Below are 72,089 nucleotides of genomic sequence, written 5' to 3'. Positions count from 1 at the left end.
CTTTAGTGCATTTTAGGCCAATAATCTTGAACTTTTTTTCTTTGCACATTTTTGCTTTACATATGCAATCCAGCAGCACAACATGTGAGTATTATCATCTTACACTTAGGTCGGTTTTTTTTAGGCTCGAGTAACATTGTGTCGTTATTGCGGTGCAATAATTAGGGGTGATATGAAAGTCAGAAAAAAATAGAAGTAGCGAATTATATAACAGTCCTCCAATAAGCCAAGAAGCTTGGTCTTTTCTTCTATTTTCGTCAAGTCGTTACAAAAAAGTAAACACTGGGAGCCGGTAGGCTACTAGGAGCTAGCAGCTACACAACAGCTAAGCACACAATGGCGCACGAGCCAGACATGCGTACTAATTGAACAATATTACAGTCTAAAACAGCACATTTGTCAATATAACCAAGTATCAAATGATTATATTTGCATATTACTTACATTAGAAAGTAGCCAGTAACAAACGTGTCCGCATCATTCAATTTACTGCGTCGTGAGCTTAACTTAACCCTTGTGTGGTGTTCGGGTCTGTGTGACCCGTTATCATTTTTTATTCAAAGAAAAATTATACAATTAATTCATTTTTCAAACTGAGACTCACTGGACTTTGGCTCATTTTCTGTGAAGAACATTAATCAGGATACATATTTAATGACCACACACCATACACCCCCCCTACACATTTCTATTACATATAAGATGTCCGGGTCCACTGTGGAAGTGTGGAAATTGATGTTAACCCCCCCCACCCACCCACCCACACACACAAACAGCAGGCCTAGACAGGAGGAGGACAGAGTGTAGGTACACAGAACATCAAAGGGTCAAATGTGCGAGAAAATGAGAGCAGACAGTGTTGACAAACAATGTTGCAACATTGTGTGGGAACCACAGGTGCAGAAACACAAAAGAAGAATCCCTGTAGGATGCAGAAACTGGAAGAGAAATTTTCCGTGCCACGTTCATATTGTTGTTACTCAGCCAGCGTTTGTGGGTCTGATGGACCCGTTGCATTTTGTGGCTTTTAATGCCTCACAATCAAACACTTTTATGTTCAAATACTGAACAGATGTTTATTGGGATAAGGTAAACATCTGTTCAGTATTTGAACATAAAAGTGTTTGATTGTGAGGCATTAAAAGCCACAAAATGCAACGGGTCCATCAGACCCACAAACGCTGGCTGAGTAACAACAATATGAACATTACACAAGGGTTAATGAAATGTGGCCGCTGTGTCGCCAAAAAAAAAAAAAAAAATGACCACTCCACTCTAACTTAACCTCTTAAGGCCCAAGCTGTTTCTTTACATGCTTTTTTTTAATTTCTCTTTGCTATTTGGGCTTATTGGACCCTAATTAGAATAAAAACTAAGAATAATCTTTTTATATGATGTACTTAGTCCATATGTACACAAACGTGTACTTCATGTTTAGTGACATGCTAATTCTTATTTTTACAACTTTTTTTTCCAAATTCCATTGTATGTTAAACTCTTCTGACACCACCAGGTGGCAGTATAAGTGTCCACATAAGAGATCATAAGACCCCAATTCAGTAGTGTACACAATTTTGGAAATAAGAGCTAAAAGGTGCTGTCCACGCATGTGGCCACTAAGCCTTTAGAGCAGTGGTTCTTAACCTGGGTTTGATCGAACCCTAGGGGTTCGGTGAATCGGCCTCTGGGGTTCGGCGGAGCCTCCGCCGCGGAGGTCAGGACACACCCGACTCATCGTGTAAATGTATTATAGATACCCCCAAACAATGTTCACTCTAATTTTCCATATGCGTGAGCAAACGCAAAAACTCCTTGAGACCTACTCAGTGGCTTAGTGGTTAGAGTGTCCGCCCTGCGATCGGTAGGTTATGAGTTCAAACCCCGGCCGAGTCATACCAAAGACAATAAAAATGGGACTCATTACCTCCCTGCTTGGCATTCAGCATCAAGGCTTGGAATTGGGGGTTAAATCCCCCAAAAATATTCCCGGGCGTGGCACCACTGCCCACTGCTCCCCTCACAAATGCATAGGACATATTTCACCACACCTAGTGTGTAACAATCATTGGTACTTTAACTTAGATGTGCACACTGTGGCCACACCAGCCGCACACCTGTCCCAAACCTGACTAAATACCAAGTTAAATGTTTTATTACTATAATCAAATGACAGCAGTAATTTCCATGGGATTATTTTCTAAAATAAGTGTTTTGGCCTTCTTACAATGACAGTAACACAACATAATGTTTTTCACGAGCTGTGTACTACTAGTATTGCATGTATGGGTGGGGGTCCTGCTTTGGAAATAATTTGTACCCCTTTCCGATATCGCATTTAGTTCCCACTAAAACATTCACATTTGGCACAATGAGATGTAAACATGGGATCATGTGTACATTCCTGTAACTTTGTTTGTAAAATATATCTTTATTAGTATTTTTTTAATATAATAACATCATTTCATGATTAATATTTATAAATTAAGATTAAATTAAGAAGAAAAGAAAATAAAATTCACTGAAGGGTTCAGTGTAAGCCTATATGAAACTGGTGGGGTTCAGTACCTCCAACAAGGTTAAGAACCATTGCTTTAGAGGTTGGCAGCATAAGTCCATTTCAGACGGTTAATAATGAATAGCTTCGTGTTTTTCATACCTACCATTGTTCTCTGTGTGACTCATTTGTCTCGATCAAACCTTTTCTAACATTCCACACTACAAAATAAAAGAAAAGTATTCATGATTCCTGCTGATATTATACCAAATCAATATCAGTGTCGGACAATACTCAAGGCTTCAATATTGGTATCATATCATAAGTTAAAAAAAAAAGTATCTGGACACCCGTCATAATAACAATTCAGCATATGAAGCGTCTTAATACATATCTGACAGTGTTATGCAATCTGAACTACAGTAATAATAAATATACCACTTTGAGCACCTTGTGTACCTTTCAGCATTAATGGTGCCTTCACAGATGTGTAAGTTACCCATCCCTTGGGCACTAATACACCCCCATACCATCACAGATGCTGGCTTTTCAACTTTACGCCTATAACAGTCCGGATGGTTCTTTTCCAGTTTCCAAAAACAATTTGAAATGTGGACTCGTCAGGACCAAAGAGTACTTTTCCACTTTGCATCAGTCCATCTTAGATGAGCTCGGGCCCAGCGAAGTCGGCGGCGTTTCTGGGTGTTGTTGATAAATGGCTTTCACTTTGCATAATAGAGTTTTAACTTGCACTAACAGATGTCGCGACAAATTGTAGTTACAGACAGTGGTTTTCTGAAGTGTTCCCTGAGCCCATGTGGTGATATCCTTTACACACTGATGTCATTTTTTGATGCAGTACCGCCTGAGGGATCGAAGGTCCGTAATATCATCGCTTACGTGCAGTGATTTCTCCAGATTCTCTGAACCTTTGGATGATATTACAGACCGTAGATGGTGAAATCCCTAAATTCCTTGCAATAGCTGGTTGAGAAATGACGTTCTTAAACTGTTTGGACAATTTGCTCACGCAATTGTTCACAAAGTGGTGACCCTCGCCCCATCCTTGTTTGTGAATGACTGAGCATTTCATGGAAGCTGCTTTTATACCCAATGATGGCACCCACCTGTTCCCAATTAGCCTGTTCACCTGTGGGATGTTCCATATACCGTATTTTTCGGACTATAAGTCGCATTTTTTTCCATAGTTTGGCCGGGGGTGCGACTTACGTGTGAAATTATTAATACATTACCGTAAAATACCAAATAATATTATTTATCTCATTCATGTAAGAGACTAGACGTATAAGATTTCATGAGATTTAGCGATTAGGAGTGACAGATTGTTTGGTAAACGTATAGCATGTTCTATATGTTATAGTTATTTGAATGACTCTTACCATAATATGTTACGTTAACATACCAGGCACCTTCTCAGTTGGTTATTTATGCCTCATATAACGTACACTTATTCAGCCTGTTGTTCACTATTCTTTATTTATTTTAAATTGCCTTTCAAATGTCTATTCTTGGTGTTGGCTTTTATCAAATAAATTTCCCCAAAAAATGCGACTTATACTCCAGTGCGACTTATATATGTTGTTTCCCTTCTTTATTATGCATTTTCGGCCGGTGCGACTTATACTCCGGAGGGACTTATACTCCGAAAAATACGGTAAGTGTCTGATGAGCCTTCCTCAACTTTCTCAGTCTTTTTTTTGCCACTTGTGCCAGCTTTTTTGAAACATGTTGAAGGCATCAAATTCCAAATGAGCTAATATTTGCAAAGAATAACAACATTTTCCATTTCGAACGTTAAATATATTGTCTTTGCAGTCTATTCAATTGAATATAGGTTGAAAAGGATTTGTAAATCATTGTATGGGATTAAGCGGTAGAAAATGGATGAATGGATGTATTCTGTTTTTATTTACCATTTACACAACGTGCCAACTTCACTGGTTTTGGGCTTAGTTTAACATACGCTGCAAATAACGTGCAGTACAGCCTATGAGTGCATAAAGAGTACAGTATGTGACATGAATGAATGACTGATGGATTGTGGAGCTAAAAAACTCTTCAGTGTGATATTTTGGACTAAAGTGTGAGCCGGCGCTCCCGAAACATTTCATCAACGCTTTGGAAGAATGTTCCATGCTGACACACAGAGCAGCCTTTTATCTCACAAACAGGACACAATATAGATATAAATGGAAATATAGTGACAAACATTTTAAAAAGTAAATATAATATATACTAATATAATTTCCACTTAAACCCCGTTAGGGAATATGGTGCCGATCTGGATAAAAAGCATTTATTCAGTCATTTTGCTTAATTTCTCAACAAATGAAGACATAGTAGGTGAAGTGTATGTGAAATAATATATAAATAAAAACAAACAGGATAATGAATAGAAAAAACATTTCAATAAATTGATAAAATAATAAATTATTAAAACTATACATAAAAATTCGGAAATAATTTCTAATAAATGACTAAAGAAATAGAGCAATAGACATAAAATTAATGGAAGGTAAGTAAAATCAAACCAATAAAATAAATGGAATTATAGTATAATAACATAATGAATGGAATATACATAACAAATCAATAAAATAATACATCAATAAAATAAACATAATAATTGATAGATCATACATTGAAATAAATCAATAAAATTGACAAAAAACATGAGCATAAACAGAAAATCCATTTCAATAAATCAATAAAATACATATTTTAAAATAAACATAATGGATAACAAAATCAATGAAATACTAAATCAATAAAATTAACATAGCAATGAAAATTAAATACTTTAATGAAATAGATCAATAAAAATAAGTATAATCAATAGTAGTTACGTTCAAATAAATCAATAAAACAGATCAATAAAAATAAATATAATAATAGAAAATAAGTTCATACAACACACAGTAATAAAGTGACATTAACATTGCATGCAAGGTATAAAGTAAGCCATAATTGATGAAATAATAATAATGACAGATGATTAAAATGAATCAAAAACAATGTAAGTGAGAAAAAGGTCCATGGTCAAAGTTTAAAGTGGTCAAATACTTTTTCTCGTTTTATGAATGGAATGTTGTCATATATTACGTCATTGTGTTAAACTACACGCACACTCACACACACACACACAGACACACACAGAGAGAAAGACAGACTGACACACACTGAGCGTCTGCCTCGTGTCTGACATGACTTTCCCAAACATTTCGGTGCTTGGAAGTTTGTCCATAAAAGGAAGCGTGCGGAGGACAGGAAGTTGACCTTTTAAGGCAACGTGCTCGCTGTCTGCTGCTACTTCATCTTCTCAATGACTGCAACATTTACTTGAGCACGTTCATATTTCAACAAGCTGGAACCTACCCCAGCTTGTCTATGAATGTTCTCAGTCATCCAGGTCATTGTCATCCTTGGGCATCCAATCTATCACAACTGGACTGTTTGGTTTGTCTTGGAAGACATTTCACCTCTCATCCGAGTAGACTTCATCAGTTCTTGCTCATAGACTTAGATTGGTCAGATCTAGTTTTATACTTAGATTGGTCAGATCTAGTCATATACTTAGCTTGGTCAGATCTAGTCATAGACTTAAATTGGTCAGATCTAGTTTCATACTTAGATTGGTCAGATCTAGTCATAGACTTAGATTGGTCAGATCTAGTTTTAGCCTTAGATTGGTCAGATCTAGTCATAGACTTTGGTTGGTCAGATCTAGTCTTAGACCTAGATTGGTCAGATCTAGTCATAGCCTTAGATTGGTCAGATCTAGTCATATACTTAGATTGGTCAGATCTAGTCATAGACTTAGATTGGTCAGATCTAGTCATAGAATTAGATTGGTCAGATCTAGTCTTAGACCTAGATTGGTCAGATCTAGTTTTATACTTAGATTGGTCAGATCTAGTTATAGACTTAGATTGGTCAGATCTAGTCATAGATTTAGATTGGTCAGATCTAGTCAGACTTAGATTGGTCAGATCTAGTCAGACTTAGATTGGTCAGAACTAGTCTTAGACTTAGATTGGTCAGATCTAGTTTTATAATTAGATTGGTCAGATCTAGTCTTAGATTGGTCAGATCTAGTCATAGACTTAGATTGGTCAGATCTAGTCTTAGACCTAGATTGGTCAGATCTAGTCATAGACCTAGATTGGTCAGATCTAGTTTTATACTTGGATTGGTCAGCTCTAGTCTTAGACTGGCAGATCTAGTTTTATACTTAAATTGGTCAGATCTAGTCATAGCCTTAGATTGGTCAGATCTAGTCATAGCCTTAGATTGGTCAGGTCTAGTCTTAGACCTAGATTGGTCAGACCTAGTCATAGACTTAGATTGGTCAGATCTAGTTTTATACTTAGATTGGCCAGATCTAGTCTTAGACCTAGAGTGGTCAGATCTCGTCTTAGACCTAGATTGGTCAGATCTAGTCTTAGACCTAGATTGGTCAGATCTAGTCATATACCTAGATTGGTCAGATCTTGTCAAATACCTAGATTGGTCAGATCCAGTCATAGACCTAGATTGGTCAGATCTAGTGTTAGACGTAGTTTGGTCAGATCTAGTCATAGACCTAGGTTGGTCAGATCTAGTCATAAACCTAGATGGGTCGGATCTAGTCATAGACTTAGATTGGTCAGACCTAATCGTAGACTTAGATTGGTCAGACCTAATCGTAGACTTAGATTGGTCATATCTAGTCTTAGACCTAGATTGGTCAGATCTAATCATAGCCCTAGATTGGTCAGTTCTAGTCATATACCTAGATTGGTCAGAACTAGTCTTACTTAGATTGGTCAGATCTAGTCTTAGACCTAGTTTGGTCAGATCTAGTCATAGACTTAGATTGGTCAGCTCTAGTCATAGACTTAGATTGGTCAGATCTAGTCATAGACTTAGATTGGTCAGATCTAATCTTAGACTTAGATTGGTCAGATCTAGTCATAGACTTAAGAGTGGTCGGAGCGAGTCATAGACCTAGATTGGTCATATCTAGTCCTAGACTTGATTGGTCATATCTAGTTTTATACTTAGAATGGTCAGATCTAGTCATAGACCTAGATTGGTCAGATCTAGTCTTAGACTTAGATTGGTCAGATCTAGTTCTATACTTAGATTTGTCAGAACTAGTCATAGACCTAGATGGTCAGATCTAGTCTTAGTCTTAGATTGGTCAGAGCTAGTCATAGACTTAGATTGGTCAGATCTAGTCATATACTTAGATTGGTCAGATCTAGTCATAGACTTAGATTGGTCAGATCTAGTCATAGACTTAGATTAGTCAGATCTAGTCAGACTTAGATTGGTCAGATCTAGTCATAGACTTAGATTGGTCAGATCTAGTCATAGACTTATATTGGTCAGATCTAGTCAAAGACTTAGATTGGTCAGATCTAGTCATAGACTTAGATTGGTCAGATCTAGTCTTAGACCTAGATTGGTCAGATCTAGTTTTATACTTAGATTGGTCAGATCTAGTCATTGACTTAGATTGGTCAGATCTAGTCATAGACTTTGGTTGGTCAGATCTAGTCTAAGACCTAGATTGGTCAGATCTAGTCATAGCCTTAGATTGGTCAGATCTAGTTTTATACTTAGATTGGTCAGATCTACTCATAGACTTAGATTGGTCAGATCTAGTCATAGACTTAGATTGGTCAGATCTAGTCATAGACTTAGGTTGGTCAGATCTAGTCTTAGACCTAGATTGGTCAGATCTAGTTTTATACTTAGATTGGTCAGATCTAGTCAGACTTAGATTGGTCAGATCTAGTCTTAGATTGTTCAGATCTAGTCATAGCTTTGATTGGTCAGATCTAGTTTTATAATTAGATTGGTCAGATCTAGTCTTAGACTGGTCAGATCTAGTTTTATACTTAGATTGGTCAGATTTAGTCATAGACTTAAGATTGGTCAGATCTAGTCTTAGGCCTAGATTGGTCAGTAGTCTTAGACTTAGATTGGTCAGATCTAGTCATAGACCTAGATGGGTCAGATCTAGTTTTATACTTAGATTGGTCAGATCTATTCTTAGACTGGTCAGATCTAGTCATAGACCTAGATGGGTCAGATCTAGTTTTATACTTAGATTGGTCAGATCAAGTCTTAGACTTAGATCAGTCAGATCAAGTCTTAGACTTAGATCAGTCAGATCTCGTCATAGACTTAGATTGGTCAGATCTCATCATAGACTTAGATTGGCCAGATCTAGTTTTATACTTAGATTGGTCAGATCTCATCATAGACTTAGATTGGCCAGATCTAGTTTTATACTTAGATTGGTCAGATCTAGTTATAGACTTAGATTGGTCAGATCTAGTCATAGACTTACATTGATCAGATCGAGTCTACCCCAGCTTGTTTGAAGGGCTGGATGTAGTGCAGTGTGTAAACTTGCCACCAGGTGTTCCAAATGAACAAGTAGAAGAGTGTGTAAGCCATAGTAATATTCTGTAATCCATTTTTCATGCTTTAACCAAAATTCACCAAATCATGTACTGTCAATAGCATATTTCAACCCTCTCAAAACCTGCTCAGTAGCAACCATCTCCCCCGAGTTTGATAAACACTCGCCACCAGTGTCTGATCGGCTGTGTGGCAAAGGACGCATAAAACATCAAAGATAAATTAATAACAAAGCATATTTTTGATCAGTTCAACACAGTGATTTTCAACTTGCGGTTTGTGAATAACCAGGGGCGTCATGGATCAAGACTTAGACTTAGACTTCCTTTTCAAGCGTGCGTATGCACAAAAACCTGGTGTAGGCCCAGTGATGGGCAGTAACAAGCTACATGTAGCTAAGATATGTAGCTTAACTACATTTTCCAGTAGCTTAGCTACTTTTTTAAAGAGTAGCTTTTCCTTTAGCTTAGCTACTTTTAGACCCATGTAGCTAGGTAGCTTACATCAAAGCTACAAGCTTCAAAGAGAGAAAATGGACTGTGAATGCAGGCCAAAAAATACATAGAAAATAGAATGACCTGGATGAATGAGAACATCCCTGATGGTGTTTGGTGTTTGTATGACGAGTCACAATTGGCTACGGTTAAGGCGAAACATTACGGACTGGACAATCAGAGGCAAGATAAGGCCGGTCATCGAAACTAGTAGGCAAAATCATAACCGACTCATGTCACATGACAAGGAGGGAGTCAGAGACAGAGGGACGCTTCAAGCTGACGACTCCACAAAAAAAACATACTTGAAAATGGCAGAGGAATTCTCTCCTTTAGTGATGAAGATGACGTGCAGGAAACCCACAATAGTGTGTGTCCTTGGCCATATTTAGGCAAATGTATGCGTTTAATTTCTAGTTGATTACTGTGTAAACCAAAATAATAACTGCTCTCTTCATCTAAGACCGTGGTTCTTAACCTGGGTTTGATCGAACCCTAGGGGTTCAGTGAGTCGGGCTCAGGGGTTCGGCGGAGGTCAAGACACACTCGACACATCGTGTAAATAAAAACTTCTCGTATTACGGATACGGCAACAGCAGAAGTCAGACTGATTTGCAGGTGTGTAATTTGTTGTGAGTTTATGCACTGTGTTGGTTTTGTTCTTTGTACAAAGTGATGTTCATGCACGGTTCATTTTGTGCACCAGTATAAAAACATGGTAACACTTTAGTATGGGGAACATATTCACCATTAATTAGTTGCTTATTAACATGCAAATTAGTAACATATTGGCTCTTAACTAGTCATTATTAAGTACTTATTAATGCCTTATTCGGCATGGCCTAACCCTCTAACCCTAACCAAATAACTCTAAATGAAGTCTTTGTTACTTAGAATATGTTCCCCTATTGTCCAAAAAAACTCTAAATTAAGTATGTGTTACTTAGAATATGTTCCCCATACTAAAGTGTTACCAAAAACATAACTTTGCCTTGAATTTGAAAAAAAAAAACATTTTATTTTTCACTAAAGAAGGGTTCGATGAATGCGCATATGAAACTGGTGGGGTTCGCTACCTCCAACAAGGTTAAGAACCACTGATCTAAGACGTCCAACACAAATTTAGGAACACACCAGTGACGTGCGGTGAGGTTGATGGCTGGTGAGGCACTGACTTCATCACAGTCAGATTTACAAACATATGAACCCTAAAGAGTATCTTATTCACCATTTGATTGGCAGCAGTTAACGGGTTATGTTTAAAAGCTCATACCAGCATTCTTCCCTGCTTGGCACTCAGCATCAAGGGTTGGAATTGGGGGTTAAATCACCAAAAATTATTCCCGGGCGCGGCGCCGCTGCTGCCCACTGCTCCCCTCACCTCCCAGGGGGTGATCAAGGGGATGGGTCAAATGCAGAGGACAAATTTCATTACACCTAGTGTGTGTGTGTGACAATCATTGGTACTTTAACTTAACTTTAACTTTACACATACAAACTGTAGCACACAAAAAAGCACATTTAATAAAAAAAAACGTTATTATGGTCTTACCTTTACTTATAAATGAAGTCCATGTGCCGCTGTTGTGCTGGATTAATGCACCCCCTGACGGGAGTGTTATATCAACTAAAGCCCTCACTTAAACTTTCCACGTGCAAGATTGAATCTATTTAAAAAAGTGTAACCGAGGGTTTATAAATGTCGCCTATACTGTATGAAACTACAAAATAAACACGGAGGCTCCAGTTTATACGAGGACCACTTTATTTACCTTCTTTCAAACACCTCCGCTCCACTCTAACGTGTCATCACTTCCGCTCTTAGCGCCTTCAAAATAAGAGCTCAAGGCATATACTGTATAACAGTGCATAACAGGAACTTAACATCACAAAGAGGAAAGCCCATAAAATAGGTTACAAAAGTTATTTAATAAGAAGCCAAAAAGTGCAAAAACAATAATGTTCGTGTTGGAGGAGTTGTGAATTAGGTACACCTGCAGTCTGCAGGTGTACCTAATGTTGTGGCCCTGCAGTCATTCACAACTCCTCCAACACGAACATTATTGTTTTTGCACTTTTTGGCTTCTTATGAAATAACTTTTTTAAATAGATTCAATCTTGCACGTGGAAAGTTTAAGTGTGGGCTTTAGTTGATATAACACTCCCGTCAGGGGTGCAGGAGGCGGGATTACTGCGAGCCTCAGCCAGTGCGTCTTTTGCAGCCGTTTTATGATCGCTCAGCACAAGAAATATGTTACACACATACAGTTGTTGACAAAATACACTGAACATTATATACCTCAGCTAACTAAACTATGGAAATGTATAATATAGTTCATATAGCAATACGGTCTCACTGCACAGCAGGCCAGCAGTTAGCCGAGTCCGCAATCCATGGTGAGGCACAACGCAGTGACGTGCCTCAACTGGCTGCTGATCACCGCACCGTCTCTTCTCAGTATTTGAACGGCAAATGTGAAAATTCAGCGATTTTAAATAAAAAATAATCTAAAACTGGTGAAGTTAAATGGAAAATAACTTTATAGTATAATCACTGGATACATATAACAATTTAATTAAAAAAAATTCATTTTACATTTTTTTTTCTTTCCATGATGGCAGGTGAGGCCAACACACAAGCCATTGTTTTTTTGTCAAGATATAGATAGATGCTGTTTTTTTAATGTAGGCAGAGACGAGGTGGGCCAAAGAAAAGGCAAACTAAATAAATACATACACTGGGGTGCGGGGACTCCTACAGTTAGTTGTAGGGTGTCTCCAGCTAAGTGACAGATAGTTAGCATAGTAATGGACCCTTATTGTACACTCAGTTACATTAACATTGATATAATACATGTGGGCCCATAGATATAAATGCAGTTAAATGTCGATTTGATGTAGCGAGCTACTTTTGCCGTGTAGCTTGCTACAATTATCTGAGCATAGCTTCCCCTGTAATTTATCCCCATTTAATCTAGAGTAACTTGTAGCTTACCTTACTACATTTTCCATAGCTTTCCCATCACTGTGTTTGCCCTTTTTCCTGGCAAAGTTGCCTTGAATGAAGAGTGAACGGGACGTGGAAATGTGAGATGCCTCACGCCAACTTCATGCTTCACGTACGTACATTTTTCATGCTTTGGATACTTCACACAGACGTGGGGCTGACTAACTGTTTAAACACAGAAAAGGCAAACTATTACTTCTCAGAAGTCTAAAAAGTAAATAAATTATAATTTTTTTGCCATCTTGATCATTATTTTTTGTGTTTTCTTTTTTTAACATTTCCTGTGCAGCCACCCAGGCAAATCATATTGTTGATGTAGATGCCCATATTTGCTGTACAGATGTACTTTACAAGAGAGAAGTCTGGGATACTTCTCTTGTTGTCTTATTTGTATTTGACTTTATTAAATGGATTTATATTATTTGGTGCAGCCGGGCCAGAGCAGGAGGGGATAGATAGAAGAAAAAAAGAAGACATGGGGGGGATATTGCGGGAGAAGAGGGGGATAATACATGGAGACTAGAGATGTTCGATAATGGGTTTTTTGCGCATATACAATATTCTGATATTGTCCAACTCTTAATTACCGATTCCATATCAACCGATACCGATATATACAGTCGTGGAATTAACACATTATGCCTAATTTTGTTGTGATGCCCCGCTGGATGCATTAAACAATGTAACAAGGTTTTCCAAAATCATTCAACTCAAGTTATGGGGAAAAAATGCCAACATGGCACTGCCATATTTATTATTGAAGTCACAAAGTGCATTATTTTTTTTAACATGGGGGGGTAGAACCTGATATTCACAAGAAGAACCCGATGTCTACATGAACAACCTGATGTATATACAGTATGAAGAACCTGATGTCTACATGAAGAACTTGATGTTCACAAGAATAACCTGATATCTACATGAAGAAACTGATGTCCTCAAGAAGAACCTGATGTCTACATGAAGAACCTGATGTCTACATGAAGAACCTGTCTACATGAAGAACCTGATGTCCATAAGAAGAACCTGATGTCCATAAGAAGAACCTGGTGTCCATAAGAAGAACCTGATGTCTACTTGAAGAACCTGATGTCCATAAGAAGAACCTGATGTCCGTAAGAAGAACCTGATGTCCGAAAGAAGAACCCGATGTCTAAAAGAAGAACCCGATGTCTACTTGAAGAACCTGATGTCTACATGAAGAACCTGATGTCTGTAAGAAGAACCTGATGTCTACATGAAGAACCTGATGTCCATAAGAAGAACCTGATGTCCATAAGAAGAACCTGATGTCCATACGAAGAACCTGATGTCCATACGAAGAACCTGATGTCTACATGAAGAACCTGATATCTACATGAAGAGCCTGATGTCTATATGAAGAACCTGATGTCCGTAAGAAGAACCTGATGTCTACATGAAGAACCTGATGTCCATAAGAAGAACCTGATGTCTACATGAAGAACCTGATGTCCATAAGAAGAACCTGATGTCTACATGAAGAACCTGATGTCTATATGAAGAACCTGATGTCCGTAAGAAGAACCTGATGTCTACATGAAGAACCTGATGTCCATAAGAAGAACCTGATGTCTACATGAGGAACCTGATGTCCATAAGAACCTGATGTCCATAAGAAGAACCTGATGTCTACATGAAGAACCTGGTGTCCATACGAAGAACCTGATGTCTACATGAAGAACCTGATATCTACATGAAGAACCTGATGTCCGTAAGAAGAACCTGATGTCTACATAAAGAACCTGATGTCCATAAGAAGAACCTGATGTCTACATGAAAAACCTGATGTCTACATGAAGAACCTGGTGTCTGTAAGAACCTGATGTCTATATGAATAACCTAATGTCCATAAGAACCTGATGTACATAAGAACCTGATGTCAACATGAAGAACCTGTCGCTACATGAAGAACCTGATGTCAACATGAAGAACCTGTCGCTACATGAAGAACCTGATGTCTATATGAAGAACCTGATGTCCAAAAGAAGAACCTGATGTGTAAATGAAGAACCTGATGTTCACATGAACAACCTGATGTTCACATGAACAACCTGATGTTCACATGAAGAACCTGATGTCTATATGAAGAACCTGATGTCTATATGAAGAACCTGATGTTCAGAAGAGGAACCTGATGTCCATAAGATAAAGCTGTCATCTAAGCTCCTCAGTGTTTCCCAGTCATGCTTGAATAAGCGTGGAGCTCCTGGCAGGGCGGCCATGATGTGGTCTTGGTGGTCATGGTTGGCTCCAAAGTAAAGTGGAAACACGCATGGGAGAGGTAAAACCCCATTTTCCGGTGGGTGGATTTGAAAGATGGCCACCAGAAAACTTTTCCTCTCCCATGCGTGTTTCCGCTCCACTGCAGGTCTTGAAAGGCTGCGGCCGTGCGAGAGAACCTCCCACTGGTACGACTGTGGCCTCGCGCAGGGCGTCGCTGCCACAACCAGCACGCACAAGAAGCCCATTTTCCCGGATAAAAGACGCCAACAGAAACCAATGATGAGTGTTGCATCCTCAGAGGACATGAGTGTTGCACTTCCTGTTGATAAGCACGCCAACAGGAAGTCATTGCCACCAAACCACACGAGCCAACAGAGAAAACAGGAGCATGTAGTACTGGGCTGCCACCAGCAGAGGCGCTGTTTAACGCAGCAAATGAAAGGTTCCTATGAAGACAAATAATAGAGATGGGGAGTTCGTGAACGACTCGAGTCTTTTTAAACGGTGGAGCAAGGAGAACCGAGTCGAGCAGATTTTCCTGCACATGAGATTCAGAAAATTAATGAGATTCAAAGAAATCAAAGCAGCTTTTATAAAAAAATATATATATATTGGGGTATTTTATTTTAAATTCACTTTTTTGATATGTAAAGTAGTTCAAGCATACACCATTCCACTGTTTGATTGGTGGAATGGTGTCAAAGGTCACACGCGCTTACGTTGGATTGTTGACAGAAATGTGACAGAGGTCAAACGAGCCAAATAAATACGTCTCAAACAATTAATGTATGATATAAATGATTTGTAGCGATCAGAATGAAAAGTAGCGTGCTTTCTTCAGATAAAAAAACTCAAGTGAAAGTAAAACGCGTGTTGCATTAAAATTACTGACAAAAAAGTTACAAAAGTAAATGTAATGAGAGTAAATGTAACGTGTTAACGAGTTTAACTTGGTTCTGTGACGCAGCTCGTTCATTGAAAAACTTGTGTTGCAAATCAACATCGCCCATTAAAATGAATGGAAATCAATTTAATCGGTGTTTGTCCCCCAATAACAGCACAATTTTATCATCTAGCATGCCTTTAAATAAAAGTTTAGACTTGGACTTCCTTTTTATTGTCATTCAAATTTGAACTTTACAGTACATATAAGAACAACATTTTGTTGCATTAGCTCATGTTAGTGCAGGATCAATCAATCAATCAATCTTTATTTATATAGCCCTAAATCACAAGTGTCTCAAAGGGCTGCACAAGCCACAACGACATCCTCGGTACAAAGCCCACATACGGGCAAGGAAAAACTCACCCCAGTGGGACGTCGATGTGAATGACTATGAGAAACCTTGGAGAGGACCGCATATGTGGGTAACCCCCCCCCTCTAGGGGAGACCGAAAGCAATGGATGTCGAGTGGGTCTGACATAATATTGTGAGAGTCCAGTCCATAGTGGATCCAACATAATAGTAAGAGTCCAGTCCATAGTGGGGCCAGCAGGACACCATCCCGAGCGGAGACGGGTCAGCAGCGTAGAGATGTTCCCAGCCGATGCACAGGCGAGCGGTCCACCCCGGGTCCCGACTCTGGACAGCCAGCACTTCATCCATGGCCACCGGACCTGTGCCCCCCCCCCTCAAGGAAAAGGGGAGCAGAGGAGAAAAGAAAAGAAACGGCAGATCAACTGGTCCAACAGGGGGGCTATTTAAAGGCTAGAGTATACAAATGAGTTTTAAGATGGGACTTAAATGCTTCTACTGAGGTAGCATCTCTAATTGTTACCGGGAGGGCATTCCATAGTACTGGAGCCCGAATAGAAAACGCTCTATAGCCCGCAGACTTTTTTTGGGCTCTGGGAATCACTAATAAGCCGGAGTTCTTTGAACGCAGATTTCTTGCCGGGACATATGGTACAATACAATCGACAAGATAGGACGGAGCTAGACCGTGTAGTATTTTATACGTAAGTAGTAAAACCTTAAAGTCACTTCTTAAGTGCACAGGAAGCCAGTGCAGGTGAGCCAGTATAGGCGTAATATGATCAAACTTTCTTGTTCTTGTCAAAAGTCTAGCAGCCGCATTTTGTACCAACTGTAATTTTTTAATGCTAGACATAGGGAGACCCGAAAATAATACGTTACAGTAGTCGAGACGAGACGTAACGAACGCATGAATAATGATCTCAGCGTCGCTAGTGGATAAAATAGAACGAATTTTAGCGATATTACGGAGATGAAAGAAGGCCGTTTTAGTAACACTCTTAATGTGTGATTCAAACGAGAGAGTTGGGTCGAAGATAATACCCAGATTCTTTACTGATTCGCCTTGTGTAATTGTTTGGTTGTCAAATGTTAAGGTGGTATTATTAAATAAATGTCGGTGTTTAGCAGGACCAATAATCAGCATTTCCGTTTTCTTGGCGTTGAGTTGCAAGAAGTTAGCGGACATCCAATGTTTAATTTCATTAAGACACGCCTCCAGCTGACTACAATCCGGCGTGTTGGTCAGCTTTAGGGGCATGTAGAGTTGGGTGTCATCAGCATAGCAATGAAAGCTAACACCGTATTTGCGTATGATGTCGCCTAGCGGCAGCATGTAAATACTAAAGAGTGCAGGGCCAAGAACCGAACCCTGAGGAACTCCGCACGTTACCTTAACATAGTCAGAGGTCACATTATTATGGGAGACGCATTGCATCCTGTCAGTAAGATAAGAGTTAAACCACGACAAGGCTAAGTCTGACATACCAATACGTGTTTTGATACGCTCTAATAAAATATTATGATCGACGGTATCGAAAGCAGCGCTAAGATCAAGAAGCAGCAACATAGATGACGCATCAGAATCCATCGTCAGCAGTAGATCATTAGTCATTTTTGCGAGGGCTGTCTCCGTAGAGTGATTTGCCCTGAAACCGGATTGAAAAGGTTCACAGAGATTGTTAGACACTAAGTGTTCATTTAGCTGCTGTGCGACAATTTTTTCGAGGATTTTCGAAATAAAGGGAAGGTGGGACACCGGTCGGTAGTTTACCATGAGGTCAGGATCAAGGTTAGGTCTTTTGAGCAGAGGATGAATAACCGCTTTCTTGAATGCTAGGGGAACAGTGCCAGAGGAAAGTGATAAGTTTATAATATTTAGCACTGATGGACCTAATAATACAAAAAGCTCCTTGATAAGTTTCCCAGGAAGTGGGTCAAGTAAACATGTTGTTTGTTTTATCCCACGTACACGCTGTAATAGTTCCTCTAATGTTATTTCATCAAAAAGAGAGAGACTATTTTGTATTGCAGTATCCGTCGTAGATACAGTTGTATCTGTGTTCATAGAACCCAGTTGTAGCTGGGATGCGTTGTCTTTAATCTCCTTTTTAATGAGTTCAATTTTCTTATTAAAGAAATTCATAAAGTCATCTGCCGAGTGGGTGGAGCTATTGGGAGGAGTCCCTTGTTGGGTTAGCGATGCTACTGTACTAAACAAAAATTTAGGGTCGTTTTTGTTGAGGCGGATGAGATTTGAGTAATATTTAGCTTTAGCTAAGGTAAGCATGCGTTTATACGATATTAAACTATCACTCCATGCTTGATGGAAAACCTCAAGCTTGGTCGCGCGCCATTTGCGTTCCAACTTTCTACATGATAATTTATGAGCTCTGGTTTCCTCTGTAAACCATGGGGTGCGCCTTTTAGGGGCCCTTTTTTGTTTTAGCGGTGCTATACTATCAATGGTTTTGCGCAGGGCATTGTCAAAGTTGTTAGTGAGGTTATCAATAGAGCCGACATAATTTGGGAATGGTGCCATTACCGAAGGCAGTAGGTCAGCAAGAGTCACCGTTGTGGCGGCATTAATGTTGCGGCTGCTATAGCAGTTATTATTATTATTAGTTTGTTGACAATGAGTCAGAACTTCGAATTTTATAAGGTAATGATCGGACATTACTTTAGTATACGGGAGTACCATAACTTTGGAGGTGGTGACACCCCTGACCAGCACTAGATCTATCGTATTGCCGTTGCGATGCGTAGGTTCATTTATTATTTGTGTAAGACCACAGCTATCAATTATAGTCTGGAGCGCCACGCACTGAGGGTCCGATGGGGTATTCATATGGATATTAAAGTCCCCCATTATGATTATATTGTCTGCGTGCGTCACTAGATCAGCAACAAACTCTGAGAATTCATTAATAAAGTCCGAGTAGGGCCCTGGGGGGCGGTAGATAACAGCCATATCGAGAGGCAGCGGTGCGACAGACCTCATAGTAAGCACCTCAAACGATTTGTATTTATTATTTAGGTTAGGGGTAAGGTTAAAGTTTTCATTGTATATTAATGCGACCCCCCCACCCCTTTTAAGGGGACGGGCAATATGCGCATTCGTATAGTTAGGAGGAGATGCCTCATTTAGCGCAAAAAATTCGTCTGGTTTGAGCCAGGTTTCGCTAAGACCAATGACGTTAAGATTGTTGTCTCTAATGACCTCATTAACTAATAACGTTTTGGGAGACAATGATCTTATGTTTAAAAAGCCCATATTATAAGTATTGGGCTGTTTTGACGAGTTTTTGTTTAAATTATCCGTAGTAGAAATATTAATAATGTTGCGTTTATTATACGTAGTGCACTTTAAATAGTTTCGACCATATCTAGGAATTGATACGACGGGAATTTTCAGATTGTTTGCTTGATGCTGCGATCGACTAAACGCATCATGATTTGCCACCTCAGTAGAATGCATATCTACCCCGGACACATTCACAACAGAAAACACATTATGTGAGTTGTGTGTTATTCTAAGAAAATTGCTATGCGTACAGGAATTATCCAGCCTGGCGCTGGCTAGTTCTAGCTTAACTGACTCCTCACCCGGACTAGCAGGCTCTGTAATTGCCTGTGACCGGGCTTGCTCTAGTGTAGTTAGTCAAATGTGACTTAAACAGTAGTCTATATTCTTAGACAGGATGATGGCGCCTTCCTGGTTAGGGTGAAGGCCGTCCCTCATCAGCAAGCCTGGTTTGCCCCAGAAAGAGGGCCAATTATCAATAAACGTTAGTCCCTGTTGTCTACAGAAGCTAGCCAGCCACTTGTTAAGCGAGACTAATCTGCTATATCTCTCATCATTGCCTCTCGCAGGCAGGGGGCCAGAGACAATTACTCGATGCCTGGACATCTTTCTAGCGAGATCACAAGTCCTGGCTATGTTTCTCTTTGTAATCTCTGACTGTCTCATTCTAGTGTCATTGGAGCCAACGTGTACAACTATATTCGCATAACTAGTGGTGCGATTAGCCTGTCGTACGTGTTTACTAGGCCTGTTGCGAGTTAGCTCCCTAAGATTAGCCTCTATGTCAGGTGCTCGGGCCCCCGGGATGCACTTAATTGTGGCTGGTTTGCTAAGCTTTATGTTTCGGGTGATGGAGTCCCCTATGACTAAGGTGTGGTGCCCGGTAGACTGGGGTGTAGGACTAGCTAAAGAGCTAAATCTATTATGCGTCTCAACCGGTACACCGTAGCTTGTAGGCCGCTTAGGACTACTACATGCTGGGCTAGTTAGCTCGCTACAGCTAACGCTAGCAGATGTGTCCGCAACATCTAAAGTTACGAGATTACTCTGCTCTAACTGGCGGACACGGCCCTCTAGCAGAGCCAGCCTCTCCGTGAGTAAGGTGCAAGACGCGCAGGAAGCCATACTCACGGTGTTTTCTGTCACCGAGTGAAGTTCCTGCTGTCTTCCGAGAAGTCCTGGTCACGGTGTGCAGGAGTAGACTCCTTCTGACCGGCGCCCGGCGACGCCTTTCTCCGCGCTAGCTTCGTTAGCTTAGCAGCTAGCTGCTAGCTAGCTGCGGGAGGGGTGGAGAGACAGAGATCGGGTGATTTGCAAGTTAAATAGTACTACTAAATATGTTGAGAAAGTAATAAAGAAAGCTGCAGAACAATTTAAAAGCACACAAATAGAACGATACTTAGCTTTTTCGAAACAGCGAGCAGTCAGCGAGCAGTCACGGATAAAAAAATCAATAAGGTGCAGATATAAATAAAAAGATTACTGTACGGATAAATATATTGCACTTTTGCATATGCATCCACGTTTATGGATGTATGTTATATTGTCTTTATATTCCAGCGAGTTAATCCATTTTTGGGGGGAATTGAGGGGATTGTTATGATGCGTTCAAGAGTCTTACGGCCTGAGGGAAGAAGCTGTTACAGAACCTGGAGATTCTGCTACGGAACCTCTTTTTAGATACAAAGTATTGAATAAAACAAGACAATAGAATGGAGTGCAAACAATTACAGTAGTTAAATTATGTAACAATAATGAACAGTATTTACCTTGAAAGTGGCCTTCCACGAAATCTTCACGCTGCTTCCCTGTCAAACACACCATCAGCAGCTTCACCATATTGTCATGAAAAAATGTCCACCATTTGGATATTATTTTAGCATCCTTTAGTGGCGTTATCCACTCATTCTGCTTCAGTATGGCCCAGACTAGCTGTGCTATGCTCCAACTGCTTCACAAAGCTTGTCATATTTTGCTGATTTCCTTCTCTAATTCATTTTCATCCATTTCTTCTCTGCACTGTCCTTCACACTCACCTTTTTCCTTCCCATGCTTGGAAAAACAAAGTTACGTCCATTTCTTGCTAGCTTGCAAGTACGAGCGGATGTTTTGGCCGTTGCTTACAGGGTTCATTGTCACATTCACTGATGTGACAATGTCACATCAGTGAATCGTCGCCCCCACTAACGAGTGGGGGCGACGCTTGAAATCTAAAGCATAACAATTAGCTGAACATCTCATATCCTGAAAACCTCTTAAGTTGGGGCACATGTATCCCGTTGTAATCTTTTTTGTTTACATAGTACTAGTAGTTTGTGTTAACTTGGCATTTATGTGTTTTTGTATATACATGGTGCAATTGTTAGTGTGCAGCATTTATTAATACTGATTTTCCAGCACATTTCAATGACACTTCTGTGTACTTCTGACATTCCGCCACTGGGGGGCAGCCTTTTAATGAACTCACCATGCCGGCGAAAGAAAGCAGCTTGTTTGCACGTTGACATTATTTCCCCGACTGGCTTCTGGCTCACCAACAAGACTTCAGTGTCGCTTCCACCGGCGAGTCCAGGCTGCGTTGCCGTGACAACCTGCTTGGGCCACACAGCAAATGAGTTTACTTTTGACCTTTTTAAACGACTGAAACGCAGAAGGAAGGAGAACAAATGAGCCTTTTTAATGGAGAGAAAACAAGATGGCTGCCTGCTAAACAGCGGCATGGACTGAGCGTCAAACAAAATCCACCTTCAGCTACGATTAAGTTGTCTTAGATCAGCAAAAAACAAAGAAAACTTTTTTTGGTCCTCCGTCAGTCTTGTGTTGCGGTGGAAGGAGCTCCACGTTGTGGGCGGAGCTTTTGTAGAACTAAATGACATCACTTCTTATACTTGCCCACTTCCTGCCTTCTCTTAAAATTCAGGTGATCTCAGGGGTCTAAAGACTCCGTAAGAAAAAAAGCTGAAGAAGTTCAACATGGTTGCTATGGTTACTAAGTTTTGAGCTTCTTCTCAGAGGGTGACGACCCACAATCCCCCTCTTCTGAGCTCACATGGGTCCGTTTCTGTGTGGGTCCTTTTAGCCTCTCGGCCGCCCTGATGTCCGCCGCCGTGGCGCCGTCCTCCTCGTCAGACTGGACGGACGCGTTTTCACCCGCAGCTCGGCGCCGCCCGTTCAATCCTGGGCTGCCCTCAGTCGCGCTGCTGCACGCCGCCCCGTCCAGGGTAGACTCCGCCGCCACTTCAGTCCTGTCCCCCGAAAGTCTGTCCAGCTCCGCCTCGTCGGTCCCATCCTGATTGGCGGGAGACATCACGGGGCTGGGGCACACTAAGTCCGCCAGGCTGAGACACTTGTCCTCGTCAAGGCGGGGCTTAATCTGTAGGGCGTTTTGTTCCTCGCCCGATGAGGACGTCAGGTCGTCCACCGAGATGGACGGGTAGCTGCAGGAGTCGATAGCGGAGAACAAGGCCTGCACCGAGTCGGGTCGCTCCCCGGCCCGGGAGACCACGGCCAGGCGGCGCCGCCTCATCACGTTGCGGCGTCTCACAGCACTGCGCCGCTCCTCGTCCTCGCTGCTGGAGCTGGACGTGGTCGCCGAGGAGCTGGAGGCGCCGGCGGGGAGCGAGGGGGACGTGGAGGATGGTATGGAGAGGGTGGTGTAGTTACGAGGGCTCGGGGAGCGAGGACGCGGCATTGGGTCCAGCCAGAACTCGCTGGAGTCCGAGTCATCATTCGCCAGGAAGCCCGACTGCTGCCGCTGAGGTCTGCTCCGTCTCCCAGACCGCCCCTCGCCGTCCGCGCCGGCTGGCTCCTCGCCTCCTGAGGGTTCTGGTCCGGCCAGGGAGGAAGAGCTGGAGTTATCGGAGTCGCTGTGTTGCGCGGCGGCCGGGGGTGCCGCCGGAGTCGCCGCCGTCAGCCGAGTGGAGCGGCGTCCGCGAGCATGCAGCTGCATGATGGCCTCCTCGCTCAGGTCACTGTCCGAGTCCGAGCTCCAACCCTCGATCTCGCGCCGCACCAGAGAGTCGAAGAACGCCATCATGCGAGGATCCTCCTGGATGGACTGGCTCACGTAGTCGTGGGAAAGACCGCTGCCGCTGTTCAGGACCAGACTGATGTACTCCTCATGTGTGTACAAGCTGCGGGACTTGTCCTCCACGTGGCCGTCCAGGTCGCCAAGACTGTCCGGTTGTAGGTAAGGACTCCACACCTGTCATGGACCACACAGTTAACCTCCAGCAACTTTGTACTTTACAGAAATAGTTCTTCTAGACCAGGGGTCCCCAAACTTTTTGACTAGTGGGCCGCATTGGGTTAAAAAAATTTGGCCGGGGGCCGGGCTGTATGTATACAGTATATATATACACACATATATACATTGTCTTTTTAATGCGTTTTGACATTTAACATTGTCACGTTATCGATGGAAAAAAATCATTTTATATATATATACATTGTCTTTTTAATGCGTTTTGACATTTAACATCGTCACGTTATCGATGGAAAAAATTCATTTTATATATATATATATATATATACGTATATATATATATACACACACATATATACATTGTCTTTTTAATGCGTTTTGACATTTAACATTGTCACGTTATCAATGGAAAAAATTCATTATATATATATATATATATATATTAGAGATGCGCGGTTTGCGGGCACAACCGCGGAGTCCGCGGATTATCCGCGGATCGGGCGGATGAAATTTAAAAAAATTAGATTTTATCCGCGGGTCGGGTCGGGCGGTTGAAATAAAAAAAAATTTGATTTTAAATAGATTCAGGCGGGTGGCAGTTAAACCAATTCGGAAATATATATACATAGTTAAATGTTGTTACCCACATACGAAAAACGAGCAGGCACCTGCTGCATATGCCACAACAGAAGAAAAAAAAAAAAAAAGAGATGGACACTTTTACGGAGCGGAGAAGGGACGCCTCGCCGGGGTCCGGGACCGAGGCCCCTTCCCCCGAGAGGGCCCCACCGGGAGCCGTAGCTGAGGCGATCCGCGAGAAGGGCCCGACGCACGTCCAGGGCCCTTCACCGCGCCCACCACACCGACACCCCGCCTCGTCCGCCTTCGCCGCGGCCGGCGTCACGCGCAGCAGGTAAGCAGCTTACCTGCCCGCCACCCCCGTGGCCGGGGGCTCGTAACAGGGGTCACTCCGCGCGCTCCGCCCGCGCAGCTTACCTGCCCGCGCAGCTTACCTGCCCGCCACCCCTGTTGCCGGGGGCGCGTAACAGGGGTCACTCCGCGCGCAGTGCGCTCACGAAAGGGGTGGGGCTCACCCTGGTTGATATAGACAGCAGGACGGTGGCCATGGAAGTCGGAACCCGCTAAGGAGTGTGTAACAACCCACCTGCCGAATCAACTAGCCCTGAAAATGGATGGCGCTGGAGCGTCGGGCCCGTACCCGGCCGTCGCCGGCAGCGAGATGCGCTTGGAGGTGCGCTCAGCGCGGCTCCCATATGATTGCGCACTGGTGTGCGTCTGGGTCGTGACAGCGTGGCACGCGAATGTCTGTGATGCATTGGACCAGTCTCCTTTCTTTAACAGGCAAAAGCTTTATAACCTCACTAATGCCTTGCATCGTCTATATTAGATATATAACAACGGGCGGGTGCGGTTCTGATCAAATGTTAGGTCAGGTGGATGGCGGATGGTTGACGACTTTCTGATGCGGTTGCGGATGAAATAATTGCCTATCCGCGCATCTCTAATATATATATATATATATATATATATATATATATATATATATATATGTCTTAATAAGGTTATCCAAAAAATAGTGCTCGATACCGTAGTATCCTGATGATTGAGGGTACCCCCCCTCATGAAACAGGCCTGTAGAGATGAAATAGTCTTGTGATTTTTTTTCCCACACATACATTATATATATATATATATATATATATATATATATATATATATATATATATATATATATATATACATTGTCTTTTTAATGCGTTTTGACATTTAACATCGTCACGTTATCGATGGAAAAAATTCATTTTTAGACAATATGATTTGCCTGAGCGGCTAGGAGACACCGTGAGTAACAAGCGGTAGAAAATGGATTAGAAAGGAAAGATTAGAAAAAATTATAAATTAAATTAAATAAAAAAATAAAAAATAAAAAAACAACTTTTTTTTTTAACTTGGGACTTCCCGTGGGCCGGATTTTGGATGCTGGGGGGCCGGATCCGGCCCGCGGGCCATAGTTTGGGGACCCCTGTTCTAGCCAGTACTCAGTTTACACAAATACTTTATTAACTTCCTTCATTTGTGTTTCATGGACATTAGTTAGAGGATCAAATACTTATTTCCCTCACTCAAACAAAAATACCGTATTTTTTGGACTATAAGGCGCATTTAAAATGGTTTAATTTTTTCAAAAATCGACAGTTCGCCTTATAACCCGGTGCACCTAATGTACGGATTAATTCTGGCTGTACTTACTGACCTCGAAGTAATTTTATTTGTTACATGGTGTAATGAAAAGTGTGACCAGTAGATGGAAGTCACACATAAGAGAAGCCAGAGTCGTGTATAGCGTATGGCCAACTAAACGAGAGGCGCCATATTTGCTACCAAGGACGTGTGCGGCCGTGCCTGGAAGCATGCACGTGCTGTCGCTTTGACGTAAGTTTTTCTGACAAAAATAATACGTCTATATATAGTTCTAAATATACTCCATCGTGTGGTTCTGCAGCTGCACAGCAGCAGAGAGGAAAGCTCTCCAGAGGGTCGTCAACTCAGCCCAAAAAATCATCGGGTGCCCCCTCCCCTCCCTGGAAGAACTGTACAACTCCCGCTGCCTGAAGAAGGCAGCCAACATACTCAAGGACCCATCCCACCTCGGCAACAGCCACTTCGATCGGCTGCCTTCCGGCAGACGTTTCGGTACCATGCGAATCCGCACAAATAGACTCAAGAACAGTTTCTACCCCCGGGCCATAACTGCACTAAACGCAGCTGGAATGTAAAAAAAATAAAATAAAAAAATACAATACAAAAAAATAAATAAAAAATAAAAACTCCCTCACGTGCAACATGAGGAAGCCACCGGTCAATCACGATCCGGGACTGTGCAATCAGCGATTACACGCCAACTGGACAATATTTACCATATTTATTTACATATTTAATCCACAATAAAAGCCTGCACAGCATAGGAGGTAGGAAATACTGACTCCCACCCCCTCAGCACACTGGGAACCAGCATTACTCCTCTCTAGTCAGTTTACTAGTCACTTTATACTTTTTATTGTCTTGTTTTTTTTACATTGCCTCTTAGAGTGGTCTTGGGCCATATTGTATATTGCATATTGTGTATATCGTGTTGTTTCTGTATATTGTGTGGTTTCTTCTTTTTTTTTAAATGCAAAGCACCTCAGGGACGCAACCTAAATTTCGTTGGACCTGTACCTGTACATGCACAATGACAAATAAAGATCATTCCTTCATTCATTCATTCATTCATCTCATAAACTTACCGGTACAATAAAACGCGCTTTTATTTTGTTAAGTATAACTTTGCGGCCGTATTGACACACTTTGCTGCTACAATCCTTGAGTGTTTCGTGACCAGCAGGCACTCTTAACACGCACCCGACGGTGATAAACATTTAAAAAAAATACACAGAACAACGAAAAACATCACTTTTTACCCTCAATTTGACAAAATCTTTATTTGCTTTGGACCAACAATCATGGAGAAATTGTGACTTTTGTGTAAAGAATGTCAACTGTGATGACTGCCTCCTATATATTTGTAACCACTGTATGTATCACTCATGTATTATTCTAACTCATCTTTTTTTTGTAACATGCTAGTAAGTAAGCAAGAGTACTTTTGTACTTACATTAAAAAACAGCGAACCACAAAGGAGAAGTGTGATGCAGTGGACGGAGGAGGTATGTGAGCAGTTGAGGGACTGTTTTGACACCACAGACTTGGATGTACTCTGCAGCCCACATGGAGAAGACATCGACAGTTTTGACTGAGTGCACCACAGGATATATAAACTTCTGTGTGGAAAACACTGTGCCCTCCAAGATGGTCCGGTGTTTTTCCAACAATAAACCCTGGGTCACCACTGAGCTGAAGGCCCTACCAAACAAGAAGAGGGCTTTCACCTCAGGAAACAAGGAGGGGCTGAGAAGAGTCCAGCAGGATCTTAAATACAAGATCATGCGGTGTAAGAAGGACTACAAACAAAAACTGGAGCAAAATTACATCCGTGAAAAGTCGACCAGCCTGAAAAAGATTTCAGGTCATGGAAGAGGTGGAAGTGGTCACCAGGTTTCTGGCGACCAATAATGGGCCAACAAACTTAATGTTTTTTTCTACAGGTTTGACTCTGGCCCCACTGAAACCCCTTCACATCCACACCACACCTGCCCCAGCAGTTTACACCTCAGCATGGTCCACACCTTCCGAACAAACCCCTCTCAGTCAGCCCCCCACATTCCACCAGCCCAGTTCACCGCACCCAGCCATCACCCACCGAACACTCCCATCAGTCTGCATCAAGTGAGGAAGGAGTTGGGAAGGAACAAGGTCAGGAAGGCTACAGGCCCAGATGGCATCAGTTCCAGGCTACTCAGGGAATGTGCGGACCAGTTAACTGTTGTGGTCCAATACATTTTTAACCTGAGCCTCAGCCTGGAAAAACTCCCTACACTCTGGAAGACTTCCTGTGTAGTTCCAATCCCTAAAACACCTCATCCCAAGGAGCCAAAACCACTTCACATTTGTTGCCCTGACCTCCCACCTCAAGAAGACCATTGAGCAGATAATCCTCAACCACCTACGCACGCAGACAGCGTCAGCAATGAACCCCTTGCAGTTTGCTTACTGTCAAGGCATCGGGGTGGATGATGCAATCATCTACCTGCTGCATCGGGCCCTCACCCACCTGGAGACTGCAGGAAGTGCGGTTAGAGTCATGTTCTTTGACTTCTCCAGTTCTTTCAACATCCTCCAACCGGTACTGCTGTGGGTGAAACTGGAAGAGGTGGGAGTGGACCATCACCTGGCTGCATGGATCATTAACTACCTTATCGACAGGCCGCAGTACGTAAGGCTGCCTGACTGTCCTTTAGATGTGGTAGTTTGCAGCACAGGGGCTCCCCAAGGGACGGTGCTCTCACCTTACCTGTTCACGCTCTATACCTCAGACTTTAGACATGACTTCACCCGCTGCCATCTGCAGAAGTTCTCAGACGACTCCGCAGTGGTGGGATGTGTGTCTGAGGGGAGCGAGCAGGAAGGCGTCGTTGACTGGTGTGCACGTAAACCCCTGCACTTGAACACCAGTAAAACATAAGAGCTAGTGGACTAATTTAAATACCTAAACTGGACTGGACTCACAATTTAAATGCTGTGTCCAAGAAGGGTCAAAGTCACCCACACTTGAGGAGACTGAGGTCCTTCGGGGTGTACGGGTCACAGCTGGGCACCTTTTACGACACTGTGGTGGCTTCTGCGGTGTTCTATGCCATTGTTTGCTGGGGTGGGGGCAGCACGGTCAGAGACAGGAACAGACTTAACTGATTAAGAGGGCTGACTCTGTCTTAGGTGCCCACTGACAGCATGTATGATGTGGCTGACAGAAGAATGCTGACCAAGTTGACATCCATAATGTCCAATCCCTCTCACCACATTCACGGCACTGTGGAGGCCCTGAGGAGCTGCTTCAGCATTAGACTATTACATCCACATAGGGCTGGGCGATATATCGAATATACTCGTGTCTCTGTGCGATATATAAAATGACTGTATCGTGATATTCGAGTATACATTCTCACGCAGTTGCTTTTAGCTGCAGGCATTACACTGCAGGCGTTTCTCACCCTTTCTTGTCTCTGCTTCTCACAGAGGAGGTAAAACAAGCGCACCTTCTTACATACGTCACATACTGTCACGCGAGCAACGTCATACGCCCTCGCAGAGCAGACAAGTAGCGACATGGTAACATTAGCTGTTGTGCTAGCGCGGAGGTGCGAGTGGTAATACGAGAGAGAGAAGGTGCGAATCTGGTAACAAATGAAGGAAAAGAATGAATTCCCAAGAAAAACAGCACGGGGTCCATCGTCTAGCAGTGGTTTGGCTTCAAGCGGGAATATGTTGAACAATTAGGCAGCAAAAGCATTGCTACAAAAAGTAGCACCACAACTAATGTAGCATCATTTGAAAAGTCACCCGCTCGAGAATGAAGAGTGCTTGAAACTCAGCATGTCAACATCTCTGGCCGGTGCCACACCAACAAAATGCGGAAGCAACCATTTCAAGATCAAAACCGTATGAAAAAAAAATAAAAATCAACTACAGAAGGAGATAACGTCCGTAGGAACCTACCACATAGCGAAGGACATACACTATTTGATTTTCTATTATGCAGCTCATTTTTATTTGACAGTTATTGAAATATCTTGTGTGACATCATGCACAAAAGTGCACTTTATCTGTTTTTAACCATTGTAGTGGCGTTCTGTACAAAAAGTGCACTTTAATTTAGTGTTTTGATATGTCACCTTAGTGACATCATGCACAAATGTGCACTAATAGCTTGTTTTAAAATGTCTCTGACAATCTTGCACTTTCTGTTTTGGAAATGACATGAATGTTTGTGCCACTGCTTAATAACTGTTTAATAAATACAGTTTTGGTAAAATGATTTAGTCGTGATTTCCCTCTCTGCATGAAAGTTTAAAATGAGCATATATTAATGCAGTATGAAGAAGAATGTTTTAATGTAGACACATAGAATCATCATACTGCTGTGATTATATGCATCAAGTGTTCATTCAAGGCTAAGGCAAAATATCGAGATATATATCATGTATCGTGACATGGCCTAAAAATATCGAGATATTAATAAAAGGCCATATCGCCCAGCCCTACTTCCACAGTGCAAGAAGGAGCGCCATAAGACTTGACAACGCACTTATGTTATTACTGTGGTTTTTTTTGTGGTGTGCAAATCTGTCGAAATGTTTTAGTACGACTTTGGTAACCTACGAAGCTGCACCACTTGATGGATTGTCAGCGCATCACGGCTATCGTAGTCAGACGTGCTGTGCTTCAACATGCGGGTATTATTATGGTGTGTCTAAATGGAACCTATTAGGAGACCTATTATCTGGGGTTTATTTTCACAATATTATGCAAAAGCAACGTTTGTGTATTTTGGGATTTGCATAAATCCCGAAAATTTGCGCATGCCCGCCATTGTACCCTACCCCTTGACTCTTTATCTGGTTTGTGTTACCTCCGCTTAATAAATAGATTGAATGTGCTTCCCTGGCTGTATGTTCATGTCAACAAACAGGGTATTGTTTAGATGTCACTTCTTGTCTAATAATCATTGCCACCCACGTAGTCACTAGCACGCAGTGCAGTTGTTTGTGTCAAGTTTTAAAGGGGAACATTATCACAATTTCAGAATGGTTAAAACCATTAAAAATCAGTTCCCAGTGGCTTATTATATTTTTCGAAAAAAAATTCAAAATTTTACCCATCACACAATATCCCTAAAAAAAGCTTCAAAGTGCCTGATTTTAACCATCGTTATATACACACGTCCATTTTCCTGTGACGTCACATAGTGAAGCCAACACAAACAAACATGGCGGAAAGAACAGCAAGCTATAGCAACATTAGCTCGGATTCAGACTCGGATTTCAGCGGCTTAAGCGATTCAACAGATTACGAATGTATTGAAACGGATGGTTGTAGTGTGGAGGCAGGTAGCGAAACCGACGAAAACGACACGACAGCCAGCGACACGGGAGAAAGCAAGGACGAGTTCGGCGATCGCCTTCTAACCAACGATTGGTATGTGTTTGTTTGGCATTAAAGGAAACTAACAACTATGAACTAGGTTCACAGCATATGAAATACATTTGGCAACAACATGCACTTTGAGAGTGCAGACAGACCAATTTTCATCAATTAATATATTCTGTAGACATACCCTCATCCGCGCGCTTTTCCTGAAAGCTGATCTGTCCGGTTTTGGAGTTGATGTCAGCAGGCCAGGGAAGCTAGGGTCGATAGGGGGTTTAGCTCGCTCGTCTGCGGGAACAAACTGCCGCCATTGCTTGCCGTGCTACCGAGGTCCTTTGTCCCTGAATAGCTCACACACTCCGGCAGATTCAATGGGGGTCTGGCGGCAGATTTCTTTGACTTTATCGTTGGAAATGCATCTGCTTTGAGTGTCGCAGGATATCCACACATTCTTGCCATCTCTGTCGTAGCATAGCTTTCGTCGGTAAAGTGTGCAGAACAAACGTCCAATTTCTTGCCACTTTCGCATCTTTGGGCCACTGGTGCAACTTGAATCCGTCCCTGTTCGTGTTGTTACACCCTCCGACAACACACCGACGAGGCATGATGTCTCCAAGGTACGGAAAACAGTCGAAAAAACGGAAAATAACAGAGCTGATTTGACTCGGTGTTTGAGAAAATGGCGGATTGCTTCCCGATGTGACGTCACGTTGTGACGTCATCGCTCCGAGAGCGAATATTAGAAAGGCGTTTAATTCGCCAAAATTCACCCATTTAGACTTCGGAAATCGGCTAAAAAAATATATGGTCTTTTTCCTGCAACATCGAGGTATATATTGACGCTTACATAGGTCTGGTGATAATGTTCCCCTTTAAGGTGGTGAAAACATTTTTTTTTTTTACTGACCAGTTCCTCCAACTGAGATCTTCTTTCTTCCGTGTTGGAAAGGTTGAGTCAGCCTGAGTGTGTGAACTAGGAGGAGCAGGGATACCCTCTGTGCATGGTGCAGGAGGAACGGACACACACAGCTCTCAGCACGCACTGATCAATACTTCTGCGTCAATCACTGTCCATTTGGTTGCGAGTTCCTCTAGTTTGATCAAATTTGGATGGATTTCTTTTAAGAGCAAAATTGGTTGAAAGGGTTGAAATCCCTATTCGCACATGTGCGGCAGGTTTTTTTCAAGTCGCACGGTCTATTTTCAGTCGCATTTGCGAGTAGATTTGTCGCACCCTACAGCCCTGGTATGTGTCTATGGGTAAAGTTACAAAAATCAACAGGGGGTTAAATACTGATATTCTTTACCAGTTTATATGACGACACGAGTACACTGTATATATATGTAAAGTTGAGTCTACTTCTACTACAATATACTGTTATACACTGTTGAATGCATATGAAAACACAGACCTTGATGACTTTCTCCACACCAGAAGAGCAGATCATGTAGCTGTGGGGGTTGAAGCGAACCTGGTTCACGATGGAGCGGTGGCCCTTCAGGACCATAAAGGCCCCGTTCACCACACGACCCGGGCCTCCTAAAAGCAAAGCTTTCAGTCACACACACATTTGTTCATGCTGGCTTCAGCTGACAATCATATAGTAATAGAAACAGATATACATAAGTGTGTGTGTAAAGTTTCAAGAAGGCAAAGCGGTGTGACGAGATGACACTCCTGATGTAGCGGCTTACACTGCATTAGTTACAAGATGGAAGACAACGTAAAGCAGATTGGGTAATAATAATGCAGTAAATAAGCAGTAAATCCATGGACTGACAATAGCTTCACAATAGTTTGCTACAGGCTAAGCCAATCGATACCAGAGTCTGATCGATCACTTATCAAACGCATTGTAATTTGATCTTTCTTTCATCTTCGTGTATTATTTTTGCCTTGGCTGTCACAGCGAGCTTGAGTTATCTGCCTAGCTTCTGGTAATTGGACTATAAATGTGTCTTTTTAATGCAGTGATATTTTGTCAAATATAAAAAAAGAGCAACGGAGTAGTTCGTATGGCGTCACATTAGTGCCAAAAATCCGAGCGCATAAAAACTGTTATCGCGCGCTGATTCTCCACTTCGTGCGCGCGTGCGACACCCTTTTGCGCGCGCGTGGTGCCTTTTTGCGCGCGTGCGCGACACCTTTCTGCGCGCTCTCTGTGTACTCCTGGCATCTCTCCTCGCGCTGTCATGTTTCTTTTTGGCACTTTGGGGGCGGGTATGCTTAGACGGCCCCTTCTTTCTGATTGGTCAGGCGAAAAATGCTGAAAAATGCTCAGAGCCAATCAGAAGTATAGCAGGGCGGGTCATCGTCAATATGTATCAAGATTTACGGAGGAAGAAGTGGATAAAGAAATGTCGCGCGCTGATGAAGGTTATTTCATACCACATAAACACAATACAGGGTAATACAAAATGTGACCCAAATAAATAATAAGACAACAAACACCATAATCACATCTTTCAGCCAGAACTGGTCCACCAGCAATAACATCCAACCATAACATTATTTTATATTTTCACTTCTTCTTGAACATTTGTTTTCTAATTTATGGAATTTCTTTTGATTCAGCCATAAAATTAATGAAATAATCTTTGAATTGTGTTTTTAAAATGTTAAAAATAGCTTTTAATAAAGTATTCTGAAACAGTTTAAAATAATCAGAGAACTGACTAACACTGATCCTACACAACTATGTTGCACAATTAAGTCATTTTTTTTTTAAAGCGAAAGAGGTAATTTCAACAGGTACAGCATCCTATGTCATATCTACATGTAATAAGATTTGTAACAAGACAAACTGTTTGTAAATTGGTCGAAAATCGCGCAAGTTATGGTAATGTAATTAGTACATGTACCATTGACATCAATGTAATGATTGAGGCTAGATGTCCGAGGTAAGATGGCTACAACGTTGCTACACTGGAGAATGATTGGTCATATGAAAAATGCTCACAGCCAATCAGAAAGGAGGGGCCGTCTAAGCATACCCGCCCCCAAAGTGCCAAACAGAAACATGACAGCGCGAGGAGAGATGCCAGGAGTACACAGAGAGCGCGCAAAAAGGCACAGCGCGCGCACAGAAAGGCACCGCGCGCGCGCAAAAAGGCACCACGCGCGCGCAAAAGGGTGTCGCGTGCGCGCACTAAGTGGAGAATCAGCGCGCGATAACAGTTTTTATGCGCTCGGATTTTTGGCACTAATGTGACGCCATAAGTTCGGAGCTGGCTTTTAGTGTGACGGGGAAGCTACATGGGAATATCACATCCATAAGGTATGTGCTAACATAGCATTAATGCTAGCTAGCTTTGTTAGAAGTGTCTTTATCAACTCTGCTTTCATGTTGTCATTTACATTTATAATAGTATGTTATCCTCACAACACCAGTTGTGTAGTTAACTTGAACATAAGTGTGTCTAGCTTTAAGATTGGACTTTCACAATATTATGTCAGACCCACTCGACATCCATTGCTTTCGGTCTCCCCTAGAGGGGGGGGGGGTTTACCCACATATTTGGTCCTCTCCAAGGTTTCTTATAGTCATTCACATTGACGTCCCACCAGGGTGAGTTTTTCCTTGCCCTTATGTGGGCTTTGTACCGAGGATGTCGTTGTGGCTTGTGCGGCCCTTTGAGACACTTGTGATTTAGGGCTATATAAATAAACATTGATTGATTGATTGATTAAAGATAGTGACATCACACTTTGATAATAACACTACACTGTACGATAGTGACACAACACTTTATTATAGTGCTACAGACTACAGGGGCCTCCGACAGGTAGCTGGTAATAATACAAAGTGTCAAAGAATATTTGCTTCAACTCTTAGTATTTTTTTGAGTGTACAATTCAGACATTATGCTTCCATTTAATGACAAATCACACAACATGAAAAAAATGACGACGTCGTATGAAGCAAATCACTCCCTTAAACTGTCTTAAGATTTGTCGACAAATTATTTTGTATCGACAAAAATTTGTTGAACACTTAATTGGCTCTTTTTTATATTGTATTGTGAGTTGACTATTTTCTATCGCTTGGATGACAAGGTATAGACCAGGAGTCGGCAACCCAAAATGTTGAAAGAGCCATATTGGACCAAAAATACAAAAACAAATCTATCTGGAGCCGCAAAATATTAAAAGCCATATTACATGCAGATAGTGTGTCATGAGATATAAAGTAAATTATGATGACTTTAAGGAAACTAAATGACCTCAAATATACCTACACATGAGGCATAATGGTGCAATATGTACATATAGCTCGCCTAAATAGCATGTTAGCACCGATTAGCTTGCAGTCATGCAGTGACCAAATATGTCTGATTAGCACTCCACACAAGTCAAAAACGTCAACAAAACTCACCTTTGTGCATTCATACACAACGTTAAAGGTTCGGTGGACAAAGTGAGACAGAAAAACAAGTGGCATAAAACACGTCCTGGAAAGTCGGAGAAAGTTATACAAATAAACAAACTACGGTGAGTTCAAGGACCGCCAAAATTAGTAGGACAAAACGGCGCTCGCCAAATACTCGAATCAGTGAAGCATGTTTAATATAAACAGTGTGCTTTATAATAATTAGGGAGGTTCGGGTCATATTTGTCCTCCTACAGAAACCATGTTGACACAAAAAATAGATATTTTTTTCCCCTCATCTTTTTCCATCTTTCATACATTTTTGAAAAAGCTCCAGAGAGCCACTAGGGCGGCGCTAAAGAGCCGCATGCGGCTCTAGAGCCACGGGTTGCCGACCCCCGGTATAGACAAACAACTGCCAAATTGGTCTATGACATCACTTCCTGTGTGTTGTACTTGGACAGATGCAGTCAAGACCAGGACGAAGTTCTAAACTAACCTGCTTCGGGGTCCTTGGGGATTTTCCACATGTAGAGGTTGAAGTCGTCCGACCCAGACAGGATGTACTGAAGACAACAAGAGAAGAGTCCAGTTAGGAACAACAAAGCAGTTCTGGTTAGCATCTTGTCAAAATGAAAACATACAAAGTAATACTATGTACTATAAGGTATATTTAATCACCAAACATATCTTCACCCTGCTTTTGACAGGGTTAATCAGCAAAAAAATCATCCAATTTATGCAGTTTATGTACAGAAGAGAAGTACTGTATCCCTTGTAGGCTTGAGTCGTAGAAATACATGTTTTCACATTAGTTAAAGGCTTTTGGACTTTTACTCACATGTAACATTCATCCATCCCGTCCATTTTCTACCGCTTATTCCCTTCGGGGTTGCGGGGGGTGCTGGAGCCTATCCCAGCTACAATCGGGCGGAAGGCAGTGTACACCCTGGACAAGTCGCCACCTTATCGCAGGGCCAACACAGATAGACAGACAACATTCACACTCACATTCACAAACTAGGGCCAATTTAGTGTTGCCAATCAACATTCAGTCCAGTCCAAACTTCTTATTGTGTGATTGCTTCAAAGCATTCACACGTTATTCTAGGGTTGGGCGATATATCGATATACTCGATATATCGCGGGTTTGTCTCTGTGCGATATAGAAAATGACTATATCGTGATATTCGAGTATACGTTCTCACGCAGTTGCTTTTAGCTGCTGGCATTACACTACAGGCTCTCCTCGCTCTTTCCTGTGTCTCCTTCTCACAGACAGACCAGCGCACCTTCTTACACACGTCACATACTGTCACGACATACGTCACATACGTATACTCCCTCGCGCAGCAAAGAGGTAGAAGCATGGGTAACGTTAGCTGTGATGCTAGCAGGTAATATGAGAGAAAGAAGGTGCGAGTCTGGTAACAAATGAAGGAATAATTAATTCCCAAGAAAAACAGCACGGGGTCCATCGTCTGGCGGTGGTTTGGCTTCAAGTGGGAATATGTCGAACAAACAAACGTAATTTGTCAAGTGTGGGGAAAAAGCGTTGCTATAAAAAGTAGCATTACTGCTAATATGTAGCATCATTTGAAAAGTCGCCTGCTAGAGAATGAAGAAGAGTGCTTACTCCGCATGTCAACATCTCCGTTCGGTGCCACACGCCCACACCATCAAAATGCCGAGGCCAACATTTCCAGATCAACAACGTATGAAAAAAAATAGTCAACAACAAAAGGGATAACGGCCGCAGGAACCTACCACATAGCGAAGGACGTACACAATTTGATTTCCTATTAAGCAGCTAATTTTTATTTGACAGTTATTGAAATATCTTGTGTGACATCATGCACAAAAGTGCACTTTATTTGTTTTAAACTATTGTAGTGGCGTTCTGTACAAAAAGTGCACTTTAATTTAGTGTTGTTTTGATTTGTCATCTTAGAGACATCATGCACAAAAGTGCACTAATAGCTTGTTTTAAAATGACTGACAGTGCAAAATTTTCTGTTTTGGAAATGACATGAATGTTTGTGCCACTGCTTAATAACTGTTTAATAAATACAATTTTGCTAAATTGACTTAGTTGTGGTTTCCCTCTCTGCATGAAAGTTTAAAATGAGCATATATTAATGCAGTATGAAGAAGAATGTTTTAATGTAGACACATAGAATCATCATCCTGCTGTGATTACCGTATTTTTCGGACTATAAGTCGCAGTTTTTTTCATAGTTTGGCCGGGCTCCAGTGCGACTTATATATGTTTTTTTCCTTCTTTATTATGCATTTTCGGCAGGTGCGACTTATACTCCGAAAAATACGGTATATGCATCAAGTGTTCATTCAAGGCTAAGGCAAAATATGGAGATATATATCGTGTATCGCGATATGGCCTAAAAATATCGAGATATTAAAAAAAGGCCATATCGCCCAGCCCTACGTTATTCTACACCATTTTTCATCTATTTATTTTTATTCTTCTTCCGATCTGTTTTTCACCATAGCATGCCAAGATTAGTATGCTAACTTAATAGACAGTTTTGCCGCCGTATACCTCAGAATCATATAACTTGGTACTTCACACATGCCAACTCTTAGCATACTAACATTTAAAGCCAAATGTTCAGCCATACACCCCAGAGTCATATAACTTGGTACCTGACAATTTCTAACTGTTTAGCTTTTTTAGCTAATTTTGCATGAGTACACCTGAGGGTTATAGAACTTGGTACTTGTTGCTTTTTTTAAATGTCTGGATGCTAACGTTAGCATTTCGGTTCAACTTCATTATATCTGCAACTTGCATACGCACATACAGCATTCACACGTAATTTCTCCCGAAATTGCATATTCTAGAAGAAACTGGAAGTCATTTTCCAATTAAATTTGTGTACCATATATAGCGATTCCTTTTGATACATTTTATCCTATTAAGCTTTCTTCATTAACAATTATCATCTTTGACCTAATTTTGTACATATTTAATCATATTTGACATTTCTTATTTTTATTCATTATTTTTTTCAATTGTGCTTGTCCTCATTAGGGTCACAGTCTATCCCAGCTGACTTGTATAAAAAAAATCATCCACACCTTAGGATCATTCTAGAAAAATGCTTGTTAACTATCAGTGTCATTTTCATACATTTTCCATGATGTGGAAATTAATTTGATTGGCCAATAAATACCTGACTCTTAGGTTACAGCGCCACCTTGCTTTGGCACGTAACTTCCCAGCCAACACATGAAGACTGTCAAGTGAACACAATCACTTGTAATAGAGCGCTCTCTGCTGGTTTCATAGCTGCAACACCCTTTTCCAATCTATACACTTATATTAACTTATTATATTTAGGTCAGCATTAAAAAAAACTATTAATTTTTAATCCAACGTAAAAGCTAGGTGAGGATCTACATACTGTATATTTGCAAATCTAGGACATCTTTAATGTATTCGCTAGGCATTGTTTGTCGGTTAGTTATTTAGTTAGAAACATAACTCAAAAAGACAACATTTCATTGATTGATTAGATTCTCTGATTGTTCTTTGTTATTTAGGATAAAATAGTCATAAATGGGCCAATACATTTAAGCACATACATGTAAAAATCCTCCTCAAAATAATCACAGCCTCAATATCCATCACAATTTTAACTGAGTGACTTCCTACTTTATGGCATATTCAAGCCATTCAAATGGTAAATTGGTAGAGTAAACATGTATACGGGTGGATGAAAACACTCCTAAATGCAAAAAACACAAACGCTGCTAGATGCTAAAGAGCACACACTGCTCCAGGCCTTGAATTTGAACGTTTTAAGGTCAAGGCAAGTGTTGCCTTAAAGGAGGGCTCATGTTTTAGGGCAGTAGTTCTCAAACTTTTTTCTGTGAATTTTTTTTTTATTCAAGTACCCCCTAATCAGAGCAAAGCATTTTTGGTTGAAAAAAAGAGATAAAGAAGTAAAATACAGCACTATGTCATCAGTTTCTGATTCATTAAATTGTATAACAGTGCAAAATATTGCTCAATTGTAGTGGTCTTTCTTAAACTATTTGGAAAAAAAGATAGGATTTTATTTATATTTATAAAGGATTTTTGAATTGTTGCTATTTTTAGAATATTTAAAAAAAAATCTCACGTACCCCTTGGCATACCTTCAAGTACCCCCATTTGAGAACCACTGTTTTAGGGCACCAAAGCAAGTTAGAAGGGCACCAAGTCAACATTATTTTCTTTCCAGGCAGGGTCTCCAAAGCATGAATGTATACATATACGTGTATGTATGTGTGTGTGTATATATATATATATATATATATATATATATATATATATATATATATATATATATATATATATATATATACTGGTTTTTTTAATTCATTATTAATATAAACTTGTCAGATTTTTGTCATTTCATGATGCCTTTATCTCTATTTAATACATTTTGATCGAGGGAAGTATTTTTTCTTATTATTTTTTAAGTTATGTACATTTATATGTACACGTAGATGCTGTATCAGGACATATCCATTAAGAGTTTGAGCAGAAATATGTCTTATAGGAATTAACTACCGTATATACAATAACACATTAACAAAAATGATGTGTCAAATGTTTTTTAAAGTAATACCTTTGTGACATGGAAAAAAACACACGTAAAAAAGAAAAACATGGCGTTTACTTTTTGATATCAAAATAAAAACACAAAGCAGTTTGGCTAATGAAGATAAAGTCTAATGAACAAGTTTTGTTATTCTCCAACGCCCCCTTGTGGTTCAGTACAACAGATTGGCCAAGAACAACAAAAAAAACAGGAGTGACACCTATCACATCGAATACACAATCTTCACAGCCAGCATTCAATTCGATGAGATGACGAAACATTTTAGCTAGTACTGATGTTATTTGAACACTGATAAAGTTTGCAGTTAAATATAGGAAGAGTGAACATCCCAGTAAACAAACTAAAGACCTTATAAAGAAGTTGTGACAACGTTTACGACGTTTCCTCACCTCATTAACTCAGTCACAGCAGCTGATGGACGCTGTATTGTCAAAATGAAAGCAACATCATATAGTTTTTCTCCTTCTTTTAGTGTGAGGACAAGTGTATCTGTCTCCAATATTGTCCAAACCTGTCTCCATCTAACAGCAGTGCGCTCTTAAACGCACGGCGGGAAGCAAGGGAAAATTACTGTAGAGTCCCGGAAGAGTTCTGTTGTGTTTATGTTGTGTTGCGGTGCAAATATTCTCCCGAAATGTGTCTGTCATTGTTGTTTAGTATGGTCTCACTATATGGCACAGATTTATGACAGTGTTGGCGTTGTTTATACAGCCACCCTTAGTGTGACATGTATGGCTGTTCATTCGCTTGTAAGTGTATGTGGTAAATCAACTCGATCAATAAATTCGTACATTACCATTCTGAGGGGCAGCTATACATGACAACCTCAATCAAAGACCATTATTAATCTATTCAACGCCACATGACGTCGACCACGCGCTTTGCTCCGTCATTTCATAGGAGAGGTTAATTCATAGGGGAAATCTCCGGGGCAAAGTTTGAAGCTGAACATACAAAGGATGAAGCGAGCACAAAGGAAGGGTGAGACGGTGGAGCAGACAGAGGCCGAGAGAGTGAGGTGAAAAAGTGACGACTCTATAAAAGTGGAACTTGAAGCCAAGCTATATCAACATAAATGAACTGATTACCCAAATAAACAGAAAAAAAGTACAACTGTCCATCAAGTGAGCCACACTTTAAATATTAATCATGATACATGCAGCACACCAGACTTGTTATTACAACTACAGTACATATGCTGTTGAACTAGCTGTGTACAAACAAAACATGAAATGTGAGCTAATACTTTACAGATAATGTAATATGATTGTTCATGTTTTTTCAGTCAGTCCAGATTGGTGTTCTATGGCAATGTTGTGCATTACAAACTCAAACGTGTTCCGTGTTGTCGTAGAAGCTAGCTCATCTCTTTCCGTAGCTATCTTTTTAGGCAAATACCAGGCATGCCGATGTGTTACTACGCTAGAAAAAGAGTTCCTCAGTGTTAGCGGTTACAATACCAATGTTGCTACAGTTTGGTTATTATACAGGTTACGGAACGTAAATTAGGTATTGTTTGAATGCATTTTTAAAGTGATTTAAAGGTAGAACTGATTGATCCCATTAGCTGCATTGCTAGCCACCTAGAACAGGGGTGTCTAACTCATTTTAACTCAGGGGCCGCATGGAGGAAAATCTGTGCCACTAAAATCACGGCATTAAAGGGGAACATTATCACCAGACCTATGTAAGCGTCAATATATACCTTGATGTTGCAGAAAAAAGACCATATATTTTTTTAACCGATTTCCGAACTCTAAATGGGTGAATTTTGGCGAATTAAACGCCTTTCTACGTTGTGACGTCACATCGGGAAGCAATCCGCCATTTTCTCACTTTCGTCGGTGTGTTGTCAGAGGGTGTAACAACACGAACAGGGACGGATTCAAGTTGCACCAGTGGCCCAAAGATGCGAAAGTGGCAAGAAATTGGACGAAATTTGTTCAAAATACGAGGGTGTGGGGAAAGCCGACGAAATGGTCAGTCGTTTGTTCCGCACACTTTACCGACGAAAGCTATGCTACGACAGAGATGGCAACCGTCCCTTAAGCCACCGAAGATGATCAAGAGAAGAATATCGACCCTAACTTCCCTGGACTGCTGACATCAACTCCAAAACTGGACAGATCAGCTTTCAGGAAAAGAGAGCGGATGAGGGTATGTCTACAGAATATATTAATTGATGAAAACTTTATTCATTACTCGCGGTTTTACGTAAATTATTATACATAAACTGTGTTTACCAATAATTTAGCTTAAAAACATTTATTTTTTTCAATCATTCGAGTACATTCGGGTAGTCTTGTGTAATGCAGTATTTTGTGTCTATTTAGGTATGGTTAACCTGAGTGCTGAAATCGTGGAAAAATATATGTTCTTAGCGCGCCTGAAATGGGCTGTCTGCACTCTCAAAGTGCATGTTGTTGCCAAATGTATTTCATATGCTGTAAACCTAGTTCATAGTTGTTAGTTTCCTTTAATGCCAAACAAACACATACCAATCGTTGGTTAGAAGGCGATCGCCGAATTCGTCCTCGATTTCTCCTGTGTCGCTGGCTGTCGTGTCGTTTTCGTCGGTTTTGCTTGCATACGGTTCAAACCGATATGGCTCAATAGCTTCAGTTTCTTCTTCAATTTCATTTTCGCTATCTGCCTCCACACTACAACCATCCGTTTCAATACATGCGTAATCTGTTGAATCGCTTAAGCCGCTGAAATCCGAGTCTGAATCCGAGCTAATGTCGCTATACCTTGCTGTTCTATCCGCCATGTTTGTTTGTATTGGCATCACTGTGTGACGTCACAGGAAAATGGACGGGTGTATATAACGATAGTTAAAATCAGGCACTTTGAAGCTTTTTTTAGGGATATTGCGTGATGGGCAAAATTTTGAAAAAAACTTCGAAAAATAAAATAAGCCACTGGGAACTGATTTTTAATGGTTTTAACCCTTCTGAAATTGTGATAATGTTCCCCTTTAAAACAACTTCAGATTGTTTTCTTTGTCTTACTTTGGCCAAAAATAGAACAAACTACAGATGTCAAATAATATCGGTCTGCCGATATTATCGGCCGATAAATGCTTTAAAATGTAATATCGGAAATTATCGGTATCGGTTTCAAAATTATCGGTATCGGTTTCTACGGCTTTTCACACACACACACACAAGTGAATGCAAACCATACTTGATCAACAGCCATACAGGTCACACTGAGGGTGGCCGTATAAACAACTTTAACACTGTTACAAATATGTGCCACACTGTGAACCCACACCAAACAAGAATGACAAATACATTTCGGGAGAACATCCGCACTGTAACACAATATAAACACAACAGAACAAATACCCAGAACCCCTTGCAGCACTAACTCTTACGGGAACGCTACAATATACACCCTCCGCTACCACCAAGCCATTATCGGACATCTCTATAACAAACACATTCTGAAAATATTACAATAAAAACATAGAAAAAAATACCGGCAGCGGTAAAGTTTAGATCCATGAAGGAAAGAAGAAAGTGAATGAATGTTTATAACTGAATCAATTTACATACGCATAAAAATGTGTTTTCTTTTGTATAATTTTTTTTAATGAATTAAGTAACGTTTATGACAACCTTTTTCCAAAACACAATATAGAATGTGAGATATAACAGGATAATGCATACATTTATCATTTGTTTTCCAAACGGTTACAAAAAAGTGGAACCCCAAAAATTTACCGTGGGACCCCATTTTTATGACTAATCATCATTTAGAAAATTCCTAGCGCCAACACTGATGGAGTATTGGTGCGTGCAAAAGAGCAGCAGGCGTCTGTGGCCTGCGGGCCTGTTCTAATACTAATCAAATATCATCCCGGGGGCCATAGATCATTCATTCCTTGACTTTCACACATAGGATCTAGAATGAGCCGATTTGTACATGTACTGCCAAAAAAACAAAACACTTTTGTCTTCTTGTCTCTCATAAGGATTAGGATTGATATGCAAAATAGTGCACCAATTGAGGGGGATTATAATCAGAGGTAGGTTACATTTGAAATAAAAATGTTTACATTTAATGTATTTTTCTCCTGGTCCTCATTTCAAATAGGTCAAAAAATATCAATATCGACTGACATAAAACATTTATATAGTAATAACAGTTTTCAGCCATATCACCCAGCACTAATAGACATTACTCGATGGAATAAAAGGATGTAAATAGAAAGAGATGTCACCAACCTGATCTCTGTCGCCCGCAAAGCAGCAACTCTTCATGGTACAGGAGTTGAAGTAGCCCTGGTTGTCAAATTGGAAGCTGGGGAGGCGCGAGTGTAGCTCGTAGAGGACGGGCGGAAGGCGCCGCCGCAGAGCCAGGAGCTGGGTGCCCGTGCTGTTGAAGCGAACGCTCATGGCGCTCTGCAGAGACATGCTGCCGCCATAGCGCAGCAGCGAGCTAAAACGCCACAAAGACGTGATTGGTGGAAAGAAAATACATTCATTAGTAGTGCCACCTGGTGGACACAATGAGACACAACATTAGGTACAACGGCACTGTCTACAATTCTGCCTTCATAGAGAAACTTAGTCTTTGTATCCTGACCTGCGGGGCTTGCGGATGTCCCACAGTCCCACTCCCTCCTTGGAGTTGGCGGTGGCGAGCAGCCTGGGCTCCACGGGGTTGAACATCACGCTGTGGAAAGCTGATGGGTAGCTGGCCAGGCAGAATGGCTCTGAAACAACAGAACAAAACTGCACTTCTTTACAAACTTTGCTGCACTAAAACAATTTTGACTTCATTCCACATATGACTTAGACTTCCTTTTTATTGTCATTCAAATTTGAATTTGAACTTTACAGTACAGATAAGAACGAAATTTCGTTGCATTAACTCAAGGTAGTGCAGGATAAAAAAGCAATAAGGTGCAGATATAAATAAATAGATATATACATTAGGGATGTTCCGATCCAGGTTTTTGCACTTCCGATCCGATACCGATATTGTTTTTGCACTTCCGATCCGATACCGATACTGACCGATAACGATACTGACCGATACTGGCCTATCCGAGCATGTATTAAAGTTTAAAGTTATTTAGCCTACTTAGTTGTCAGAATCATGTTGAAAAGGGTTTTAGTACTCTTGTTAACAACTAGCCAGCTGAATTAGGGGGGTTTGAATAATACACAATGGTTGGTAACAAGAAACTGACCTGTTTAGTCAAGGATAAACACAAAATAGACAAAATTATACATGACAAACAGACATAGCATCATTGAACTAGGGCTGGGCGATATGGCCTTTTTTTAATATTGCGATATTTTAAGGCCATATTGCGATACACGATGTATATCTCGATATTTTGCCTCAGCCTTGAATGAACACTTGATGCATATAATCACAGCACTATGATGATTCTATGTGTTTTGATTGATTGATTGAGACTTTTATTAGTAGGTTGCACAGTGAAGTACATATTCCGTACAATTGACCACTAAATGGTAACACCCCAATAAGTTTTTCAACTTGTTTAAGTCGGGGTCCACTTAAATTGATTCATGATACAGATATATACTATCATCATAATACAGTCATCACACAAGATAATCACATTGAATTATTTACATTATTTATAATCCAGGGTTTGGAGGGGGGCGCTGGATGTAAGTGTCAAAAAGACAGCCAAAAGAGTTTGATATGAGAATAAATCTAAAGTTAAAATATAGGGTAGAAATGCACCCATTTGCAGGAAATGTAGTCTTGATTTTCAAAATGTTCTTTCAAGGCTTGCATGTCTACATTAAAACATTCTTCTTCATACTGCATTAATATATGCTACTTTTAAACTTTCATGCAGAGAAGGAAATCACAACTAAAAAAATCACTATTTTTTTCATACGGTGTTGATGTGGAAATTTTTGCCTCTGCATTTTGATGGTGTGGACGTGTGGCACCGAATGGAGATAAGCGTCTCGACAGACGTCACAATATTTGAAAAATGTTGACGAAAACTGTTTTCTCTGTCGTGTCCGTGTGTCGAAAATTGTTATGCGCTTATTTTTTTATTTGATTTTGTGCGTGGCATAGATTTGCTATGCGCAGAGGACGCTTAAACAGTGCGCAATTGCACAGGCGCGCACCTTAGAGGGAGCGTTGCTCGCACGGCTGCGCTAGCATCACAGCTAACGTTAGCCATGCTGCTACCTCTCTGCTCGGGGAGGACGTATACGTATGACGTGACAGTATGTGACGTGTGTAAGAAGGTGCGCTTGCTGTCTGTAAGAGGGACACAAAGAAAAGAGAGAGAAGAGCCTGTCGTGTAATGCCAGCAGCTAAAAGCAACTGTGTGAGAATCCACAGACCTGTGGATGTGTTGAAGGTGTGCTGGAAAATGCGGAACGGAAATTAGGGAATGTATTATTTAAATAGGTGCGTTGGAAAACACGGAGCGGAGTGTTTTTTTAACTGGATCTGGATCGGCATTTTCCCATGCCTTGCCGATACGCATTTTTTGGCAAATATCGGCATCGGATCGGGACATCCCTAATATACATACATACATATAATCAACTTGTTGTATGGGACACTTGACACTTGTAAGGGGAAGCCCAGGAGTCAAAACAACCGTTTGTTATTTTCTGTGGCGCAATTTAAATGAGTCTCTTAAATATTTGCGGCTTAACTACATCGCTGATTTTTTTTTAAAAGAATATTCAATAGAGGTGGGAATCTTTGTGCACCTCAGGATTGGATTCATTTCAAAACAAATCTCGCATTATATTATTTGGTATAGAAATAATAAGAAAACCTTTCCAAAACAGGCTACAAGTTACAAAAGCTCCTCTTGGCTACTGAGGTACTACTTATGCACGCAGTGTCGGCCGAAAAACACTATTTTAAAGGTTCTTTATTTTATTTACTAAAATGAAAAAATTTCAATCAATCTAATGAAGAAAAAAAATAGAACAACCCCAATTCCAACCCAATCCCAGCTTTACAATACTTGGGATCAAATTTACAAAGAAATTGAGAAAACATGTACAGTGCATCCGGAAAGGATTCACAGCGCTTCACTTTTTCTACATTATGTTGTAGCACAGCCTTATTGCAAAATGGAATAAATATTTTTTTGTTCTCAAAATTCGACACATTAATGACAATGTGAAAATGTGTTGTTGTTTTTTTTATTTAAAACATTTATTTAAACTAAAAATCAAAACAAAAACATAGCCTTTGCTAAATACTTTGTTGATGCACCTTTGGCAGCAATTGTTTTCAAGTTTTTCAGTTTCGCCTATCCCTCTTTGGCGGGAGTGTATATTGTAGCGTCCCGTTCTGTTGTGTGTATGTTGTGTTACGGTGCGGATGTTCTCCCGAAATGTGTTTGTCATTCTTGTTTGGTGTGGGTTCAGTGTGGCGCATATTTGTAACAGTGTTAAAGTTGTTTATACGGCCACCCTCAGTGTGACCTGTATGGCTTTGACCAAGTATGCTTGCATTCACTTGTGTGTGTGAAAAACCGTAGATATTATGTGACTGGGCCGGCACGCAAAGGCAGTGCCTTTAAGATTTATTGGCGCTCTGTACTTCTCCCTACGTCCATGTACACTGCGGCTTTTTAAAAAATCATAAATTGTACTTTTTGAAACCGATACCGATAATTTCCGATATTACGTTTTAAAGCATTTATCGGCCGATAATATCGGCAGTCCGATATTATCGGACATCTCTAGTTTAGACCCGTGGAGGAAAGAAGAAAGTGAATGAATGTTTATAACTGAATACATTTACATATGCATACAAATGTGTTTTCTTTTGTATTATTTTTTAAATGAATTAAGTAACGTTTATGCCCTTTTTTCCAAAACACAATATAGAATGTGAGATATAACAGGATAATGCATACATTTATCATTTATTTTCAAAACGCTTACAAAAAAGTGGGACCCCATTTTTATGACTTGATGGGGTCAAGTCATGATGACGTATGACTTCCTAGCGCCAACACTGGCCACTAATACGTCCAATCATGTTTTCGGTCATTTTGATGTCAGACAACATTCCAAAAAGGTAGACAAACTTTTACCTCCGTGTGGCGGCTCGCGAGTGTCCCAGATGAGGACTCGTCCGTCGTCCGACGAGCTGGCGAAGACGTTGTCGTTGACGGGGCTGACGGACAGACTGTACACGGCGTCGATGTGCAAGAACACATTTAGAGTCTCCCTCCTGAAAGAGGACAGCGAATGCTTTATTTTCTGGTGGAAGACAACGAGGACGGCATGAAGACACCGCAAAGACCCACCGCTCCACGTCGTGAAGAATCACCTGCTCGTCATTTCCTGTTCAACACACAAACAGAAAGGATGCTAGCGTGACTGCGAGTCAACAGCGGGTGACGCCGCGCTACTAATTCATTGCCAGGACCTCCAGAGAAGACCTTCTTGTTGGTGCTGTCGAAGGCTAAGCAGAAGATGTTGGACAGGTGCTCGCCCTTCAGCTTGATTGGCTTGGAGCGAGCGTGGATGGCTTGTTCCATGTGCCACAACAGCACTCGGCGGTCGTCTCCGCCTGAGGACACCAAGTGCAAGATTTCATCAAATAAACACATTTTTCAATATTTTGGTATAAGATCATTACTCTTATTAAATACCTACTCTAAAACAGCGGTCAGTATGACAAGATTGATTAGGTATGTGTGTATTCGCTGCATGTAGTGTGTACTGAAGTATGCATGTAGTGTGTACTGAAGTATGCATGTAGTGTGTGCTTAAGTTTGCATGTAGTGTGTACTGAAGTATGCATGTAGCGTTTCATGTAGTGTGTACTGAAGTATGCATGTAGTGTGTCATGTAGTGTGTACTGAAGTATGCATGTAGTGTGTCATGTAGTGTGTACTGAAGTATGCTTGTAGTGTGTACTGAAGTATGCATGTAGTGTGTCATGTAGTGTGTACTGAAGTATGCAAGTAGTGTGTACTTAGGTATGCATGAAGTGTGTACTGAAGTATGCATGTAGTGTGTACTGAAATATGCATGTAGTGTCATGTAGTGCGTACTGATGTATGCATGTAGTGCGTACTGATGTATACATGTAGTGTGTCATGTAGTGTGTACCGAAGTAGGCATGTAGTGTGTACTGAAGTATGCATGTAGTGTGTCGTGAAGTGTGTACTGAAGGATGCATGTAGTGTGTACTGAAGTATGCATGTAGTGTGTCATGTAGTGTGTACTGAAGTATGCATGTAGTGTGTACTTAGGTATGCATGTAGTGTGTACTGAAGTATGCATGTAGTGTGTACTGAAGTATGCATGTAGTGTGTACTGAAATATGCATGTAGTGTGTCATGTAGTGCGTACTGAAGTATGCATGTAGTGTGTCATAGTGTTTAATGAAGTATGCATGTAGTGTGTATTGAAATGTGCATGTAGTGTTTCATGTAGTGCGCACTTTAGTATGCATGTAGTGTGTCATGTAGTGTGTACTGAAGTATTCGTGTAGTGTGTACTGAAGTATGCATGTAGTGTGTCATGTAGTGTGTACTGAAGTATGCATGTAGTGTGTCATGTAGTGTGTACTGAAGTATGCATGTAGTGTGTACTGAAATAGGCATGTAGTGTGTACTGAAGTATGCATGTAGTGTGTACTGAAGTATGCATGTAGTGTGTACTGAAGTATGCATGTAGTGTGTACTGAAGTATGCATGTAGTGTGTACTTAGGTATGCATGTAGTGTGTACTGAAATAGGCATGTAGTGTGTCATGTAGTTTGATTGATTGATTGAGACTTGTATTAGTAGGTTGCACGGTGAAGTACATATTCCGTACAATTGACCACTAAATGGTAACACCCGAATAAGTTTTTCAACTTGTTTAAGTCGGGTTGATTCATAATAGTGTGTACTGAAGTATGCATGAAGTATTAGGTATGAATGTAGTGTGTACTTAGGTATGCATGTAGTGTGTACTGAAGTATGCATGTAGTGTGTCGTGTAGTGTTTACTGAAATATGTACTGAAATATGCATGTAGTGTGTCATGTAGTGTGTACTGAAATATGCATGTCGTGTGGTGTGTACTGAAGTATGCATGTAGTGTGTACTGAATAATTATTGTTCTACATTATACACACATACCTAAATTGATTTGCTTTTTTAGGGAAATGTGCAGTGAAAATGTAGTTACCAAGTGAATTTGCTGGTCTATGAAGACTACTAGCTTTGTAAAATATATATATATATATTATTTGGGAGAATATTGCAATAACAAGGCAATGTTGTCAATAACAACAAAGCTAATGCTAGCTAACCACTTGACAGTGATGACCAAACATTGCGGGCTATAATGTTCATGCGAGGCCAGGCGACTGTTTTCCAGCAAACTGTTGGCCAAAAAAAGGTGTGGTGGATGCAACAACTAACACGAAGGGGCATAAAAAGCAGTTCTAATATTCGCTCAGCTGTGCTAACTTAGCAGAGAGCTGTCTGGCTATGCTAGTTAGCTTAGCATGCTAACGGAGCTAGCAAGGGAGTACTCGTTCACCGACCAGACACCAGCCACTCGCCGCCGTTGTTGGAGAACTCGATGGCGTTGACGCAGCCGAAGTGTCCCAGCATGTCCTTCTTGTAGAGGCTGGTGCAGCCGGCCATCCTGCGCCGCTGGAACTCCTCCTTCATGAGCGGCTGGCCCGTCATCTCTCGGCGGGACAGGAAGCCCACGGTGGAGCGCATACCGCAGCCCTTCAGCTCCTTCATGGCGCCACCAACTCGCAGGCAGGATGCGTCTAATCACCGGCGGCTCTGCTGATGTTGCTGCTGCTCTGCTGGCCAACCGTCGACGTCCTCATGGCGGTGTCCGAGGGTATGGACGTCGCTGCGCGGCTGCTCCGTCGTGTTCATGACAGTGTGGCCGTCGGCTGGCTTCCTGCTCCGGCTGGAGGACCTCCTCTCCCCCCCCCCCCCTGCCTGTGCCTGTCAGCGTGCATCACAAACACCACACTCGCTCTTCTTTGCTATTTTTTATTTCTATTTATCTATGTGACATCAACACCTTTCATCCTTTATTTACAACAACTGTCGGATTATTAGCTCAATAAAAAAAAAAGTAAAAAAAAAAATAAAAAAATATGTTTTTATGATATTACACTATTAATAATATTAACAATAAATATACTGTAAAAAAAAAAAAAAAAAAAAAAAAACATCAATGTATTATTAATACATTGATGTGTTTTTTTTTTGTTTTGTTTTTTTGGCCTGCCTGCCGATATTTTCGGCCGATAAATGCTTTAAAATGTAATATTGGAAATTATCGGTATGGTTTTTTTTATTATCGGTATCGTTTTTTTTATTTTATTTTTTTTATTTTTTATTAAATCAACATAAAAAACACAAGATACACTTCAATTAGTGCACCAACCCCAAAAAACCCTCCCCATATGTATATATATTAGGGCTGCAACTAACGATTAATTTGATAATCGATTAATCTGTTGATTATTACTTCGATTAATCGATTAATAAAAGATACTTACCGGATAAAAGATACAAACTACATTTCTATCCTTTCCAGTATTTTATTGGAAAAAAACAGCACACTGGCACCATACTTATTTTGATTATTGTTTCTCAGCTGTTTGTACATGTTGCAGTTTATAAATAAAGGTTTATAAAAAAACAAAACAAAAAAAACTAAACTTTTTTCTTAAATAAAAATAAAATTGCCTCCGCGCATGCGCATAGCGTAGATCCAACGAATCGATGACTAAATTAATCGCCAACTATTTTTATAATCGATTTTAATCGATTTAATCGATTAGTTGTTGCAGCCCTAATATATATATATATATATATGTATATATGTATTTATATGTGTGTGTGTGTGTGTGTGTGTGTGTGTGTGTGTGTGTGTGTGTGTGTGTGTGTGTGTGTGTGTGTGTGTGTGCAAAAGGGTTGTTTCTTTCTGTTATTAATATTCTGGTTCCTACATTATATATCAATATATATCAATACAGTCTGCAAGGGATACAGTCCGTAAGCACACATGATTGTGCGTGCTGCTGGTCCACTAATAGTACTAACCTTTAACAGTTCATTTTACTCATTTTCATTAATTACTAGTTTCTATGTAACTGTTTTTATATTGTTTTACTTTCTTTTTTATTCAAGAAAATGTTTTAAATTTTTTTATCTTATTTTATTTATTTTTTTTTTTTTTTTAAAAAGGACCTTATTTTTACCATACCTGGTTGTCTAACTTAGGCATAATAATGTGTTAATTCCACGACTGTCTATATCGGTATCGGTTGTTATCGGTATCGGTAATTAAAGAGTTGGACAATATCGGATATCGGCAAAAAGCCATTATCCGACATTCCTATTTTTTATGTTGATTTAATATAAAAAACGATACTGACAATAAAAAAAAAACCAACACCGATAATTTCCGATATTACATTTTAAAGCATTTATCGGCCGATATTATCGGACATATCTAATAATATCAACAATAAATATACTGTAAAAAAAAATACACTCATCAATACTCATAAAATGGTCTTTTATACTGACTCGATTTTATCGCCGGAAATTTTTACATTTTAACCCTTCCATTCACACCAGGTAACAATTTGCTGGGTTTCACGTGACGTCACATCCGGTTTCCATAGCGTAAACAAGCGTTCTCTTAAGTCAGGGGTCGGCAACCCGCGGCTCTTTAGCGCCGCCCTAGTGGCCCTCTGGAGCTTTTTCAAAACTGTATGAAATATGGAAAAAGATGAGGGGAAACATTTTTTTTGTTTGTTTTAAAATGGTTTCCGTAGGAGGACAAACATGACGCAAACCTCCCTAATTGTTATAAAGCACACTGTTTATATTAAACATGCTTCACTGATTCGAGTATTTGGCGAGCGCCGTTTTGTCCTACTAATTTTGGCGGTCCTTGAACTCACTGTAGTTTGTTTACATGTATAACTTTCTTCGACTTTCTAAGACGTGTTTTATGCCACTTCTTTTTCTGTCTCATTTTGTCCACCAAACTTTTAACGTTGTGCATGAATTCACAAAGGTGAGTTTTGTTGATGTTATTGACTTGTGTGGAGTGCTAATCGGGCATATTTGGTCACTGCATGACTGCAAGCTAATCGATGCTAACATGCTATTTAGGCTAGCTATATGTACATATTGCATCATTATGCCTAATTTGTAGCTATATTTGAGGCAATTTAGTTACCTTTAAGTCATCTTAATTCAATTTATATCTCATGACACACTATCTGTATGTAATATGGCTTTTAATTTTTTTGCGGCTCCAGACTTGTTTTTGTATTTTTGGTCCAATATGGCTCTTTCAACATTTTGGGTTGCCGACCCCTGTCTTAAGTATTGCACACATGCGACGTTCTTGTCTGTGGAAATGCTTCTACGGAGATTAATTTCTGTCTTTGTTATGAAAGCTTCTTTTTTACACAGAATTTATGTCACTGAATATTTTCGTTTGAATTTTTGTGAACTGATTTTTTTTTTCATCAAATTACGCTGACAATTTATGAACAGAATCGGTGAATTTATTGAATACAAATTTGTCGGCAAAGTGTGTTTGTTTGAAAATGCAGTTTGTTAAAATACAGTGTTTTAAAATTCGTTGTGTAAAAAACAATTGTATAAAAATTCCGTCTAAAAAAGTTCAGTGCATGAATATTCGTTGCTTCAAAACTTAAGAGTCACTTCCGGTAAATTTAGACTGAAGCAATCCATTCTGTCTCAGAACCAGCATTGATTGATTGATTGATTGATTGAAACTTTTATTAGTAGATCGCACAGTACAGTACATATTCCGTACAATTGACCACTAAATGGCAGAGGTGGGACCAAGTCATTGTTTTGCAAGTCACAAGTAAGTCTCAAGTCTTTGCCCTCAAGTCCGAGTCAAGTCCCGAGTCAAGACAGGCAAGCCCCGAGTCAAGTCCAAAGTCAAGACTGGAAAGTCTCAAGTCAAGTCCTAAGTCCTGCATTTTGAGCTTCAAGTCCTTTCAAGTCCTTTTAACCACAGACTAATATATTAACACAGATTGTGTATGCTTTCCAAACGCTGTATTTATCTATTAAAACAAGTGCATTTTAAATTGCAGGAAAGAAAATTGTGCTGACATTGCACTTTATAATAGCACTATTAACCAGTCATTTTAAACATTAACTCATTCCTTTACAGAACAAACACATTGAAAAATAAAGTGCAAATGTACTTATTTGTACAAAAGTGTTAACATTGAAAAAACATGACATATATGAACATAACAAAAAAAGTTGTACTTTTTATATGTCAGGGCCCTATGCTGCATTGCATTTGCAAAAGACCAAATTAGCCAAGAGTCTGTCAGTCATTTGTGCACGATGGGGGCGTAGTATGATGCCACCATGGCTGAAAACTCGCTCCACTGGAGCACTGGAGGCAGGCACTGCCAAGACTCTCATGGCCACTCGGAACAGTGAAGGAAGAGTCTTCATGTTCAATGCCCAGAACAAAAGGGGGGAGAGAGTTGTTTTGGGTTGGTGCACTACTTGTAAGTGTATCTTGTGTTTTTTATGTTGATTTAATTAAAAAAAGAAAAGAAAAAAAAATTATTTCTTGTGCGGCCCGATACCAATCGATCCACGGACCAGTACCGGGCCGCGGCCCGGTGGTTGGGGACCACTGAGGTAAACAACCAACAGTATGTCAGAAAGCTAGCTAAAACGGTACACATATTCATAATATAGTATACATTTTAACTGACCTTTATTTTACTATTTTTGTCTTTTTTTAGGTGGCTGAAATACGCGGTGCTGCTGACCGCCGTCTAACGTTACGTTACGTGTGATATATTGACTAACGTAACCCTGCTTAAAAAAAATCACTGAACAAAAAGTATGAATAAGGTAGTGAACTGCAACAGATTCCCGTGTTTGCAATAACGTTATAACGTTAGCAGTGAGTTTACAGCCTCACTGATTTAACTACACAGCAAATAAAAGTCACGTTACTTAGCCAATAAACGTTATCTTACATTCAAAACTTACCGTTCTTTGTGCAACTTCAAATGCCGGACGAAGTTGGAAGTTGTTGCCTCTCCATCAGTAATTTTCGAACCGCATGTGTTGCATACTGCAAACCGTTTTGTGTTGACCACCTCGTAATTTTTATACCCAAACAAAATTATTTTAGGTATCATTTTTTGTTCACTGGCGTGTGGTTTGGACATGTCTTCTTCGTTGGTTGTCCTGCAATTTGATTGGATGAATGCTGTGTGATGAAAACAAAGTAGATCTAATTTGATTGGCTGTTGTACTGACAGCACACCAGCTGACACACGCAACGCTGATAGACAAGTACACGATGAAAAATACGGAGCGCTCCCGAATAACTTTTTCATCTTTGGGTTTTGGGGAAAGTAGCAAGTCATGTCAAGTCATGTCAATTCAAAAGGCTCAAGTCCAAGTGAAGTCACAAGTCATTGATGTTAAAGTCTAAGTCGAGTTGCAAGTCTTTTTACATTTTGTCAAGTCGAGTCTAAAGTCATCAAATTCATGACTCGAGTCTGACTCGAGTCCAAGTCATGTGACTCGAGTACACACCTCTGCTAAATGGTAACGCCCTAATAAGTTTTTCAACTTGTTTAAGTCGGGGTCCACGTAAATCAATTCATGGTAAGCAGATGCTATAGTGTGGTGGGTGATTTGTGTCTTATAATTACAAAAGCTTTTTTTGGACACTGAATTAATGTAATTAAATTTTATCCGTTTTAATTTTGTGCATGGATTTTTTTTTACATTAAATTACGATGACAATTTATTCGGAAAAAAAATGAGTGCGCAAAATTTGTGTTTAAAAATTCAGTGTGTAAAAATTTAGTGCAAAAAAATCTGTGTAAATCAGGTTAAAAAATGCAGTTTATGACATTACAGGGTAAAATAAGTTAATTGAAGAAATACTAGTTATTTAAAAATCAGGACCCACTTTGGGTAAATTCGGCCGGCACGCCTGACGCTTGTGGTCCCGTCCTTCCCGATGCCCTGACCCACCACCAAAAATTTCAGGAATGGTAGCATGCTAAAGTTAGCATGTTAACAGTTAACATTTGTCAAGTACCAGGTTATTGGACTTTGAGGTGCACGACTGCAAAATTAAGTTATATGACCTTGAAGTGAACCGCTGTAAAAATAGCTAAACAAGTTAGTATGCTAATTTTAGCATGTTAGCATGTTAAAGTTAGCATGCTAACAGTTAACATGGGTGAAGTACCATGTTATATACATTTGAGGTGTTCAGTTGCAAAATTGGCTCAAAAAAGTTAACATGCTAAAATGTATGCAATATACTAGTAACCATGTAATGAGTGAAATATACCAGTAATCATGTGTGAAATATACTAGTAATCATGTACGAATGTGTGAAATATACTAGTAACCATGTGTGAATGAGGGAAGTATACTAGTAATGGTGTATGAAAATATAATAGTAATCATGTGTGAATGAGTGAAGTATACTAGTAATCGTGTATGCAATATACGAGTAACCATGTAATGAGTGAAATATACTAGTAATTATGTGTGAAAGATACTAATAATCACATGTGAATGAGTGAAGTTTACTAGCAATCATGTATGAATATACAAGTAATCATGTACGAATGTGTGAAATATACTGGTAACCATGTGTGAATGAGTGAAGCATACTAGTGATTGTTTATGCAATATACTAGTAACCATGTAATGAGTGAAATATACTAGTAATCATGTGTGAAAGATACTAATAATCACATGTGAATGAGTGAAGTTTACTCGTAATCATGTATGAAATATACGAGTAATCATGTATGAAATATACGAGTAATCATGTACGAATGTGTAAAATATACTAGTAACCATGTGTGAATGAGTGAAGTATACTAGTAATCGTGTATGCAATATACTAGTAACCATGTAATGAGTGAAATATACTAGTAATCATGTGTGAAAGATACTAATAATCACATGTGAATGAGTGAAGTTTACTAGTAATCATGTATGAAATATACAAGTAATCATGTATGAAATATACTAGTAATCATGTATGAATGTGTGAAATATACTGGTAACCATGAGTGAAGCATACTAGTAATCATGTATGAATTATACTAGTAATCATGTAATGAGTGAAATTTACTAGTAATCATATGTGAATGAGTGACGTATACTAGTTATCATGTGTGAAATAAACTTGTAATCATGTGTGAATCAATCAATCAATCAATCTTTATTTATATAGCCCTAAATCACAAGTGTCTCAAAGGGCTGCACAAGCCACAACGACATCCTCGGTACAAAGCCCACATAAGGGCAAGGAAAAACTCACCCCAGTGGGACGTCGATGTGAATGACTAATGAGCGAATTATACTAGTAATCATATGTGAATGAATGATGAATGAGTGAAGTATATTAGTAACCATGTATAAATGGAGGAAATATACTAGTAATCATGTATGAAAGATAATAGTAACCCTGTGTGAATGAGTGAAGTATACTAGTAATCGTGTATGAAATATACTAGTAACCATGTAATGAGTGAAATGTACTAGTAATCATGTGTGAAATATACTAATAATCACATGTGAATGAGTGAAGTTTACTAGTAATTAAGTATGAAATATCCTAGTAATCATGTATGAATGTGTGAAATATACTAATAACCATGTGTGAATGAGTGAAGTATACTAGTAATCGTGTATGCAATATACTAGTAACATATAATGAGTGAAATATACTAGTAATCATGTGTGAAAGATACTAGTAATCACATGTGAATGAGTGAAGTTTACTAGTAATAGTGTATGCAATATACTAGTAACATATAATGAGTGAAATATACTAGTAATCATGTGTGAAAGATACTAATAATCACATGTGAATGAGTGAAGTTTACTAGTAATCATGTATGAAATATACAAGTAATCATGTAAGAATGTGTGAAATATACTAGTAATCATGTGTGAATGAGTGACGTATACTAGTTATCATGTGTGAAATAAACTTGTAATCATGTGTGAATGAGCGAATTATACTAGCAATCATATGTGAATGAATGATGAATGAGTGAAGTACATTAGTAACTATGTTTAAATGGAGGAAATATACTAGTAATCATGTATGAAAGATAATAGTAACCCTGTGTGAATGAGTGAAGTATACTAGTAATCGTGTATGAAATATACTAGTAACAATGTAATGAGTGAAATGTACTAGTAATCATGTGTGAAATATACTAATAATAACATGTGAATGAGTGAAGTTTACTAGTAATCACGTATGAAATATACCAGTAATTATGTGTGAATGTGTGAAATATACTAATAACCATGTGTGAATGAGTTTAGTATACTAGTAATCATGTATGCACTATACTAGTAACCATGTAATGAGTAAAATACACTAGTAATCATGTGTGAATGAGTGAAGTATACTAGTAATCGTGTATGCACTATACTAGTAACCATGTAATGAGTAAAATACACTAGTAATCATGTGTGAATGAGTGAAGTATACTAGTAATCGTGTATGAAAATATACTAGTAAGCATGTAATGAGTAAAATATACTAGTAATCATGTGTGAATGAGTGAAGTATACTAGTAATCATGTATGAAAATATACTAGTAAGCATGTAATGAGTAAAATATACTAGTAATTATGTGTGAGTGAGTGAAGTATACTAGTAATCATGTATGAAAATATACTAGTAAGCAGGTAATGAGTAAAATATACTTGTAATCATGTGTGAATGAGTGAAGTATACTAGTAATCATGTATGAAAATATACTAGTAAGCATGTAATGAGTAAAATATACTAGTAATTATGTGTGAATGAGTGAAGTATACTAGTAATCATGTATGAAAATATACTAGTAAGCATGTAATGAGTAAAATATACCAGTAATCGTGTATGAAAATATAATACTAATCATGTGTGAATGAGTGAAGTTTACTAGTAATCATGTATGAAAATATACTAGTAAGCAGGTAATGAGTAAAATATACTTGTAATCATGTGTGAATGAGTGAAGTATACTAGTAATCATGTATGAAAATATACTAGTAAGCATGTAATGAGTAAAATATACTAGTAATTATGTGTGAGTGAGTGAAGTATACTAGTAATCATGTATGAAAATATACTAGTAAGCAGGTAATGAGTAAAATATACTTGTAATCATGTGTGAATGAGTGAAGTATACTAGTAATCATGTATGAAAATATACTAGTAAGCATGTAATGAGTAAAATATACTAGTAATTATGTGTGAATGAGTGAAGTATACTAGTAATACTAGTAAGCATGTAATGAGTAAAATATACCAGTAATCGTGTATGAAAATATAATACTAATCATGTGTGAATGAGTGAAGTTTACTAGTAATCATGTATGAAATATACTAGTAATCATGTGTGAATGAGCAAATTATACTAGTAATCATATGTGAATGAATGATGAATGAGTGAAGTATATCAAACCATGTATAAATGGAAGAAATATACTAGTAATCATGTATGAAAGATACTACTAACCCTGTGTGAATGAGTGAAGTATACTAGTAATCGTGTGTGAAATATACTAGTAACCATGTAATGAGTGAAATGTACTAGTAATCATGTGTGAAATATACTAATAATCACATGTGAATGAGTGAAGTTTACTAGTAATCACGTAGGAAATATACCAGTAATTATGTGTGAATGTGTGAAATATACTAATAACCATGTGTGAATGAGTTAAGTATACTAGTAATCATGTATGCACTATACTAGTAACCATGTAATGAGTAAAATACACTAGTAATCATGTGTGAATGAGTGAAGTATACTAGTAATCGTGTATGAAAATATACTAGTAAGCATGTAATGAGTAAAATATACTAGTAATCATGTGTGAATGAGTGAAGTATACTAGTAATCATGTATGAAAATATACTAGTAAGCATGTAATGAGTAAAATATACTAGTAATCATGTGTGAATGAGTGAAGTATACTAGTAATCATGTATGAAAATATACTAGTAAGCATGTAATGAGTAAAATATACCAGAAATCGTGTATGAAAATATAATAGTAATCATGTGTGAATGAGTGAAGTATACTAGTAATCGTGTATGAAATATACTAGTAACCATGCAATGAGTGAAATATACCAGTAATCATGTGTGAAAAATACTAATAATCACATGTGAATGAGTGAAGTTTACTAGTAATCATGTATGAAATATACTAGTAATCATGTGTGAATGAGCAAATTATACTAGTAATCATATGTGAATGAATGATGAATGAGTGAAGTATATCAAACCATGTATACATGGAAGAGATATACTAGTAATCATGTATGAAAGATACTAGTAACCCTGTGTGAATGAGTGAAGTATACTAGTAATCGTGTATGAAATATACTAGTAACCATGTAATGAGTGAAATGTACTAGTAATCATGTGTGAAATATACTAATAATAACATGTGAATGAGTGAAGTTTACTAGTAATCACGTATGAAATATACCAGTAATTATGTGTGAAATATACTAATAACCATGTGTGAATGAGTTAAGTATACTAGTAATCATGTATGCACTATACTAGTAACCATGTAATGAGTAAAATACACTAGTAATCATGTGAGAATGAGTGAAGTATACTAGTAATCGTGTATGAAAATATACTAGTAAGCATGTAATGAGTAAAATATACTAGTAATCATGTGTGAATGAGTGAAGTATACTAGTAATCATGTATGAAAATATACTAGTAAGCATATAATGAGTAAAATATACTAGTAATCATGTGTGAATGAGAAGTATACTAGTAATCATCTATGAATGAATGAACAACACTCGTAACCATGTATGAATGAGTGAATGAAGTTGAATATGCAGGACCATGAAGTCCAAATGAGTAGAATGGAAGGTTCATCCCTACTTGCACAATGAGGCACTTTTCAAGAAGGCACAAAACTACATGAGCCATCATTTTATAGACATTTTAATGAAATTAGTTTTCATTTACATTGTGTACAGTTGCATCATTCACCGTCTTGCTTTACAGTACATGACAAACACAGGCTGAGCTGAGTCCAGGAAAATATTTCAATGCATGACGCAATTAATCACACTAATTAATGACGTCAATCACAACGATCAATCATATTGACCGCAATGATTAATCACATTAATCACAATGTCGTGTTTGCAGCTTCCTGTGTGGCTTGCATTCACCACTGACCAAACATTGAAAAGTGCTTTTTTTTTTTTTTTACATTCATCTCTACATTCATAATACAAGCACACACACACACACACACACGCACACACACACACACACACACACACACACACACACACACACACACACACATACTGGTATTTGGAATGGGGACCAATTTTTGGATCATTACTTGTGGGGACCACCCTTTCTACAGGTTGTGGAGGCATAAAAAAAAATGAGGTAAAATGCCCAGTTAGCTCATACACGTCTTTAAATCTCTGGATTGATGAAGTAATGTGCTGATCATTCTTACTGGGGACCCTGGGGGAAAATATGGTTCATGGGGACCAAATTAAAATAATTTTGCATAATTCACACAAATTTGTACGTGACTACTGAGGACCATTTAAAAAAAAAAAAGTTCAAATTAAATATGACATGATGCAAATGTGCAAATGTCTCACATGTTTTATGGGCCAAAGATTAAAACTCACTTAGGCATCTTCAGAATGGATCTGACTATTATTTAAAAAGGTTTCCCTTTAGGGGACCTGTTTTTTTTTGTCCCTATACCGTCAGAGGTCCCCTAAAGGTGACTGTGTAAAGGGACGGCGTGGCGCAGTGGAAGAATGGCCGTGCGCGACCCGAGGGTCCCTGGTTCAATCCCCACCTAGTACCAACCTCGTCATGTCCGTTGTGTCCTGAGCAAGACACTTCACCCTTGCTCCTGATGGCTGCTGGTTAGCGCCTTGCATGGCAGCTCCCGCCATCAGTGTGTGAATGTGTGTGTGAATGGGTAAATGTGGAAGTAGTGTCAAAGCGCTTTGAGTACCTTGAAGGTAGAAAAGCGCTATACAAGTACAACCCATTTATTTATTTATTTAAACCAGACCTGGGCAAATTAAGGCCCGGGGGCCACATGCTGAGCTTTTCAATCTGGCCCGCCGGACATTCCCAAATAATTTTTTTAGATCTTTAAAATGGAAAGTGTAGCTGCCATTATGATGTGCAGTCATGTTTTCTAATGACCGTAAGTCTTGAACTATACAAAGTCTGTCAATGGTTGGAATCTTTACCAGTTACTATGGTCATCTAATTAGTTACTATGGTCATCTAATTAGTTACTATGGTCATCTAATTAGTCACAATGGTCATCTAATTAGTTACTATGGTAATCTACGTCACAGCAGCTCAGATGAGGCACCAAGCAGTGTGGGCGGGAAGCGTTTCCACAGACGCGGAAGGAGATTTTCACAACAAAGTTCTAAAGCTTAGTGATGTATCAGATATATCAAGATTGTCGGTGGGTTTATTTTGTATCCTTCGCGTTTATATTTCACTGTTTGTTGCATTTTTCTTGCGTTTCACTTGATTGTAAAATATGTCGATCAAAAGGGGGTGTGACGTTTATATTTTGTCAATATTCAGTGTTTTATCGTTCATAGAAACATTTAAAATTCCATTACGTTTTTTTAAGGCGTTCTGTCATAACGTTTTTAGCATTCAATCAGACATTATTGTGAGGTTTTGCATTAGTGTTCCTAAAAATAGATATTCCGGCCCCCAGACACATTTTTATCTCTAAATGTGGCCCCCGAGTCAAAATAATTGCCCAGGCCTGGTGTAAACAGAGTGATGTCCCCATTAAAGGGGAACATTATCACAATTTCAGAAGGGTTAAAACCTTTAAAAATCAGTTCCCAGTGGCTTATTTTATTTTTCGAAGTTTTTTTCAAAATTTTACCCATCACGCAATATCCCTAAAAAAAGCTTCAAAGTGCCTGATTTTAACCATCGTTATATATACACCCGTCCATTTTCCTGTGACGTCACACAGTGAAGCCAACACAAACAAACATGGCGGATAGAATAGCAAGCTATAGCGACATTAGCTCGGATTCAGACTCGGATTTCAGCGGCTTAAGCGATTCAACAGATTACGCATGTATTGAAACGGATGGTTGTAGTGTGGAGGCAGGTAGCGACAACGAAATTGAAGAAGAAACTGAAGCTATTGAGCCATATCGGTTTGAACCGTATGCAAGCGAAACCGACGAAAACGACACGACAGCCAGCGACACGGGAGAAAGCGAGGACGAATTCGGCGATCGCCTTCTAACAAACGATTGGTATGTGTTTGTTTGGCATTAAAGGAAACTAACAACTATGAACTAGGTTTACAGCATACTTTGAGAGTGCAGACAACCCAATTTTCATCAATTAATATATTCTGTAGACATACCCTCATCCGCGCTCTTTTCCTGAAAGCTGATCTGTCCAGTTTTGGAGTTGATGTCAGCAGGCCAGGGAAGCTAGGGTTGATATTCTTCTCTTGATTATCTTCGGTGGCATAAGGGACGGTGTGAGCCAAGACATCCAGGGGGGTTTAGCTCGCTCGTCTGCGGGAACAAACTGCCGCCATTGCTTGCCGTGCTACCGAGGTTCTTTTGTCCCTGAATTGCTCACATACTCCGGCAGATTCAATGGGGGTCTGGCGGCAGATTTCTTTGACTTTATCGTTGGAAATGCATCTGCTTTGAGTGTCGCAGGATATCCACACATTCTTGCCATCTCTGTCGTAGCATAGCTTTCGTCGGTAAAGTGTGCGGAACAAACGTCCAATTTCTTGCCACTTTCGCATCTTTGGGCCACTGGTGCAACTTGAATCCGTCCCTGTTCGTGTTGTTACACCCTCCGACAACACACCGACGAGGCATGATGTCTCCAAGGTACGGAAAACAGTCGAAAAAACGGAAAATAACAGAGCTGTTTTGACCCGGTGTTTGAGAAAATGGCGGATTGCTTCCCGTTGTGACGTCATCGCTCCGAGAGCGAATATTTAATTCGCCAAAATTCACCCATTTAGAGTTCGGAAATCGGTTAAAAAAATATATGGTCTTTTTTCTGCAACATCAAGGTATATATTGACGCTTACATAGGTCTGGTGATAATGTTCCCCTTTAAAACTCACTTAGGCATCTTCAGAATGGATCTGACTATCATTTAAAAAGGTTTCCCTTTAGGGGACCTGTTTTTTTTTTGTCCCCATACCGTCAGAGGTCCCCTAAAGGTGACTGTGTAAACCAGACCTGCGCAAATTAAGGCCCGGGGGCCACATGCGGCCCGTTGAGCTTTTCAATCCGGCCCGCCGGACATTCCCAAATAATTTTTTTAGATCTTTAAAATGGAAAGTGTAGCTGCCATTATGATGTGCAGTCATGTTTTCTAATGACCGTAAGTCTTCAACTATACAAAATATTTCAATGGTTGGAATCTGCACTTTGGGATGCTTTACCGATTACTATGGTAATCGAATTAGTTACTATGGAAATCTACGTCACAGCAGCTCAGACGAGGCACCAAGCAGTGTGGGCGGGAAGCGTTTCCACAGACGCGGAAGGAGATTTTCACAACAAAGTTCTAAAGCTTAGTGATGTATCAGATGTATCAGATTGTCGGTGGGTTTATTTTGTACCCTTCGTGTTTATATTTCACTGTTTGTTGCATTTTTGTTGCGTTTCACTTGATTGTAAAATATGTCGATCGAACGGGGATGTGACGTTTGTATTATGTCAATATTCAGTGTTTTATCGTTCATAGAAAAATTTAAAATTCCATTATGTTTTTTTAAGGCGTTCTGTCATAACGTTTTTAGTATTCAATCAGACATTATTGTGAGGTTTTGTATTAGTGTTCCTAAAAATAGATATACCGACCCCCAGACACATTTTCTTCTCTAAATGCGGCCCCCGAGTCAAAATAATTGCCCAGGCCTGGTGTAAACAGAGTGTTGTCCCCATTAAGTAAGCATTGCCAGAACACACACACACACACATACACACACACAATTATGTTTGCAGAAGTGTTGAAAAGATTTCTAGAATGAATATTCCAAAAAAACTGGTAAAATCGTAGCAGTCAAACTCGTTTCAACGGACCATTTTTGCTTTTTTGTCGAGTTAGTGGAGAAAACAGATATTATTTTTTATTGAATACGAAGCCACGTTTAGCATTTAGCTATCTTTATTATGTTAGAGCCCTCAACATCAATAGCATTGTTGCTCTGACATTGAAGAATGGTTAAAAAAAAAAGTGGCCAACCTTGAAATGACATATAACAAAAGACTGACGACCACTGAAAGTTTGAAGACGATCAGCTGCAAAGTGGCTAACCAGCAGAGCATTTCAACGGGACATGTACTGCATAGATTTGACTTCTTCGGCCGTCTTGTGTCGCATATCTTTCAAAATCAATAGTGTTCTTGCTGGGATATACACTAATAATTGCTGAAAGTTTGACAGTGATCAGTTGTTTCACTAGCATGGCATGATCATTTTAAAACAGGCACAATGTTCAGATGTTACGTTTGATCTTTGGCCGTATATATATTTCAAAATCAACAGAGTACCGTATTTTTCGGACTATAAGTCGCAGTTTTTTTCATAGTTTGGCCGGGGATGCGACTTATACTCAGGAGCGACTTATGTGTGAAATTATTAACCCATTACCGTAAAATATCAAATAATATTATTTAGCTCATTCACGTAAGAGACTAGACCAGTGGTGCTTAACTTTGTTGGAGGTACCGAACCCCATCAGTTTCATATGCACATTCACCGAACCCTTCTTTAGTGAAAAATAAAATGTTTTTTTTCTTTAATTTAATCTTAATTTATAAATATTAATCATGAAATGATGTTATTATTTTAAAGAAATACTAATAAAGATATATTTTACAAACAGAAAGTTACAGGAATGTACACATGATCCCATGTTTACATCTCATTGTGCAACATGTGAATGTTTTAGTGGGAACTAAATGCGATATCTGAAAGGGGTACAATTATTTCCAAAGCAGGACCTCCACCCAGACATATAATACTAGTACACAGCTCATGAAAAACAATATTTTTGGTTATTGTCATTGTAAGTGGGCCAAAACACTTATATTAGAAATGGAAATGACTGCTGTCATTTGATTATAATAATAAAATATTTAACTTGTTATCTAGTCAGTTTTGGGACAGGTGTGCTGCAGGTGTGACCACAGTGCATGTGCACGTCTGACGTCGCTCACATGTGCTCCACCGATTGCTCAAGGAGTTTTTACGTTTGCTCACGCATATGGAAAATTAGAGGGAACATTGTTTGGGGGTATCCATAATACGTCGATAGGGAGAAGTTTTTATTTGCACGATGAGTCAGGTGTGTCTTGACCTCCGCGGCGGAGGCTCCGCCGAAACCCTGAGGCCGACTCACCGAACCACTAGGGTTCGATCGAACCCAGGTTAAGAACCACTGGACTAGACGTATGAGTGACAGATTGTTTGGTAAATGTATAGCATGTTCTATATGTTATGACTCTTACCATAATATGTTACGTTAACATACCAGGCACGTTCTCAGTTGGTTATTTATGCCTCATATAACGTACACTTATTCAGCCTGTTGTTCACTATTCTTTATTTATTTTAAATTGCCTTTCAAATGTCTATTCTTGGTGTTGGCTTTTATCGAATAAATTTCCCCAAAAAATGCAACTTATACTCCGGAGCGACTTATACTCCGAAAAATACGGTAATTGCCCGGACGTACACAAATAATCACAGAAAGTAGGAAGATTATTCGTCGCCAAACCATCAGAGGATTACACAAATTCACTCCCAGAATTCGAGAATTAGCATATGCTAAGCTAACTAGCCCGTTCGTCTCCTCTAATGCTCGTCAACAGAGCAAAGAAGACTTCAAACGTTTGTACTTTTAGCTCAAGAAGCAGCAGATTGGTTGACTAAATGTTTGTTATTGTCAGCAAACGCTCACGTTTGTGAGACAAGATGCTAATCTAATTAGCCATTGATATCATTAGGAGTGTCCCGATACAACTTTTTCCACTTCTGATACCATGGAGCCGCAGGTCGTGAGTTCAAACCCTGGCCGAGTCATACCAAAGACTATAAAATTGGGACCCATTACCTCACTGCTTGGCACTCAGCATCAAGGGTTGAAATTGGGGGTTAAATCACCAAAAATTATTCCCGGGAGCGGCCACCGCTGCTGCTCACTGCTCCCCTCACCTCCCAGCGGGTGATCAAGGGTGATGGGTCAAATGCAGAGAATAATTTCGCCGACACCTAGTGTCATACTTGCCAACCTTGAGACCTCCAATTTCGGGGGGTGGGTGCAGGGGGCGTGGTTGGGGCGGGGGCGTGGTTAAGAGGGGAGGAGTATATTTACAGCTAGAATTCACCAAGTCAAGTATTTCATATATATATATATATATATATATATATATATATATATATATATATATATATATATATATATATATATATATATATATATATCCCCGCGACCCCGAAGGGAATAAGCGGTAGAAAATGGATGGATGGATATATATATATATATATATATATATATATATATATATATATATATATATATATATATATATATATATATATATATAAGAAATAATTGACTTTCAGTGAATTCTAGCTATAAATTATATATATATATATATATATATATATATATATAAAAGAAATACTTGAATTTCAGTGTTCATTTATTTACACATATACACACACATAACACTCATCTACTCATTGTTGAGTTAAGGGTTGAATTGTCCATCCTTGTTCTATTCTCTGTCACTATCTTTCTAACCATGCTGAACACCCTCTCTGATGATGCATTGCTGTGTGGCACGCACAAAAGTGCTTTCATCAAATGCACTAGATGGCAGTATTGTCCTGTTTAAGAGTGTCACAACATTGCTGTTTACGGCAGACGGACTGCTTTACTGTAGACGTTCTTTATATTGTGGGAAAGCGGACTCAGGTCCGCATGGAGCTGGAGGGGGCGTGGCCTCCAGCTCCGCCTGAATTTCGGGAGATTTTCGGGAGAAAATTTGTCCCGGGAGGTTTTCGGGAGAGGCGCTGAATTTCGGGAGTCTCCCGGAAAATCCGGGAGGGTTGGCAAGTATGCCTAGTGTGTGTGTGACAATCTTGGGTATTTTAACTTTAACTTTAATACCGATATTAACCCGACACGATATCAGCACGAATCACAATGCATACTTTTTAATATTTTGCAGTGTAGAATGTTAACAAAATGTTTGATCAAGTGAAATTAACCAAAAAAAACAGGGTGGCCATGAAAAATACGAATCCTTTGACAAATGTATGCTGTTAATTTGTTTAGGCAACACCGAGTGGTAAAAATAAATCATTAAATTAAGCTCATGACGCAGAAAGTTGGATGATGCGGACACATTTGTTATTGGATACTTTTTAAAAGGATTCCGCCTTTGAGGCTTTGTATGTGTGTAAAAATATGCAAATATAATTATTTGATACTTGTTTATATTGATAAATGTGCTGTTTCAGACTGCAATAGTGTTCTATTAAGTACAGGGATGACTACCGTTCTCATTTTAACCGATACAGTACAGATTCCCGGTACCTGGGAATCTGTACTGGTACTCAACAGTACCAATTTTCAGTACTTTTGTGTATGTTAATAAATAAAGAATTTTTTTGCCACATTTAAAAATGAGCTGATTATGATAACTGCTGTCTAGTTTTTAAATCTTGTTTTATTATGAAATGTCAGTGTGGAGGGGGGGCGTGGCCTGCGGGCCTGCTGCGGAACGGGGTGTGCCAGGACCGGCCTCGAAGTCAGCGACGGGTGCGTGGATGGCCCAGGTGGGCCTTGTTGTCTAATCACCTGTCGCTCTGTATAAGCAGCAGCCGGGAGGAGAGAGATTGGTGGAGCTAGAGTGACAGACAATTGCTGGAAAGCAACCTGCAGCACAATTCAGAATAAAGACTGTGTTGTAACCCTGATCCGGGTTGATGCTTGGTGGTCTGGAGGACCCACGGGAGGGCAACCTCCACAGTCAGATTCTCAATGACAGTTGCAAGTCCAAGACATTGGAGGTCAGTAGTGTATAGTTAATGGTGTGTAGATCAGTCCAGTCATTGCTGTCTGTTTAGCCCTACAAAATGTTAATACTGTAAGTATTGTGCTTATTACACACCAGCTGTTTGATTGTAACGTGCATCTTAGTTGTAGTTATCATTGACACATTTGGAGGTGTTGAAATCGCCATGTAAAATTGCTAATGCTAATCAGTAACATGTCAACAGCAAAGACAATGTATGTTAGCATCAAGCGACAGCATTTTTTGGGGGAACATGGCGCCGTACTTTACTTACATTGGAGCGTTTTTTTGCGTCAGTTTCTTTGTTGGCATTGAAATTGCTACATTACCGAGAGGTAGTGCTCAGCTCTCAGTGCTGCTGGAGTGATCGCCAAGTGCCGTAGTGCAAAGAGCCGTAACATGGCGCTGTTGTTGTGGAGGGGGGAGCGTGGACTGTGGGCCTGCCGCGGAGCGGGGTGTGTAAGGACCGGCCTCGAAGTCAGCGGTAGGTGAGTAGATTGCCCAGCTGGGGCTTGTTATCTAATCCAGTTCTCAAATGGGGGTACGCGTACCCCTGGGGGTACTTGAAGGTATGCCAAGGGGTACGTGAGATTTTTTTAAAATATTGTAAAAATAGCAACAATTCAAAAATCTTTTATAAATATAAATAAAAACCTATCTTTTGTTCCAAATAGTTCAAGAAAGACCACTACAAATGAGCAATATTTTGCACTGTTATACAATTTAATAAATCAGAAACTGATGACATAGTGCTGTATTTTAATTCTTTATCTCTTTTTTTCAACCAAAAATGCTTTGCTCTGATTAGGGGGTACTTGAATTTTAAAAAAAATTCACAGGGGGTACATCACTGAAAAAAGGTTGAGAACCACTGATCTAATCACCCGTCGCCCTTATTAGCAGCAGCCGGGACGAGACACAAGGTTGGAGTTGGAGCCAGGGAGAGACGCAAGCCCAGAGACAAACGTATATTGCTGGAAAGCAAGTCACCTTCGGGTGTTTATGCAAAATAAAAATACTTTATTCAAACTGTGTACCGGGCTCCCGAAGATCTGTCGGCCAGGAGAACCCACCACAGGAGGGAAACCTCACATATTGGTGCCCAATGTGGGGTTTCCCTCCTGTGGTGGGTTCTCCTGGCCGACAGATCTTCGGGAGCCCGGTACACAGTTTGAATAAAGTATTTATATTTTGCAAACCTCACATATTGGCGCCCAATGTGGGGTTTCCCTCCTGTGATGGGTTCTCCTGGCCGACAGATCTTCGGGAGCCCGGTTGACAGTTTGAATAAAGTATTTTTATTTTGCAATAACACACCGGGGGTGGCTTGCTTTCCAGCAATGTACGTTTGTCTCTGGGCGTGCGTCTCTCCCTGGCTCCAACTCCAACCACGTGTCTCAATCCGGCTGCTGCTAATAAGGGCGACAGGTGATTAGATAACAAGCCCCAGCTGGGCAATCTACTCATTTGCCGCTGACTTCGAGGCCGGTCCTTACACACCCCGCTCCGCGGTAGGCCCGCAGACCACGCCCCCCTCCACAGTTGGATTTTACGGTAGGACCGGGATAATGCCAAAAAAGTACCCATTCCTAATTACGTATTTCCATCTTGTGTGCTTGGCTGTTGTGTAGCTGCGAGCTCCGAGGAGCCTATAGCCTACCATGTTTACCTTTTGTAAATGACTTATTTGTGCTTATTGGAGAACATTTAGATGTTAACTTGAAGTTAATACTTCAAGTCAAGACTGCCTGTTCGAGCTTATATCGCCGATATCATCCCATACTGATTTTTTTGCTGATATCGGACTGTTAACTGATATCAATATCGTATCGGGACACCCCTAATCATGATTATTATTGGAACATGTACAAATTGCACAGGACTCTGGAACACACACAAGCCAACTATTCTTGGTTAGAAAATACTCTGAAAAGACGTTTTTCCTCTTCCTTTTCTTAAAAATATATACTCTTGAGTCACGTGTGCTTTCAATCCAACCCAAACAGAGGATGACACCCGGCCATTTGTTCCCTGTGTGAAAGGTTAGAGGGCATCTTTGTTCAAACAGTATTTTCATCTTCAAAGTCTGAGAGGGAAAGGTGGCTACAGCAAATCAAAACATGACAATGCAGACAAAGGAAAGTGTGAAGGAGCGAACATCTTCGACGGCGCTCACTTTAAAGTTGGACTTCAGTAAGATGCTTTTGTGTGCCCGAAGATCCCGATGGGGAAGTGTTTGACGTGTGAGGACCACTGCGCCGCCAGCTGGAAAAACTTGACATCGTTCCACTCCACGCCGTCAATCAACACTGAGAGCAATCAACACAACATGCAAGTACTACATTAAGTACAGTATTAATCACATAATGCATTGAAATACCTACTGACCTCAATCTACAAACCCCGTTTCTATATGAGTTGAGAAATTGTGTTGGATGTAAATATAAACGGAATACAATGATTTGCAAATCATTTTCAACCCATATTCAGTTGAATATGCTACAAAGACAACATATTTGATGTTCAAACTGATAAACTTTTTTTTTTTTTTGCAAATAATCATTCACTTTAGAATTTGATGCCAGCACCACGTGACAAAGAAGTTGGGAAAGGTGGCAATAAATACTGATAAAGTTGAGGAATGCTCATCAAACACTTATTTGGAACATCCCACAGGTGAACAGGCAAATTGGGAACGGGTGGGTGCCATGATTGGGTATAAAAGTAGATTCCATGAAATGCTCAGTCATTCACAAACAAGGATGGGGCGAGGGTCACCACTTTGTCAACAAATGCGTGAGCATATTCTTGAACAGTTTAAGAAAAACCTTTCTCAACCAGCTATTGCAAGGAA

The 72,089-nt window shown here is 39.8% G+C and overlaps 2 protein-coding genes across 6 annotated transcripts in view; both read right to left on the bottom strand.

The window, feature by feature from the left end:
• Nucleotides 1-21,888: 21,888 nt before the first annotated feature.
• dcaf5 (ddb1 and cul4 associated factor 5) lies at nucleotides 21,889-50,980 on the bottom strand. Its single transcript, XM_061969009.1, has 9 exons — nucleotides 50,578-50,980; nucleotides 48,461-48,604; nucleotides 48,339-48,375; nucleotides 48,123-48,262; nucleotides 44,639-44,768; nucleotides 44,278-44,491; nucleotides 35,914-35,980; nucleotides 32,457-32,584; nucleotides 21,889-23,438 (listed from the first exon to the last, which is right to left on the bottom strand). The coding sequence occupies exons 1-9, from the start codon at nucleotides 50,783-50,785 to the stop codon at nucleotides 22,224-22,226; spliced, it is 2,283 nt and encodes a 760-aa protein (XP_061824993.1). The 5' UTR covers nucleotides 50,786-50,980; the 3' UTR covers nucleotides 21,889-22,223.
• Nucleotides 50,981-70,740: 19,760 nt separating this feature from the next.
• The window catches only part of pacs2 (phosphofurin acidic cluster sorting protein 2), an 89,369-nt gene continuing 88,020 nt past the window's right edge, over nucleotides 70,741-72,089 (bottom strand). For 4 of the 5 annotated variants that reach the window (XM_061969004.1, XM_061969007.1, XM_061969006.1 and 1 more), the window contains exon 24: nucleotides 70,741-71,544. In XM_061969004.1, coding sequence (XP_061824988.1) covers nucleotides 71,426-71,544 — 119 coding nt within the window. In that variant the 3' untranslated portion in view covers nucleotides 70,741-71,425. The remainder of the gene's footprint in view (nucleotides 71,545-72,089) is intronic. The other variant, XM_061969005.1, reaches the window with a different exon arrangement.

The sequence above is a fragment of the Nerophis lumbriciformis genome, linkage group LG08 (genome assembly GCF_033978685.3).
Source record: "Nerophis lumbriciformis linkage group LG08, RoL_Nlum_v2.1, whole genome shotgun sequence".
NCBI lineage: Eukaryota > Metazoa > Chordata > Actinopteri > Syngnathiformes > Syngnathidae > Nerophis > Nerophis lumbriciformis.
Note: the sequence above shows the minus strand (reverse complement) of the source record. Positions and strands in the feature narration are given on the sequence as shown.

Bases quoted from the DNA above. Each gene is read 5' to 3' on its own strand.
- dcaf5 (XM_061969009.1), bottom strand. From the start codon at position 50,785: ATGAAGGAGCTGAAGGGCTGCGGTATGCGCTCCACCGTGGGCTTCCTG. The intron at 35,981-44,277 runs GTTGGTGACATC...TGTTGTCTTCAG, and splicing joins TTGCGGGCGACAGAGATCAG to TACATCCTGTCTGGGTCGGA. The intron at 32,585-35,913 runs GTTAGTTTAGAA...CTTTGCTTTTAG, and splicing joins CCCCAAGGACCCCGAAGCAG to GAGGCCCGGGTCGTGTGGTG.